Source organism: Mercurialis annua, linkage group LG1-X (genome assembly GCF_937616625.2).
Source record: "Mercurialis annua linkage group LG1-X, ddMerAnnu1.2, whole genome shotgun sequence".
Classification (NCBI taxonomy): domain Eukaryota; kingdom Viridiplantae; phylum Streptophyta; class Magnoliopsida; order Malpighiales; family Euphorbiaceae; genus Mercurialis; species Mercurialis annua.
In genome coordinates this window covers 59356237-59426128 of record NC_065570.1, presented here as the reverse complement: position 1 = coordinate 59426128, position 69892 = coordinate 59356237, and the positions used below count along the sequence as shown (strand labels likewise).

Genomic DNA, 69892 nt, shown 5'->3' with positions numbered 1-69892 from the left:
ATAAGCTATAATGTGAACGCCCTTTTAGACGAAATGTCGAGGACGTCAAACTGTGAGATAAGAGGAAAATTGCACGAGAAGATGGAATCAAAAGATCGACGGATTTATACAATAGAGTAAGGAATGAGCATGGTTGCTATACATAGATAAAGAAATTTTAGATATGATCCACAACATTTCAAGTATATTGAATAAGCTTGTAAAAGTAAAAAGATTTTCAGAGAGAAGTTCGATTTACAGAATAAGACATATCTTAATTTTCGTATTGTATTCACCTACCACGCCTATAATGTAAGGAGCAGCTTGGGTCAATGCCCTCTCAACAGCAGATATGAAATTGGGTTGAATAACTCTGAGAGGAAGGATGGCCCCTGGAAAAAGAACAACTCCTGAAAAATATCAAGAAGCAATATTAAGTTACTCTACTTAAACATAGTTTAAAAAAATCAATTATTATTTATAGATTTTGTAAAATTTTCTTTATTTTTCTTGTCATACCCCTATTTAATATAGGGACCACTAGCAATTTATTTTTACTTTATTCATTAGTGGATTTCAAATAGGGGTAATATAGAAAAATTGAGTGTAAAAGTTGATTACTTTTTAAAAGTGGACAAGAATTTTAGAACAAAAAAATTTCTCAAAGTGGACAACTCTATTGGGACGGATGGAGTATCTAACATGAACATTTTGCATGTCGCCAGTCCTTATATAAATGAGAAGGTCACTGGCCTTAAAAATATCAAGGTTATGCGTAACTAATTGGATTTTAGATTTGGAAGACTTGATTTAGTGATGAGATTACAATTTTAATTTCAAAATTAACGTTATCCCCCTTCGGCTTCGGGAAAGCCTCCTTCCCCCCGGGGTGGAGTCAGTCCCACTCTCTCCGCTGCCTGTTCCTCCCCCTGCTATGCTATTGAATGGTGCGGCTGAGCCGCTTTCTCCCTTGACATGCCGCGAATCCTCTTGAAAGAGAGGGGTGCCTTCAGGAATGCAGACACTGCGATGCAATTTTGATTAATTAATCAAGTCAACTTCGGCCCTTTGCTAATTGGGGATAAAACTCTGGCAATTAAAAATGCTAAAATAGAAATAACAGTAGAGTTTAACCACCAAATTTGGGATGAATTAGTGTGTTTGACTTTTCTAGGAAGAAATATATTTCCCTTTTTTGGGATGGTTAAATAACGCAATATAATCATTATTTCATATAGTGTTTTAAAATTTGAACTGATAACATAACTATTGAGATCCACATTTTAAGGTTGAACCGGCTCAACCGTTTGAATTAATAAAAAAATCTCAGCGAATGTATTAAGAGTAGCGCCGCATGCAATTGTTGAAACAATAAGGCGAGGACCACCTCTACGACCACAAGATTAATTCATCACGTTACATATACAATTTACAAAGTATTGTACAAGTAGAGATATAGATCTCATAAAGAGAAATTTAAATGAGAGGATTTTTTTAAAAAAATTCTTTCCATTTTTCTTAAAATAGAAAGAAAATTGAATAGAAAAACAGAGTGCATTCTCCATTTAACTCTTTTCGTTATCATATTTTAGAAGGAATAAAAATGGTGTGGCAGTATTATATGTTATCAAGTTAGTTTTGGTTAGATCAGCCCAAAAGGAGAACAAAGTGACTGAGTGCATGCAATATTAAGCCAAGTAATAGTAAGGTAAACCAAATTTTAAACAACCGTTCTATAAAGACTTGAATTTGGCAATATGCATTAGTGATTTCATATATATAAATGAAGCTATTTCGCGGGGGGCGGGGGGATGAATTCTAGTTGAGGGATCTGATGAATCGGAACTGTATAGTTTAGAGACTCTAAAATGGATTTAGTCAAAAAAATATATTGCAACAAGAAACAGCTAATTAGGTGACAAGTAATCCAAAAAATCCACAAATCGTTATGTTCTAGATCTAGAGATTGAACTTGTTTATACATCCAATTTCCTTTGAAATTTTAAAGAACTTTCTGGTAAGTTTATATTGCATACTTATACATACCATAAGAAGAGTATCGATCAATCCTAGTCAGCACACATCCAAAAAATTATGTGTATGGCATGATAATTGTCCATATTCGGCTGCTTCTTCTCTATTCACTGGATAGATAATGACTTTTTGATGTATTACTAAAATGGGCTGCGACGGTTTTAGACCTGCTCATTTTTTTCATTAAAGACTAAATTTTTTATTGATAAGAATAAAAATTATATAGATGAATAGTTTTTCAACAAAATAAAAAAACTATTCTAAAATAATGATAAGAGTTATTAATACAGTCATCAATTAGGGTTTTTTCAACCATTAAAAATTTACGCAAAATATATATGGTTCAAATTGAAAATATAATTCTGAAACCGCTTTATTTTTTAAGCTTCTAACTTTTCAAATTCCATCTTGAATATAGATTCATAAGTGATTTTCCAATTTTTAGATCTATAAGAATATAGATCTAAATCTCGAACGGATTAAAGAGGAGCTAAAAGATTTTAAAAATTTATTCAATTAAAATGAAATTTAAACAAACACTTTATAGAAAAAGATTTATTGAGACAAAAAAATAGATCGGCGATTAATAGTATTATGAGTGAAGAGAAAATGATTTTCCGGTTAATCGGATCTTCTTCCAGCTTAAAGAAGATAAAGAAGAAAAAGGATATTTTTAGTTTTCGAGGGAAGGGATAGCACTATTTTTAAAGAGAGAGAGAAGAGAGTACAAATTTACTTTTCAATGATTAGACATGTTCATTGAATCGGATATATTTGAAAGCACCTTTTAATTAATGTTTTTCTAGATAATTACTAGTTATTGAAAATAAATTTTCATATTAACAATTATTTGATATTTATAAACTCTGATAGCTGGAAATTATAATATTTTACCAAACACTTATGTTAAATGTTAAAAATTAAACACTTTTTATTTGATCTAAAAATATATGAATCAAACAACCATATAATTTATATAATTATTTTATTTTATATAATATAATTATTACTTATTCATTTATTATCATTGATGTTGAAATATGTTTAGAATTCTAATTCTAATTTGTATTAGGATTTTAATTTTATTTTATTTTGAGGAAGGATTTTAATTAGTTAAGTATTTAAGAGAATGATAACTTTATTATCATTGGGCAATTAGAAAGATCTAATCCAATTAGGATTAATATTTCTTATGCCACAAGAAGTAACCAACTCTATATATACACTACCTTATTCGCCTTATTAAAGTATACCAAAAACCGAACACACAATGTAGACATTGATGTGAATAAGGGAAAAGGGTGTGTGTGGTGTGAGGACTAAAAGTTAATTCTAACTCTTTCGGATTACTTTTTGTAGAGAGTTAAAAACTATGTGGATTTTTTTTCTTATAAGGTCATATTTACTAGAGATGTTCTTTATTTGGTGATTTTCCACCAATTTTATAATCCTTTTGATAATTAGTGGATGACTCGACTCTTTTACCCATAAATGTACGCTTTAATGCAGAACCATATAAATCTCTAGTGTTATTTATTTATTTTGCTATATTGTTATTTGTTAATAAAATCCATAATTAAATATCTACAGAATGGTTTCGATTCCGATGCGTATACCAAACCGGTCAAGAACCAGTCACGACAATTGGTATCAAAGATTCAATATCGGTATTAATGTTAGAATAATTTGATGAATAAATATTATTATTATTATTATTATTATTATTATTATTATTATTATTATTAGATGGTTAAATAAATAAAGCATATTAAAAATATTATTGAACTTCCATGTATGATCACCCAAAAGTGAAAAAAAGGAGCATTGTTTTGGAATAAGTTTGAAATGTATAACTATTTTTTGTGGGTATTCTAAAATTATTTTTTAGGCCTAATTACTTAAAAAAATCCCACCTTATAACATTTATTTGTTTATACACTGATTTAGGAAAAAATTTATTTGTATCCTTTTTTTAATTTTTCATTTTCGTCTCTACCCTAAAAAGCTAATTTGACCTCTTTTCATTTGAAAAAATATTTAAAATGATCCTTTATATTTAGCTTATATTCTATTTAAATATTAATATTATTAATCATTTATAATGTTTTCATCTTTTAATTAATTTAATTGTCAAAAACTTAAATTTTAGGGTAGAGATGAAAACGAAAAATCAAGAAAAGGATACAAATGAACTTTTTTCTACGTGAGGGTATAAACGGAAAAATGTTATAAGGTGAGGTTTTTTTAAGTAATTAGGCCTATTTTTTAACTACCTAGCCACCAGTTTTATATCAGAAATTAAAACATCTCCGACGATAATTTTTTATTATAATAAATATAAAGAATATTTTTAATGGTAGAGAATCAATGAAAATTTTAATTTTAAAAATAATAATGTTTATTTAAAAAAAATAGAATTTTTTTTTGTGCTTTTAAAATTATAGAGAGTTGATTTATCTTTTGTGGAGAGTCAAATTCACTCTAATCGATTGTTAAAACTAACTATCTTTTTTACCAATGGGGGTTGGTTTAAGTGGTAAGCGGCTTGTTATCGCTTAAACAAGGTCTCGAGTTCGAGTCTTATGAATGTAGATAATCTCCGTCAGTAAACTCACTCACCATGTTAGGTGCGCTCGGATCCGGATTAGTCAGGCGAAGTCCTGAAAACCGGATGGGAAAATAAAAACTAACTATCTTTTATATGGCAAAAAGTACAAAAAAATCCTCGTGGTTTTCACAAAATATAAACCAGCCCTTTTACTTTTTTGGAATATAATTGAACCCTCTTTGTTTTCAAATAGAACAAATAACCCCTTTCATCCAACATCATTAGAAACACTCGTTAATGGCTGACATATCTCTCATAATCATATAGCAAAAAAGTTCAAAAATAATTTTAATGTTTAAAATATTTACCGAAAATTTGAGGGGGTAAAAGTCTCAAAAGTAAACTAAAAGGGTTTATTTGTTCGATTTTAAAACAATAAGGGTTTAATTGTTTAATTTTAAAAACACGAGAGTTTAATTATGCCTAAAAAATAAAGACTTAATTACTTAAAAAAAATCCACCTTATAATATTTTTTCGTTTATACCCCGACCTAGGAAAAAATTCATTTGTACCATTTTTTTGAATTTTCGTTTTCAATTGTACCCCAAAATTTAATTAATTAAAGGATACAAATATTAAAACCAACTAAATAGAAGGGTTATATTATACTTTTTTCTATTGGTAAATATACAAACAAATCCTTAAACTTTAAAACTATTCAAATTAATCCTAAAAATTAATCGTTTTAAAATTTTTTATTTAAAAAACTTCCAACCCACCATTGTACTCCTTCGAATTACGAATCCGCTATCAAAACCCGATAAATATTTTTTACAAAAAATAAATAATTTAAAAAAAAAATTGGAGGAGCTCCTCCTCCACGAGAGGAGGAGCAGCAGCTGCTCATCCTCTATGAAGGAGGACCATGTAATTTTATACCATTAATAATATTAAAGTCTAATTAGAATATAGGTTAAAAAAATGGACTATTTTAAACTTTGTTTTAAATGAAAAAAGTTCAATTTGATGCTTTAGGGTACAGTTGAAAACGAAAAATCAAAAAAAAGGTACAAATGAATTTTTTCCTAGGTCGTGGTATAAACGAAAAAATGTTACAAAGTGGGTTTTTTTTTTAAAGTAATTAGGCCAAAAATAAAAAGGCTGATCTGTATTTTTAAGAAAAAGTCGAGGATTTTTTTGTACCTTCTGTCCTTTTATATCTCTCTTTAAAATACAATTCTCTCCCCTTTCTCTACAAACCACACTCAAAAACCATTGTCTTAAGGAGGTGGTTTTGGCCTTTTGGCCGTAAAACCACCTCCTCCACTCTTTTTTCTTTCTTAGATTTACTTAAATAAAGCTTAGTTAATTTATTTTTAAAATAAATCCATATTTGGAGGTCTCTCATACTTTAAAGGATTGAATAAATGATTTTTTTTAAAAAGTGGTTTTTTTGGGAGTTGGAAAACCACCTTCTACTTTTTATCAAAAAGTTTTTTTCAAATTTTTAGAGTTAAGTTTGATTTTTTTATGGTAGGTATGGGTGTTTTCTAGTGATTTTAAATCTATCCTTGTTGTCTCGCTTTGAAGACGCGGAGGAAGTTTACGAAGCAAGCAATTGCAAGGTATAATCAGATTCATCGATCTAATTATGCTCTCTTGAAAAAGAGCGCCTTGAAGGCAACTATGACGGATTCCGGCTAGATCATACTTTTCCGTTTATTTTTTTGCTTGTATTCTATAACTTTTTAAGTCCTTTTGCCGGTTTGCATTTTGAATGATCATAGAATTAAATCTTTATTTTATGAATTTCATCAATTTATAACCTTTTATCTATCTATCTATCTATCTAATTCCTAACTTGAAAAAAAAACTCACTCTTTTTTTTAAGTTTATTATAATATATTTTATAAGCATATTTAATTTTTTATAATAAAAAATTTATAATTTTTAAAGGATCCATTATGGGTGCTCTTATATCGCAATCTAACGGTTTATAGCTACCCCATGTTGATGGAGACCGAAGAATCAACATGGTACTAGCAAGTAAATATCAAAAGAGGAAGTTAGACTCTATACCACCAAACACCTAAATATTCTCACTACAGACACGCGTATTTCCTTGACAAAAATACCTCACCTTTCTTCTTTCTTTCTTCTTTACGTATTTATTTGATTTTTAGGCTGTTTAAGATTTTGAAAAATACCAAATAGAGAAAAGTATATGTTCAATTGATTCAGATGGAAAATCGTTTTCGTTGAGACCTCTCCGGCCATGATGCGTAACCAACGCTAAATCCGGTAATTAAGAAATTTCTTCCTTGTTATGGCGGCGTTGCTTTTTGTGATGCGTCTTTGAAATTTGAGGTGAGATTATCTATGTTTGTCACATCGATTAGTTTTTGTTCAGGAGGAGGATTGTAAAAGTGATATTTGACCCGATATTAATGGATACTGATTTTTATATTGATTTTTCTGGAAAAATGAAGCGGTTTCGGCAAGGGGGATAATCGAGACGAAAAAGATGAAGAGGATGAAAGAGTGTGAGGCTGAAATCGGAGGTGGTGGAGTTCCAGTTTTGGTTGGGGGTACGTGACAACGGTGGCCTCGGCTGCTGGAAGATTTACGGTGTTGTATTCCTCATCTCCTGCTCGTGTTGTATTCCACACGCCAATGTAATATTTTCCTTAGTCCTCGTAATTCTCTAATTGATTATAATAGTCAATTTCAAAATAATGATTTGAAAATTAATTACAGTTGAAGTAGGTCACTGTATTCTCTAATCATCAAAAATTTATTTTAATTTTTTTGTTGGTTTACCAATGGTTTACTAATAGTGAACTAATAATTTTAATATAGTAATACTGATAGTAAACTTTAAGTTAACTGTTGGTAAATTTATAATTATTTTTTGATGTTTCTATTAATTTTTTTATGTAATTCTATTTTTCACTTGTGTATCTGTAATGGTTTTATTGTTGGTTAACTAATGGTTTACTACCGATACACCAAAAAATAGTAATTTAATTTTTAAGTAAACCGATAGTAGATCATTAATAAACTGTTAGTAAACTTACAGTAAACAGATGTTTACTAAACCGTTAGTATACTATTAATAAACTGAAATCATATTTTTGGAAATGAAAAAAGTATTTTTTGTAAAAAAAATTGGTCAATCCGTAAATTTTACTATTTTGGTCAAAAGGTATTTTTGAGAATAAGTTGGTGTTTGATAGGCATTTGTTTAAATATCTCATATCAAAAGGCAGAGGTCTTTGTGTCCGGGCCATTTTGTTGTGTATAAAGAATGACATTTTATATAAACAAGGCCTAATTATTTAAAAACACCTCACGTTGTAATTTTTTTTCGTTTATACCCTGATCTAGAAAAAATTTCAATTGTACCTTATTTTGAGTTTTTCGTTTTCAACTCTACCCCAACTAAGGATACAATTGATAATTTAAATAATTTAAGGATATAAACGTCAATAACAATTAAATAGAAGGATTTTACCATATTTTTTCTTATTTGAAAAAATACAAATAAGTCCTTCAACTTTAAAAAAGTTTAAATAAGTCCATATAATTAATTGTTTTTAAAAATTTATTAAAAAAATTAAATTATTAGAAAAACTTTTCGATCTACCACCATATTTCTCCGATCCGTCACTAAATTTAAACAAAAAAATTAATTTTTTTTATTTTCTGCCCGAATTCGCCGGAGCCGCCGTCCTCTTTCCGGAAAAGGAGAAGCTGCTGTTCCTCCATAGAAAGAGGAACACTATTCCTCCATCTATGGAGGAACTGATCTATTCCTCCAAAATGGAGGAACCGATTGATGTTCCTCCATTTTGGAGGAACAGATCGCTGTTCCTCCAAAATGGAGGAACAACAATATGTTCTTCCATTTTGGAGGAACACATATCTGTTCCTCCAAAATGGAGGAACAACTAATATATTTCTCCAAAATGGATTGTTCCTCCATGGATGGAGGAACAGTGTTCCTCCTTCCATGGAGGAACACGTGGCTTCTCCTTCCGTGGAAAAAGTACGGCGGTTTTGTCGGAATTTTTTAATTTTTTTATAATTAGTTGATTTTTTTTAAAAGAGATGGTGTTTTTATAAAATTAATAACATTCATGTTTAATTAGAATATAGGTTAAAAATAAAGGACTGTTTTAACTTTTTTGTTAGATGAAAAAAGATTAATTTGGTGTTTCAGGGTAGAGTTGAAAACGAAAAATCCGAAATAGAGTACAATTGAAAATTTTCCTAGGTCGGGATATAAACGAAAAAAAATTACAACGTGGGGTGTTTTTTCTCTCCCCCTTCTCTCAAATAGAAAACCCTAGCCGTCAAGCGTTTCTCCTTTGTTTTTCGCTTCGGCTGCCGTCAATGATTTATTTTTGCCGTTGGCGGTAGCCATTTCTTTTTTATTGCTTTAGAATAAAATAAATGACCGACTCCTTTTCATCTTTTTCATTTTGGTTGGTAAATCTATCGACGAGGCGCATCAATTTCAATAAATATACAAATAAAAAATCAGAGATGGATCAAGCCCTTTCAAGATTGAAGATGAAATCGTTATAGGTTATATTAGTTTTTTTTTTATAACTATTTTACAGCGATTGTCTTTCTTTTTTGAAAGTTTTGCTGTTCTTTCTATATGAAAAATTTGTTGTTTTTTATGAAGAGTTTGTGAGTCTTCTATTAGACAGAAAAGGATTGGATCTTATTGTGTTAGAGCGGTTATGTAATTTTAATTTTGTTTTATAAGGCGATTTGCGAATCAAGGTTTATATCTTGTTCCATGTCAGGTCATTAGAAACGGTTATATCTTTTCTGAATTCTTACACCTGTAACTGCTCTTTATTATTAATGAAAGATTATTCGATTGTCAAAAAAAAAAGTAATTAAGCCTATAAACAAAGATAAAAAGATAAACAAAGTACTGATATATAAAATTACTTAAAAAGAATAATACAAAAATAAAGTAGTATATATATTTCTCATGCGACCTCAATAGTCGATTCAAATTATAAAGTGTTCATTTTAACTTGTTCTATGATTGAAATATTTATGTTCGGTTTGTATTCGTGCACCACCGGATCTATGTTAAGATGGGGCCATGGACCTTGAAATTTCTAATATTTAAACCCTTAAAAAAAAAATATATAACACTATTGATCCTTATAGTTTTTTTTTGGATTAATTAATTATGTGTAACTAATTTATTTCATGTTTTAAAAAACATATATCAATAATAAAATTTAGTTTTAGTTTCTCACAATATCTTATCCGGTCCTTTTTTATTATATTTAACTTATAATTTAATATTAGACATATAAATGTATACAGTCACATTTAGTTTAATAAAATTAAACATATATTTTATACTCATATAAATACATTTTTGAATTATGCTTAGAACAATAATTTATTAAAGGTGCCTTCAAATATTGTCATCTAGATTTTCTTGTTCATTCAAATTTTGAATGATATATTGATGTTTGGTTCACTTAAGATTTTTATCAAATTTTGAATGATAAAAAAATTAATATTTAATAATTTTTTAGAAATAAATGAAAGTTCGGTATTCTTTTTGCAATAAATTGAAAATTCAGTAACCTTTTTGAAATAAATTAAAATTCTATATTTTTTTTGAAATAAATTAAGAGTTCAGTAACTTTTTTGAAATAAATTAAAATTGGGTAAACTTTTTGAAAAAAATTAATGGTTCGGTAACCTACAAAATATTTAACCCCCGAAAGAAAAAAGTCACCCATATGTAGCCGTTATAGCTAAACCCCACGAGCACCTCACGTGACCTATCCCCACACAGCGCAAGGCAAACACAAAATTTGAATTCGGACCTGAAAGCGCCTTTAATCCCCACCCCCAATTCAAATCTCGTAGCCACCTCTCTATCTCTCTCTCTATTCCATTTCAAAAACAAACATCAACCAAACCACACCCTCAACACACAAAACCAGCAAAACCAGAAAAAAAATTCGAAACAATAGAATCAGATTTCATCATCTCCATCACTTAGGTATTCTCAATATTACAGATCTTTCGGATCTCCATTTCGAAATGTTTTCGTTCGATGTATCAGTTTTTTTTGTTTTTTTTAATACGTTTCAGGTTTATTTACGTAGGTTTCGATTTTGAAACGGATTAATTGGTTCAAAGAGAGATGGACGGTGGAGAGTGTGTTAGAGTTGCAGTTAATATTCGTCCTTTGATTACTAATGAGCTGTTCAACGGTGCTACCGATTGCATCAGTATAGTTCCTGGAGAGCCTCAGGTATTTCGATCATTTCCTTTTTTGTTTTTAATTTCTCTGTTAATATTTGATTACCTTAGAGATTTAATTTTCAATTTTAATTGAAAATTAGGTTCAAATCGGACCGCATTTCTTCACTTATGATTATGTTTATGGAAGCACGGGACCGATTTCTTCTTCAATATACAACGACTGTGTTGCTCCACTTGTTGATGCTCTTTTCCATGGCTATAATGCTACAGTTCTTGCCTATGGCCAGGTTTCAATTATTTTTACTTGGTTAAATACAATGGATATTATTGAAAAAATTAAATGAGTTGTAAGTGTTTGATATTTTTACTTCATTTTGAATTAGACTGGCTCCGGAAAAACATACACAATGGGAACCAACTATGGCGGAGAAGGATGTAACTCTGGTATTATACCCAAAGTAATGGAAACTATATTCCAAAAAGTTGATTCTTTGAAAGATTCAACTGAGTTCCTCATTCGAGTCTCATTTATTGAGGTATTTAATAAACCATCCTTATTGTTGTTACTTTATTATAGTTTGTGCTCATGTAACGAGCTGGTTATGTTAAGAGTTGTTAAATGTTTAGACTGTTTGGGATTTGACAGATATTCAAGGAAGAGGTGTTTGATTTACTTGACCCGAATTTAGGAGCTTGTTTTAAAGGGGAAGGGGCACCATCAAATACTTTGAAGGTTTCACCAGTGCCTGCTAGAGTTCCAATTCAAATTCGAGAAACGGTGAATGGTGGAATTACACTTGCTGGTGTTACTGAAGCAGAAGTTAGAACTAAAGAAGAGATGGCTTCTTATTTGTCTCGTGGTTCCTTGTCTAGGGCCACTGGAAGTACTAACATGAATAGTCAATCAAGGTATAAGTATCTTTTCATCTTGCGATTCCTTCTTTTTTGTCTTGGTAATTGCAATATTTCATAGTTTTTTTTGACTTTCTTTATGATGAGGTTTTGATAAGCTTCTCTTTCAGTTTGTTTAATATGCAACATTGTCAAAAGGATTTCAGTTTTGAAAGGTCCAAAGTTTCTCTTATCATTTAATGTTTGTTTTCCAGTCGTTCACATGCTATTTTCACGATTACTATGGAGCAAAAGAAACTTCGCAATTGCACAAATGAAGCAATTAATGATGATTATGGTGATGACATCTTATGTGCAAAACTACATTTAGTGGACCTTGCTGGTTCTGAACGTGCAAAACGAACTGGTGCAGATGGCATGCGATTTAAAGAAGGTAATTCTATTATTTATCCGTTATGGTTATATACTTTAACGAAAATTAGCATTTTCTCTATGTATTGTGATTAAGGATCAGAAATTTAAGTTTTTAATGGCCAATAGAAACGAGTTTGAGTTATAGTTGGAAACCCTTTTACTTTACAAGTTTCCTGTTGCTTGCTTTATTTTAATTCTACAACTGCATTGTTTAGGCGTTTCCATCAATAAGGGCTTACTAGCTCTTGGCAATGTAATAAGTGCTTTGGGAGATGAAAAGAAGAGGAAAGAAGGAGGCCATATTCCATACCGCGACAGCAAGCTGACTCGCTTGCTACAGGTTCATCTCTAGTTCATTATTCCCATGCTCGTTTTAAAAGTGATTTAACACCATTCCTATATTTCATCAGAACAGACCTGTTTAAAAATTAGATGTGCAGTGTGCATTGTAGTTTAACGATTGATGATCACTACAAAATAGCTTTACCTGTATCTAAATGTCGAAAAGTTAGGAGTACATATAATTATTAGAGAATAGAGTGATGCTACTTGAGACACGAATCACTAGGAAATCATACTTAAAAGCCCGATATTATTTATTTAGCTATGTTAAATTAAGGCTTTCTTCTCATTAATGTTGGAATTTCAATTTGAAGGATTCTCTGGGAGGGAACAGCAAAACAGTGATGATTGGTATGGCGTTTTTCAAATTAATGTATTAACATTTAGTTCTTCTTTGTACTGTTCAAATATTGCTTCATAAAGAAATCTGACCCTTTTTGTTTTTCAAATTTTGTCATCAATGTTATAGCATGTGTCAGTCCTGCTGACTCAAATGCTGAAGAAACTTTGAACACATTAAAATATGCAAATCGTGCCCGCAACATTCAGAATAAAGCAGTAGTAAGTTTGGTTCATTAGCATTTTGGCCTCTGCTTGCACTATTTCTGTTCATGAATCTAATCTTCACTTATTTTAAGGTGAACCGAGATCCAATGACAACTCAGATTCAAAGAATGAGGAGTCAAATTGAGCAACTGCAGGCTGAACTAGTGTTTTACCGTGGGGACGCCAGTGCACCATTTGATGAACTTCAGGTGTGATGTAGATAAAGATAAAGAAGTAAATTGCTGGCGCATTAATTGGTTCAATATCTGAATAGGTGCACTTTTTGTTCCAGATTCTCAAACAAAAGGTGTCTTTGCTAGAAGAAAGTAATGCAGAACTGCAAAGAGTGCTTCAAGAACGACGAATCACTTGTGAGCACTTATCACAAAGTGCTGTAAATGCTCAGGTTACTCTTTGTTTTCATGTTTCAGCAGTTTTGATTCGTTTCTGGTTGTTATTTTTTATGTTTAAGCTGGACTGAGAAATGTATTCATGTAACTGGTTCTCCATCTATTATTTAGGTTGAAAAGGACAAACTGCTACTGCAAATCGAATCAGCTCGTCATGGTAAATCTTGGGATGAGATTGAATCTAATCAAAATCAGGTAAACTGAAGTGATTCTTTGTTCTTGTGATATTTGCATTGTCCTAGTGATTTTGATTTGTAGAGTTTTGCTGATGTAAAGTTTAAAAATACTGCAGGAATTTGATCTGATGAAAACTTATGTCTCAAAAATTCAAGAATTAGAAGGGGAACTGTTGCGCTCTAAACGCTTGTCCAACAGAAAGCGTGGTCGATTTGTTGATAGTGTTGACTCAGATGATGATGGGTTACACTGCAAAAATGATGATGAAATATTATCTAACTCTGATCTAAAAGCTGTGGATATTTCAGGTAATATTCTCGAAGCTTTAATTTTTAAATTTATGGCTTGTATTTGTTTCTTGTTATTTTAGCGTAGGGCGGGCAGAGCACTTAAGTAGCTTTAAATTCATGTTTGTATTTTGCTTACATGGTTTATGAGTACCTTATCTTTTGATTTATCTCCAGATAATGTTGAAGATGAGGAAAAGGAGCTTGAACATTCTTCTCTTCAGGAAAGATTGGATATGGAACTGAAAGAATTGGATAGAAAACTTGAAGAGAAGGAGGTAAACATGCCAAAAAATTCCCGTGATATTTCATATTTTTTTTTTTTTTTCATAAATATTATCAATATGGACATGAAGTTCTCGATCAACATAGTCTCTTCACTCATGTGCAACTCTTAAGAAATTCTTTTGATGAATTATTTGATTAATTGTGAATAATAATTTATTATGAGTAATGCCTTCTGTTTATGTTTTTTCTTCTTTCTTTTGATCGTTGAAGGCCGAAATGAAGAATTTTACAAGTGCTGACACTTCAGTTCTTAAGCAACACTATGAGAAGAAAGTGCATGATTTGGAAAAAGAAAAGAGAGCTTTACAGGTTTGGGCAATATTTATTTTACTGGTTACTATGTTATTTGGCAGAAAGAGATTGATGATTTGAGATGTTAATGTTTGTTTACCGTTTACAATTGTATCTGGTTTAACTTCTGTTGTTATTTTGCAGAAAGAGATTGATGATTTGAGATGTAATCTTGCAAACATATCCTCTACTTCTGATGATGGTGCTCAGAAGTTGAAGGAGAATTATCTCCAGAAGTTGACTCTCCTTGAGGCACAAGTGAGTTCTACATTACCTTCTTTCTTTTAGTTGCAATATTTGTTGACATTCATGTTATGCTGGGCAGGTTGCAGAGTTGAAGAAGAAACAAGATGCTCAATCTCAATTATTAAGACAAAAACAGAAGAGTGACGAGGCGGCAAGACGACTTCAAGATGAGATTCAGAGAATAAAGACAAATAAGGTGCTCTTTTGTTTTATGAAGAGATTAATGTACACTTTAATTTGAATTATAATCTTTAATTTATTGCCATGTTATGGCATGTAGGTTCAACTGCAGCAGAAGATCAAGCAAGAGTCTGAGCAGTTTCGGATATGGAAGGCATCACGTGAAAAAGAAGTTCTTCAGGTTAGTGAAAGAAAAGAAATGCATGCAGTATATTTGATTTGTTCAGGTATTGTAGGGATATTGCTTTGTTTTTATGGTTTAAGGGCTAACTTGTGTATAATTATAAAACTCTTAAAAATGCAATAGTTGCTTTTGTGGTAAAAATACATGTTGGATGATGCAAAAACAAGTTTTTGTACAGAAAGTGGACAATTATTTGCAGTTTCCAATACCATGCTAATGTTATAGTTCAATTGGCATTCATAGCCAACAAAGCCGGCAGAGTTGTTGCTTTCTAAAGCTCATCCTTTGGAAAAGTGAAGATATAAGTTTATCACTATGACTTTCTTTTATAATAATGATTCTTGTAAGATATAAGTTTATCACTATGACTTGCTTTAATCTTCAATTCTGTATTTTAATATAAATTTTAGAGGGTGTTTAGAATTCTGTGTTAAATTTTGGTAGCTGATTTCTAAAGATTTTTTTAATAATTCAGCAGAGATTAATCTTAACGTGGACTTCTATGTGGCTATCTAGGATAGTTTTTTAGTTTGATTGATTTTTTTAATATCATTTCCATGTATGCAGTTAATTCTGTCACAACACTGAATATTCTTAAAATTCACGCTTTTCTTTTTCTTAGATATTTTTAGAGTTTTAGTCTGAATACGTGTTTACTTCTTCTTTTTTATTCTGAATTTCGTTCCTTGATTTAACAGCTAAAGAAAGAGGGAAGAAGGAATGAGTATGAGCTGCACAAGCTACTAGCTTTAAATCAGCGGCAGAAAATGGTAATTCATGTGCATCTTCCTTTGACAATGCTGAATTTCTTTCCGAAGAAGCTGCAGAAAATAGTAAATTGATGTGCTCCGTCCTTTTCTTCATCTTTGCTTTAGGTTCTGCAAAGAAAGACGGAAGAAGCTGCTATGGCCACTAAAAGGCTCAAGGAGCTTTTAGAATCTCGGAAGGCTTCCTCACGTGAAAGTTCGAGTGAGAAAATTACTCCTCACACACTTCATTTCTTTTTCATAGTTAATAAATTAATTTCTAACAGCCTGTGATTCATTCATTTAATGCAGGTGTTGGAAATGGCAAGGGTCCTGGACTACAGGTATTTCTTACAATTATACAATGTGTATTTTGCTTGCTTGTAATGATTAATTGCTGGAGATTTGGTTACTCGGTGGTCCTGCAATTTGTTTCTATTATTGACATGTTTTCATGTAAAGGCACTGATGCAAGCTATCGAGCATGAGCTTGAAGTCACTGTGCGAGTACATGAAGTGCGAACTGAGTATGAGCGTCAGATGGAAGAGTGAGTCCTGCTATGCACCATTTAACTTTGCTAATCAGTTAGAGAGTTCTATCTCATTGAGGCAATAAAAACTAAAAAGTATTATTTCTTGTTTGAAATTAGGCATATGGTTGGGTTTAATTTGATTAATGATTGAGAGTATTTGTTTCAGTTTTTAAAGGTTCTGAATTTAGACCTCTTTCTAATTTGTGTCATTCAACTAGATGCATCTGTATCTCTTTCTGTTTCATGCTACTTGATGTTTTTGGTTTCGTATGGTTTTTTAAATTTTATAATGGTTCTCGTTACTGTAGGCGGGCTAGAATGGCCAAGGAGATTGCAAAACTAAAAGAAGAAACAGCAATTCTTAAACAAACTAATTTAAGGTAAGTCTTTTTTCTTGCGTTTTCCTACTCCTGTAGCATAGATAGATATTTTTGTTATTGTTAATCTCAGTCAGTGTTTTGATACTAAAGTACATCACATGCAGTGATTCTCCATCCACAATGTCTCCTGGCGCACGAAATTCACGGATATATGCACTTGAAAATATGCTTGCTGCTACTTCTAGCACCTTGGTTTCTATGGCTTCACAGTTGTCAGAAGCAGAAGAGCGGGAACGTGTATTTAGTGGCAGAGGTCGCTGGAATCAAATTCGATCTCTTGCTGATGCAAAAAATGCAATGAACTACTTATTTAATCTAGCATCCTCTTCCAGGTGCCTTTTCATTCTGCTACTCATCCCTCTATCTTTTTTTCCTAAGATCACGTGAAAGTTAGATGCACTAGTGATCAGAGTCATGTCTTATTTAAAACTGTGTTTCTGATGAACTGGGCTGACTCTCTTTTGATTTCGTAAGGTGCCTATTACGAGAGAAGGAAGTTGACTGCAGAGAGAAAGATGGTGAAATAAGAGATTTGAAGGAAAAGGTAGTGAAAGTCAGTTCTTTGGCTAGGCATTTGGAAATGCAGAAGGCGGAACTCATTAATCAAGTGAAATCACAGGTTCGTACCTAGAGTCAATTTCACAATAAAATACCCTTAGCTGACAATGGAGTAGAAAGATGGAAACATAAATTTCTAATATACTTTAAATTTTGAGAATACCAGAATTCAGCATTGAAGAACTACTCCACAAGAAGTGAATCTGAATTTGGGGGCCACAAGTATGAATTGCGCAAGCAGGTAACTTTCCTTGTCCAACTTGAACAACAGTGATATGTGTGCATGGCTGTATGTATTTACCTGTATGTGTATATATATATGTCTTTTTGCTAGGGGTATCGAAGTTCTTTCTTAGTATTGGAAGATATGGATACATCTGAATCAGAACAATCAGAGGGAAATGTTGATGATGTTGACAGTGAATGGGTGGCAGATGAATCAGCCCGGCCTGTGAAAAGGAGAACCAAGAAAAGAATTTCCAAAGGTGGAGTCAGTCCAAATGTGGGAGATATCAATGATCCAGAAAGCTGTAAAATGGATTCAGCTGGTGACGGATTTATTGCTGTGGCTGAACATGCAGGTAAAACTGCATCTAGTGTATGTTGCACTTGTAGCAAATACTCGTCATGCAAGACAATGAAGTGCCAGTGCCGAGCAGCTGATGGAAACTGTGGGCCATCTTGCGGTTGTGTGCCTAGTAAATGCTCTAACAGGGAGGATTGTCTTTCAAAGTCGGATGGGGAGGCTGAATCCGCTGGCACTGCCTCAAGCCATGACGAGACAGAAAAGAATCAAAATCTTGCTTCTCATGGTGCAATGTTGCTTCAGAGTGCACTGGTTGAGAAGCCTCCTGAAAACAATGTCGATGGTACGGTCAGAAGGAAAGCTTTGTCAGACATAGGCAATACACTGGTATGTCCATTTGCATTATCTGACATCTGAACGAAATATTCCTATTTATATTAGGCAAAGTTATTCTATGATAGTCGCATTGAAGTAAATCTTAATTTACTCGTGGAACTTGTACGCAATGGACAATTAACACCAAAATTTAAAATTCTCATTAATTAATTTCTGAACTTTTATTTTTATCAACTAGTCCAAATTTTCATCAATAAACCCAATTTTTTTTGTCAATTAGCCCCCTACAGCTATTTTCAAATTTTAAACGAATTGTCTAATTGATAAAATAGTTAATTTGGATGTTAATTGTCCATCGCATGTAAATTTAGGAGGTGAATTGATATTTTTACTAGGTCGGTTTCATGTTTAAAGAAACAGAAATTATGAACCATCATTATTCTGGATATTTTTATCTTGGAGTAATTTATAATCTCGTTGTTTTGTAATTTATGGTTCAAAACTGCAGGTCAAATCTAACGCAGCAAAGGGTAACCAGAGGAAGAAATGGCGAAAATCAACTGTTCAGCTTATCCCAGTAGCTCCTCCCTCGTCCACACAACAACCAGTAAAGGCAGAAAATAATGCAGGTGAAGCTGATATTATACCTTTGAGGTTACCTAGGGCGATGCTATCAGCCGCATCTAACAGCGTAAAGCCAGAAAACAATGGTGCAACTGAAGCAAGTAACGTGCCCTTGAAGTTACCAAGGTCTATGCAATCGGCTGCATCATCAAATAGCAGTGCCCTCTTAAGAGAGAGGAATGCCGATCAATCATCCAATGACGTAGTTAACAAGGAAAATGTGGTACTTCCTCTGAGAAGTCCTGCCCGACCTCCGAAAACATCGGAGGAGAAGGAAAACTATGGGCGCTAGCTAACTCTGACATGTGTATGTCCTCAGTCCTGACAGATGACACTTAATTATTACTGAAGATTGTTGTTTTGGTGGGTTGGTTCATTGGAGTAAAAGAATGTAGGGATTATGTAGGTAAAATCTGAAATTGATTTCTTTCAAGAAATCCATGGAAGACAGGCTTAGATTAGAAATGATTATTTAGTTCTTTTTTACCATCTTTTATGGTGGTTCAGACCACTTAATTGTTGTTTTCCTGCTCATTTCTCAATGGGTATAAATCAGATCAAGCATGCTCATTTGAGTTATATCTGCTAATTAAGTGTTCAAATTTTTCCATCAAACAAAATGGTTCAGATCAGATAATATATGGAAAAAACACATGTTATCTATTTATGAACATCAGTCATTGTTATTTTTTTTATCAATGACTGAAAACATTTAATTGAAAAATTAAATTCGATTTTCTACTCCAAATTCCGTCCCAGTGTATTTTTTAAGAAACAGTTGCAAACAGTTTTAGACTGTTTAAAGGACAAGTTGCAGCAGTTTTTCAAAAAATATCTATTTAAATAATATTAAAAAAAATCAAACGATTTCTAAAAACACATTGTGCAACCATTTCTTATAATAGTTTCTAAAACGATATTTAAAAAGAGTTGTAGATGGTTTCTAAAACAAAAGATTACTTTATGCAAACAAAAGATAAAAACGAGTATTTCAAACAAATTTCCTTTCGATTTTAAGTCCAATCAATAATATAATCAAATTTTCAGTATAGGATTCTAATTTTAAAAAGAGTTTTTTTGACAAATATCATAAAAAGGCAAAATATTCTCAAAAGTACTGGGCCAAAGTTTTTTTTTTGAAAAATATTGTTTGCGATTCGTGAAGATGAACAAGACGGCAGTTGATTCGCAGATCTAAAGAAACAATTGTCATATTGACTCGCTGAATCTGGAAAAGGAAGACCAGTCGGCTGTAGATGAGGATGATAATTGGAAGAAGCGAAATGATCGTCAGCTGGTAGGAGGAAGTAGATTGTCGACGGCTGACAAGAAAAAGCAGATGTTTGTTGAATGATATTAGGTTTGATTGCAGCAAAATCAAATTATGAAAAAGAAATTAGAGAATTAAATAGTATCTGCGGAAAAAAAAGAAATAAAAAAAAAGAGCAAATCGTATATTTCTAAAAGCAAAACTACTCAGTACTCGCATATTTGCGAGTTTTTTTTTTTGTATAAATAACAACTCTAATCTCACAAATACGTGAGTAGTTTTGCTTTTAGAAATATATGATTTGGTTAGGCTAATAGACTGAGAAAATACTGATCTTTGTTTTAGTTTTCAATTCCACCCCGACGTAGCAATTTTTTCAATTATACCCTATTTTGATTTTTTAGTTTTCAATTGCACCCTGAATTAAAAATATTAAATGAATTATTATTGTAAGGACTAAAATATATAAAACAAATACATTTAAGGATTAGTACGTACTTTTTTTCATTCGGCTAAATTCAAACAAATCCTTAAATTTAAATAAAATTCAAATAAATTCTTAATTCATTCTCTTTCACCTTTCAAAATCCAATCTTTTTTATTTCTCGAATTACCCATCTCATTTTTTTCCACTTACTTTAGCTTTTTAGTAAATTTCTTTTCTTTAAATTCAATGCACGGTTACAGCCGCCTTGGCAATGGCCGATCTGTAACTGTAATTGCCGGAACAACTATTCCTTCTCCCCCTTCTTCTCCCCGCCTCCGCCACGGCCGGGGCAAGAACGGCTTAAATGGCGGTAGTGGCGGGTTTGGTGGCGGTGGCAGGTCAAAACAGAATATAGTAGAGAAACTAATGTTTATAATAGTGACAATTGTGTTTAAAAGAAAAGGTTCCTTTTGTTTGCTCCAGTTCTGTACATTTCTGACTTAAATTTTGATGTTATTGTACATGGGATCTTTGAATTTTGATGCTGACTTAAATTTGAAGAATGGTGGAGTTGGTGTTGTTGTAAGGAAACGTCCTCCTGTTGGCTCTGTTTTATTTTTTTAATTAATTTAAATTTAATATTTTTTTGATTTGTAGAGAAGATGGTTTTTTTGGTATAATTTATAACATCAAAGGATTTTTAAGTTTTTTAATAAAGATGAAGGACCTATTTTAAATATTAACCAAATGAAAAGAGTTCAATTTAATGTATCAGGGTGCAATTGAAAACCAAAAATACAAAATAGGGTATAATTGAAAAAATTGATACATCGGGGTGGAATTGAAAACTAAAACAAAAGTCGGGATTTTTTCAGTCAATTAGCCATTTGGTTATTACCATGTTTTGTCTAAATAAGTAATAACATAACGGGGCTCTCTAAACGACATACACTGCATATCAGGCGATCCCGTTTAGGCCTGAGCCCAAGAAGAAGGCCTAAAATGGACGAGCAATAACTGGAGCGTGAAGAGGGAAAGAAAAACGAGAAACATAATTCAAAAATCGTTTGAACTGGCGTTACTATTTTTTCAAAAATCAAGAACGTTGCACGCTATCAGATCTCCAGCCTCTCAATATTCGAAATGAAGAAGCCAAATAATCGACGATCTAACCGAAGCAGCATCGCCGATTCTTCACCAAAGTCCGCCATACACGAGGATGAACAGCAGCAACCGCATTGTGACAATAGAGCTGATGTTTTGGAGAAAGAAAATGAAGCTCTCAAGGTACTACTTACCGTTCTTTTATTTCTATAGTTTCATTGTTTGATTATTTTGTTTTTGTAATGTTACTTTTTTTTTTGATTTTTTTAGCTATTTGAGTTTATGATTGTTTATATGCATATTTAGATTTGGTAGAGATTTTATAGTTTCTGTTGTGTGAAATTAAAAATTAGTTTTAATAGTGTGAATTAATCAGAGGGAAATTGAGGATATGAAGAACAAACTAGCTACTGTTTCACCAAATTCAATTGAGAAGCACAAGGAAGATGATGATGATAGCATTAATTCTCAGAAATTTATTGCTCTCGAAGAACAGGTACATCTCATATTTAATTCACATTATTTTCAGTGATATTTATGGAGTAAATGGTATCATAAGGATTGTCATAAATATGATGGATTAGCTTCTTTTATTTATTCAGGTTACGCAGTTGAGGAAGAAACTAAGTGTATTCTCACAGCTATCTGCACAAAAACAAATCTCGTCATCACAAAAGAAAAAAAATGGTGGTGGTGGTGAGGCAACTTTAAATGAAATTCAGAGATTAAAGGCTCATAAGGTTACTTGTTTTAGCTATACTATACATAAGATATGGTGTTCATACATTAATTAATATCTTATTCTTATTAGCTTTCATTTATCTGTTTTCCTTCGCCTCTTTTAGGTTCAACTTCTTTGCAAGATGAAGTTAGAGTCTGTGCAGTCCAGGCTATCCAGGGCTTCACTGGAAAAACAAGTTCTTCAGGTATTCTATGTGCACTTGTTTATTACCTTTGCTACTATTATTATCATTATATCAGATTTGGTGTTTGTAAATATGGCTGGAGTTACTCAATACTTTGGGAAGGTTCAATCAATTTTCATGTTTATTGAGCTCTAATCATTTTTTTAATATTTGCCTGTTCTTTTCACACTTCTGCCTAATTTTTGCATTTTAACATAAACATTATAACTCTGTTTCAGTCTATGTTTTGCATTACAAAACTAGTCTGAGGAATCTGAGCAGCGTTTTATGAATTTTAACATTTTCTAACTCTTCTATCATTTCTACAGATGCATCGTTATTCACTTATTCTATATTGGTGCTCAAGAAAGTTTTGGTTCATATATAAAGAAGAAAGTTTTAAAAAGTTCAAGATAGCTATCAAATTTCTTTGAAGTAATGTACTAACAAGTATGTACTTTCTATGAACAGCTCAAGAAAGATCATAGGAGGAAAGACTATGAATTGCGTAAGTTGCTAGCCTTGAATGAGAAGCAGAAACTGGTATGTTGAAAAGTACCTTCATAAGTTCCCGACTCATGTTTGATGTCTCTTTTTAAATGCATCAAGATATTGGATAGAGAATCATCTCTTTAGTTTCTTGTATTGTTAAACATCAGGTATTGCAGCGAAAGACAGAAGAAGCATCAATGGCTACTAAGCGACTAAAAGACCTTTTAGAATCCCGAAAGGCTTCATCTCACAGAACTTCTGGTCAAGGTATAGTGTCTTATGTTCCTTCTTTATGTGCGTGTATGAGTGAGAGACACATCGTGAGTGTTTGTTTTCTCAACTTTGTTTTATTGACGTTTTTCTTTCTTTCTTTTTTTCTTAATCTCATACAGATGCTAAAAGCAGCCAGAATCCTGGAGTCCAGGTATGCAAATGTCCCAATAATATATTTGTTTGGACATGCTGATCCGTAATCAATGAGGTGTTGTGTAACTATATATTGGACATGTTGGTTCAGGGCATAGAGCTTGAGCTTAAAATTGATGCAAGGGTGGAAGATATACGCGCTGACTATGAACGTCAAATGGAAGAGTAAGCCGCTCTTGTAACTTTTAAAGATTAAAATATGGTGTAATTCAAGTCCAAAGTTTCTTGGTTATCTACTTAGTTCCTATTGGGAAAGACTGAATGCACTTCAGAAAAGGTTTCTTACACTCCATTCATGTATTAATGAAAAGATAGAAATACACTTTAGGAGGAGTGTATATAGTCATACCCGTTCCTATTGTATACCATTTCTCTTTACAGTGGTACTGACTTTTAAGCATGTTACTTCTCCATAGCCTTTTAATTTGGGGTTTTGAAGATTTCTTTAATTGAATTTTTAAGTGGATGGTGATTTTATTATCTAGTTGTACTTGTAGTTTATATTTAAATTGATTTAAGCAATGCATTTGGCTAGGATGGCAGATGAGGTCCTAAAGTACGAGGAAGAAGCAGAGATGCTGAGGGAAGAAAATTTCAGGTAAGATAAGTTGCTGAAGCTTTTTTCATAGCGACCAAAATGGAAATTACAATCTTCTTAGTAATGTTATACATGATGCCTGTTGCTGCACATTCCTCCATGTTAACTGACTACCAAATTCTGCAAAGTCTTATCGGACCTTCTTCTTTTCTCTTCTTTTTAGATGCCAGTTGCAGCAGAAAGAAGCGGACTGCATGGTGAGGGAATCAGAGTTAAGAGAGCTGAAAGAAGAAGTTTTCAAGCTAAGTAATGTGGTTAATCAACTAGGAATACCAAAGGCAAAAGTTCATATGAAAAGGCTAGATGTAAGTGCATTATCTGGTTGTTATTTCTTGCTTCTCCTGATCTTCCCAACTCCCAACCCTTAGTTGTATGCTACTAGAGCTTTGATGATATGATGTAGCTTTAATGGAAGAGAAACTGCCATAGACTCGTCATAGTGCAGAGATGGATATTATTTAGCGTTGCCTGTTAATCATAAAAATAGGGAATTGATTCAGCAGCGACATTTGTTGGCCAGGTGGATCCTGTTAAACCTTGTGTTTCTTCTGGAAGTAGTAGTTATTACTCATTTCAGTCAGAAGATTCTGGGGGAAACAATGTAGTGTTGGGGAAATCTACAGAACGAGTGTGCTGCTCTTGCAGTAAAAGATCTCTTTGCAAGACCTCGAAATGCGAGTGCCTGGCTGCTTTTGGCTCCTGTGGTACAGGATGTGGGTGTACAGCCTCTAAGTGCAAAAACAGAAAAGATGACTCACTTCAACAGGAGGTGGCTATAGATACAGCGCAAAGTTTAGGCAACACAGAAACAGAGAAAGGCATTGCTGTGCCTCAAGCTTCTGATATGGATAATGATAATTTACCAAGAAGGAAGCCTTTATCTGAAATTGGAAATGCAGTGGTAATTCCTGTCAACTCTTCTCCTCTGTGGCTCTGTTCATTTGCTTGTTGTCTTGCCATTTTTTCGTTTACTTTAACATTGAGCTAATGGAATATCTTTAATCTTACGTCATTGTAGGTAAATCCAAGTCCAAAAAAGCCTGGAAAGAAAACGCGAGGGCGCAAACAAGTTTCTCAGCTTGACATGGCAGAATCATCTTCTCTAATACCAGAAACTGCTGAGAGGACTAATATGGCTGTGACAGTTAAACCTACGAGGTTAACGAGGGCTAAAAGGTCAGCAGTCTGAAACATAGAAACTTAAATAGAATAAATTCATCTACTAAAACTGGTATGTTGTTGTAAATCACAAACACATGGTTTTCCTGCCCAGGAGCTGAGCTCCATAGGCTACAGAATGTTCAAATGATTGGAACTGCAATAACTTTTACATTTGAAAGTTGAGATGTGTAATACATAGTTCCCCAATATATTGAAATTTTGAAGGGAATTTTCAGGACTGTCATTCATTAGGTAAATAATTCATCAATGCTCTCTAGATTTTCATTTTTTTCATTATGGTATTTGCTCTATCTTTGCTAAAAAAAAAACAACCAGAAAAACGTCTGCTTCCAATCTAGTTTAGGTGCTCTTTCCTATTAATAAAATAACATTATATAAAATTAACAAATGTAATTGTGAGATTAAAAGATTTTTTATATTATTTTATGTTACAAAATATGAAAAACATTTAAAATTTAATTAACTAATAAAAATTTAAACTTAAAGAATTTTATAATTTTGATGATTATGAAATTTGAAAAGCTTTTATTTGTGTTTGTAAGTTAAATCATTTCAAAAGTTTTAATATATATTATTAATATTTATAGGTTCAAAAACAAAATGTATTTAAAATTAAATTCTAAGTTTAATTAATTAAATTTTAATTATTATAATTTCAAAAGTTTAAAGCTATAAATTTTGAAGAGTTATTAATGTATTAATAATATTTAAAAATTATTAACTATGATTTTTTTTAAGTTTAGTCACAAATTTAACTGTATAATGTTAATAAGTGATAAAATTCAATTTATATTAAGTTAAATTATTTAATGTAAACTAAAAATTTGATGAAATTTATAAATTTAATTGAAATATACATCTCATTATAAAAAAAATAATTAAATTAAATATAAAATTATTCAATATCATCCGCAAAACGCACCGGCATCGACCTAATTACATCTAATAACTGAAGTATATATTAATATATACATATGTATGTGTTAACCAAAATAAATATAATTTGATTTTATTCAAATAAATTGTTTGATTCAATTTTTGGATCGGGGTTTTCAAAATTTGTTGGACAGTTCATTCAACAACAAATGATTATATTGGGCAGTCAGCGAGACAGATAAATATAAAATAGATGGAAAAATACATAAATGTCACCAGATGTTAAATGCTTCTACTGCAACACAAAATTGATGTTCAGAACTGCATAATCACTTAATTTCTGAAAATTGTACCAGCCTCTTGTTGGTGATGCTCTCATCTTAAGTGTTTATTAAAACTCTGCATCAACCAGTTGCTGAGTCTAAAATGACACAGCCTTCCAAGTCCTCAGATGGGATCTTCAAGTCTTGATAATAACTCCATTTGTATTCTCCAACACTGTTTGCTAGTGGGTTCTGCTTCTGCTAATTTCAAGTTTCGTGACCCAATAGTCGAGTTGATCGGCAACACAAGCCGACCCAGTGGAACCGTACGAACCAAATTTCTTAACAGCATTTTCAACTCCAAGATATTCATATACATCGTCCTCGAAAACAGGACTTAAACTTCTCATTTCGTCAAGACTTAGATCCTGAAGCTGACAGCTTTTTGAAAGACACAAGGCGACGGATCTTCCCACGACATCGTGCGAAGTCCTGAAAGGCATTCCCTGCAGAAAAATTTAGATGGGTCAATCATGTGGAAAACTTGAAAACCGGAGAAAATATACGCTCTCATAAACAATGGGATTCATGACTTGCCTTTTTAACAAGATAATCAGCAAGTGTCGTGGCGTCGAGAAAGCCAGCTGGCAGCGCCTTTTGAATTTTTACAGTATTAAAGGTGATGTTCTGTGCAAACTCAGCTGAAACTTCAAGCATCCCTATTATAGTCTTCACGCTGTCAAACACAGGTTCCTTATCTTCCTGTCATGGAAATAGAATTAAATCAAACTCCAGCATCTTCAGAATAAATACAATAGACAGTAGAATCCAAATATATATATTGATTAGGATAGATAATTTAAGAGGAAGAGCAATGGACCGGAAAAGCAAAAGATCTGTGACTAGAAATATCCCATTATTTTATTTGACATATTTCTTTACTGCATTTCAACAGTTAATTAATTGTGCACCTGCAAATCGCGATTATAAGCAAGCGGAAGTCCTTTGCATAGTGTGAGAAGTGTAACCAAGTCTCCAATGACTCTAGCAGATTTTCCTCGAACAAGTTCCATAGGATCAGGATTTTTCTTCTGAGGCATAATGCTACTTCCGGTGGAAACAGAATCACTAGGAGTGATAAATCCAAACTCCTCTGAAGCCCACAATACCCATTCTTCACCCAACCGAGAAAGATGAACGGCTGTGATGGAGTTAGCAGAAAGAAACTCCAAGACGAAATCACGGTCTGATACTGCATCAATACTGTAAAAACAACGAAACATAACCAACTATTCCAAGGATGAAAATATCATTAATTAGGTGCAGTACATAAGCTGAGAGGAAATATGATAAAAATGATAAACCGTATGTAATGGCCATGTACCGCAGTTGGGAGCAAAAATAACTGATATCACATATAGCACCGTGCGGAGAGTGTTGCCTTATTAAAAGCATTTTCCACGATGTGCATTACAGTTACATTACATGAATAAATAAACTAGGATATTCATTTGGACTGATAAATCAGAAGCTAGAACAATAGAGGTAACCAAACTAATTTGGTCAAGTGATTGGAAATCAACAGTATATTCTTTGATTACCGGTAAAAATAGGGAAGCAAATGATATTTATGTTTTTGTCAAATTTGTATCTTAAAATATTCAAATATAAAAGATTATGCAGATACCTGTTCCTCATTGGAGCAGTGAATCCCAGAGCATCGGAAGTCATAAACCTATCAATAGGTAGACCAGTGCCTGCCAATGCACATGCACCCAAGGGGCAGAAATTCAGCCTTACTCTACAATCGTGTAAACGGCTGGCATCACGTTCAAGCTACAAGACAGTGCCATTGAAAATTTATCATCTACGGAGACACCAAGAGTACTATAAACAAAGTTAAGAGCTAAACTTATTGTCTATACGTAGAATCCAGAAGAGATGTCACAAATATAATGTTGGTAACAACAGATGAAGTTTCAAACTGCAACTTGGAATTAATGTTTAGCATTATTTTGTTTTCTAGCCAGTGAACATAGTTAATACATCTATTCTGAGTTTAGGTCTAAGAAATATGAAATTTAAAATATGCTTCCTTAGCTCAGAAGGAAGTCAAATCTCAACCATATCAACCAGTAAAAAATTAGGAAATATGATAATGTGGGGATAGACAGCGAAGTACCTGCTCAACATAAGCCAACAGAAGATGTGACAATAAAACCGGCTGTGCTCTTTGCAAATGCGTATAGCCAGGAACTATTAACCCCTCATTATCCAAAGCCAAAGTCACCAACGCAACTTGTAGATGTTTGATGGATACAATGATTCTATCAATAGCATCGCGACACCATAGGCGAAAATCAGTCAAGACCTGATCATTTCTGCTCCGAGCAGTATGCAGTTTTTTTGCTGGCTCGCCAATCATATCAGTAAGTGCAGCCTCAATATTCATGTGAACATCCTCCCTATCTGTCCTCCACACAAACTCACCCGCTTCAATGCATTTTTGGATCTCGTCGAGACCTTGTAAAATGCTATCCTTATCACTGGCACTCATCAATCCCTACAAAGACAAACGCATTACGCCATGTGCATTTCATAAAAAGGCATAGTGACCGTTCTATCTAAATCATCAAAAAGTTAACAATGCACTGCTTGGGAATTTTACACCTTTTACTGAATTCACATGAAAAATTAACGAGTCAAGGGATAAAAGTAGTACCATATACAATCAGCAGCAATAACCGATCCCACTAATTCAGTTAAATGTTAACAAATTTACATACATTGCATTGTGGGTTTACACTGAAAAGTATATTTACAAGAAAATTAAGTGACTAAGGCAAAAGCCAAAGTAAATTTACACTAAAAAGTATATTTTCCTTTGCTCAAAACCAATTTTCTCAGCAACCAAACAAAGATATATCATACTTGTAATATTTTTCAAAGGAAACAAATAATAGATGAAAGAAGAACCTGTTGGCAGAGCATTGAAGCGTGAGCCTTGCTACCCATAATATCATGCTTATAAAGGTGCTTATCAAAGGAAATAGACTCAGTAAATTTCTCAACAATATCAGTAACACTCTTCTCAAACCTTCCACCCCATAACTTGGTCTCTTTATTGTTAGTTTCGTTTGATGAACCGGTCATGGCTCTAGTGATGCATAAACCCTCAACCCTGCCCTTTGTTAGACTACTGCTAGACACTGAAGAAACAAAGGGTATATACGAGTTTAATGTGGTTCTAGGTGAGCAAAACTGAAGTGGGTATTGAGAAGAAGACACAAATTGAGAGTATGATTTCATTTCCGGCGAGAGCTACAGAATCGAAGTGGGCAGTGTTTAGCGAACTTTTAGTTTTGGCAGTCACGCAAAGTCAGTAGTTCATGTCTGTTTGTGGGTTTTACATTTTGGGCTCATTTAAGTTGGCCCACACAACCTCTGTATAGTTCTGTGCCAAACAAGCCTTGAATAGTTCTGAGCCTAATAAGCCCTAAATGTTTCAGTTTTAAGCCAATTTGGATTGACTTTTTTAGAGGGATTACGGGATTAGCCCAAATTAATTAGATAATTACCACCCTAAGTTTGAAACTTGAGATTTGTCATTTCATCTCTTATTATTCGATTTTTAACCTTTCTAAATTCAATTTTTATACTTTCAAAATGAGAAAAATACGGTTCCAAAATCTGAGAGATTGTATGTCGTGATTCTTGCGAGATTTTCACCTTCCTTTTCTCCATTCAAACTCCAGTTTCCATTTCTTTCAAACTTCCCATTTCAGTAGTTTTTCATAATTTGAATTCAGAATGGTTTCAACTAGGTCAGCCTCCTAAAACCCCCCTGCAAAAAATGAAGAAATCGACACTTCGTTGCTTCGCCGGAGCTTCACTTTGTCTTCATGCATCAATAATCCAGCGGGTTCTCTCTGTTTATTGCTCAGGTTCGATCATTTTTCTTTTAGTTTATCTTTAATTTTTAATATTATTGCCTACTTATTGTTTGATTTTCTGTAGCTCCGTTCTTATGGTTTGTAGTTTGCTGTTTTTGATTTGTATTATGCTAGATCTGATGCATTTCATCTCTAGTCTATAGTGTGTGTCATTACTTTTAAAGTATTGGAATATTAATTTTCAAGTTAGTTGAAAATTATGGCATGTTTATTGTTTGATTTGTTTGCTTTGTGTAGGCTGTTGCTTCGCCGGAGCTGATGAATTTCCAGCAGTGGTGGAAAAGTAGCTGCGAGTGGAAGAGAAAGACCTGGTACTTGGAAATCAATGCGAAGGGAGATTTTGGTTAACCAATGGTTTACTAATGGTGAACCAATAATTTTAATTTTTGAAAAAAACGATTTAAATTTTCTCTGATGGTGGTCTTGAGTTTTGTTGGGTTCTTGAGTTTTGAACTCTAACTTAAACTTTGTCTTAGTGTGCAACAGCATGTCCTGATTTCAAGGTTAAATTTAGTGTTTATTTAATGTAGATAATTATTTTTTGGGCAGGTTCTTTGTGTATTACCAGCAAAGTTTTTACTGAATGAAGATGAAAAAAATGCTTATGAGAATAGGACGTTATATATGTGTAATGTTTTAAGTGTTGGTTAACTAATGGTTAACATTAGGTTAACTGATAGTTAATTTGTAATACATTTTTTGGTGTTGCGGTCATTTTCTATTTTTCTTTTGTGAACGACGATGGTGATGTGGTGGTGGTTCGATTTTTTCGTGTTGCACAGCCTGCACTTTTGCTGTTTGAAGAAATGTTTATGAGAATATCTATTTATGTTTGCAATATATTAGATATTGGTTAACCAATGGTTAATATTAGATAAACCGTTGGTTAACTTGTAATAAATTTTATTTTAAGTATATCATTAATAAAATGGTTAGTAAACTGTTGCTGAATTTTTTTTTGTTACTAGTTAATCATTATACCATAATTGCAATACAGCGTATGATTTCAGATTGTAATATATTTTGATTTTGTTAGCTATATGTTTTTAGCATAAAATGAGAACTTTAATTAATGGTTAACATTGGGTAAACTTTTGGTTAACTTGTAATAAATTTTATTTTGAATATATCATTAATACAATCGTTATAAACTGATGCTGAATTTATTTTGTTGCTAGTTAACCATTATACCATAGTTTGCAATATAGTGTTAAGTTAAGATTGTAATGTATTATGAGTTTATTAGCTATACGTCTTTATCATAGATAGAATGAGAACTTCAATTAGTTAAATTGTGTGTTAATTAATTAATTCACAATTTTTTAGCACATAGTTGGTTATTGTTTGGTATAATAAAGTGTTGATGAATTTTGTTTATTTTATTGTATTATATTTTATTAAATTAAATATTTTATATACTATTAATTGTACAATTGGTATTATATTGGTAAACCAATAAATAAATCGTTTTGTTAGTATGTATAACATTTGATCAGCTTTTGGTTAACTTTTAAAACACTAATGAACTAGTTTAATTCAGCTTATAGTTGGTCATCGATTGGTTGACCATTAGATAACTAATTAATAGACTATAATTTTATTAGTGTTTTACTCACAGTTCATTAATGGAGTAAAAAATAAAATTAATAATTTATTTAAAAGGTATGTTTAAAATACAAAATTCAAGTTTATTAACAATCTACTAATTCAGTATATAATTGGTCATCGTTCGGTCGACCATTAGATAACTAGTTAATAGACTATATATTTATTAGCGATTAAAAGTAAAATTAATAATTTTTTAAAAGGTACAATTTGTTTTAAATACACAATTCAAGTTTACCAACAATTTACTAACGATATATTCACAATACACAATTCAAGTTTACCAACAAGTTAAGCAACAGTTTACTCAATATTAACCATTGGTTGACCAACACCAGAAACAATACAAATTCTCATAGGCATTTCTTCAAACACCAAGAGTGCAATATCAAAATCAGACCACTACCGACAATGCTTTCTTCAAACACCTCAGTAACTCATTTTTCTATGAAAGAATGCTTTTTAAGATGTACATGACAATTATGGAGCCTTTGAAAATTAGAATCATTAGCCAAAACACTATCGTTTCATTCATCTTCAGATCTAAAATCTTTGGCAGCCATACAGACAACATAAAATTAAATCAGGATCTCCAATAATGGCGGCTCTGTATTTCACTCATGGCTGCACTGGTTTTTTTCTTCAGCATTAATAGTGTTTCTCTCAGCGGCAGCGGCAACGATGGCTTCCAAAAAACGGAGACAAATCTGTTCAACTGGTGGTGATTTGTGCGTCGGCAGAATTTCTTCTTTGACAGCAAAATCTGGATTGTTCAGCTTTTTGAAAGATTTTAATTGTAATCTTAAAATTTGATTTTTATAGAGATTGTAGGAGAAGATTTGATTATCAAGTGAAACTTACCTTGTTAAATAATATCGTATTTTGCTAATTTAGAAAAGTTAATTTTGAAAAATAAAAGATGGACATGATAATTTTTAATTTTGAAAGATAGCCCCGTAATTGTCTAATTATTGTTGTATAAGTTAGGTATTTCTCAATTTTTCTCATTTGGATTAGATGTCTGCACCTGATCGAACCGGATCAAACTAAAAATAGTCAGTTTTGACTTAGATTTTAAAAATTTATGTTCGGTTTGGTTATAATTTTAAAAATAAAAAATAAAAATAAATGATATTTATATATAATATATTTTTCTTTTTTTTATATGTTTAGATAGTTAAAATATATAACACATTATGGTTTAGTTTTGATAACTAAATTTAATATTTCTTACTTTATATTTTTAATCTTTAATTATTATAAGAAATAATATTTTTGTATTTTGGTTAAAATAAATCAAACTTGATCAAATTTTATATTTAATTTGGTTTATTTTTTATTTTTATTTTGAATTAAATAATTTTAGTAATTTTGCTAGCGACAGATGCATACCTCTAATCAGTTGGATTACAATCTTCAATGATCCAAATATTTTAATACTATATGACTAAAATGAAAATTTAGTGGCTATTGAATGAAATAGTTTTGTTTTTTATGATTTGGATTCATTAAATCACAATTTATGTTAATTGTTTAATGTCCCTTCCTATGTTTTTTATAATATAAGCTTAGCATACAAGGAAATGTTGCTTGTTTAACTTTATCTAACAAACTCTTACACCCTTTCATAAAAGTTGTGTGATATTCTATCTCTCTTGAGAAACCATTGGTGTGAGTTCAAATATTGCCTATTGGTGCAATACAATATACATGCCTTAATGTTCTTTCTTGAAAAAATCTTGGAAGCAACAAATTTCTTGAAATGCCACCATCTTATTCCTCTTTTTATTCATGAGTGACTTGCTCATTAAAATTGTTTCTAGAGTTTTAAGTTTGAAAATTTTAGTTTTACTAGAATTCATAAAAAAAAAACATTTATATTGTCATGATGGTGAAAATGCATATCTACTATGCAAGAGTGAATAGTAAGTTCAGTATCTTATAAAATTATGGAGATCAATACAATTTATAAAACTACTATTAATTTGGAAACAAAACCAACATGTAGTTATCAAAACATAGAGCCTCAAATAATTGAGGATTATATAATAAGATTTGGTAAGTTGTAGGTCCATGTAATATATTTTTCATTTCAATAACTTACCATATATTCCCTATTCATCACAACAAACTTTTAGAAATGACAAAATTATTTGCAACATTTAAATATTGCATGTGTCATTATCACCAAAAAATAAACTGCCATGTGCACCCTTGATTTTGTTGATGTAACCCAAATTTGTCCTTGCCTATTGGGTGATAGAATCAAAGATCCTGATCAAAACAAGTCTTAATCACATAATTAGATGTTTTTATAAACAAAAATCAGAAAAATTATTGGACTCCTTTACATGTGGAAGATTGATAAACTTACCAAACAAGTGTCTTAATTTTGTCACTGTCACAAGAGTTGTGGAGGAGAAATTAAGAAACTTAATTAAAACTTAACTATTTACATATGTGCAATGTGATGTGGCAATTATCTAATGGATATGATTGCAACTTAATTAGTGGTGCAAGTGATAATAATGATGGTGATTTTGGATTTATGTTATGTTAATTATTTGTTATGAGCAAAATTGTTTGTATTGCATTATAAGAATCCAAAAATTAATAAAAAAAATGTCTATATCTGCTCATAATGTTAGCATGTTTATCAATATACCATAAAAAAGATAAAGGGCATATATATGATACGATATTTAAAATATATTATATTATTATATTTAAAAAATAATAATTAAAATTATGGATAGATATTGTATTTTACCTTAAAACTATGTAATATAAAATATATTTTATAAATATATGCTTTATCACCTGGCACCAATTTATAGGAATGACTTTTGGATAAAATTGAACTTAATATTTTAATTGAAAGATAACCATTATCCTTAATATTAAACTAAAAGTATTACTTTTTTTTTTTGTAAATTTCAGAAACTAATCATATATTGATATTAATATCAATTAACTGAACTTTTTTTTTTATAAAAATTCAATTATTTAATATTTAAGAATTTGAAGAGAATAAAAAATAAAAACACTAAAATTTAAATATAAGATAATAAATTGAATTTGATTCTAAAAATATAAATAACACACAGTCTATTATCATCATTCAATGTTTTTTTTTTATCAGGAGATAGAGATTTATACTATGTTAATTGTTAGCAGGGGTTAACAGGGAATTAATATGCATTTTTTAAATTAAACCAGACAAATCACGGCCTGAGGAAGTACGGGGGTTCGAACCCCCGACCTCATACGCAATGGAAGGACTTGGGCCGTTAGGCCAAGCCTTCACATGCATCATTCAATGTAAATTGTAAACATATCACAAAAAAATTAACTATAAAGAGAAAATAAGAAAATATAGTTATTAAAGCGTTTAAGTAACTTTGTTTTCTATATTTATTTACGAGGATCAAAATGGACAATAATTGTTTATTTTAAATTTAATTGTTTAATAAGTATATTTATCATTATTTTGTAATTTTTTACTGCTACTAATATTGTGTTTTACTTTTTATTATTAAAGTAATTTCAGAATATTCTTTAACTTGTCGCACAATTTATATTAATTGTTATAAGTAAAACGTTTTAAATGAATTTATGTAATGCCCGGAAGAAGAGAAGAGAGCAGCCAGAAATTGGTAATAAGTTACTTCAACCACACGTACACGTATTATTCATCTCCTCCACATGCCACGTCATCATTATTTTTACCGGCCACAGCCCCCTTCTCTGACCTGGCATTCTCGTCTATCACCTATATTCATCTACATCCACACCTACAGTAACACTTAACCTCTCCCATTCCCACTATTTACACGTGTATGGCAGAGATTGCATTTCTTAAAGAATCTTGAGTTTTATAATCATAAACTAGATAATACAAAAAGGAGTTGTTAAAGAAACAGTATTGCTCATCACCTCCTTTCAATTTTCTCTGTAAAATCTGCCCACTTTTCCGTGTTAATTAATTACCTTGCTCTGGAGATTGAAATTTATATATAATTACGCATTTAGAAGGAGATTAGGGATAAAAAAAGTAGGTTTTGTATTCCAAATTTGTACTTTAAGGTATCTACATTTTAATTCTTGTTTTTGAGTTTGCCTTTTGAATCTCTTCAAATATTCCATGTTTCAATGTCAAGTTTTTATCTGTTTGGCTGTTTTATTTTGGAATTCGGGTTCTAATAAAAGCCCAGAAGCTAAAATTGGGAAAAGGGCTGATTTTTTTTAAAAAAAATTGGATTATATAGTTTTGTGTATTTTCTTAATTATTTTGTGGGTTGATTGATCTATTTTTGGATTATTATTTATATTTTCAATTTATATCCGATTTTAATGGAAATTTTGTTTAGTGTTTTGTGTTTAATTTGCCAAGCTAGATTAGCTGTTGTTGAGAGATGTTAGTTTATGTGTAGTCCTGATTCAATGTATTTGACAGTGTTTTCTTAAGTTGTTGGGGTCATTAAAATGGGGTGACTCAAGAGAGAAAAGAATGGGATAAGCAATTCAAACTTTTTCAAAAAAAAATTGTTTCCTTTTAATTGCTTCTTCTTTCATCATAACCTAAACTCAGGCGTTTTCTTGATGTTTGTTTAGGTTTGTAGTTTGGTGAATAAAAGAAAATTATAGCTTTGTACCTCTTTGTTGTACAGCTTTTTCTTGGGGGTTCTCAGGTATTATGTGGTGCTAATCTTCATTTTTTTCTTATTTTTACAGGAAGAAAGAAGTATTTGCAATGGCTGTGGCATTTACAAATCTGTCTTGGTGGCTATGGAGTGGAAAACATAAGGAGCCTAAAATCTCTAATTCATCTAATTTAAATTCTAGACCTGATTCAGACTTGTGGGAATCGGATAATTTGAAATTTCCTTTAGTTCGTGGGACTAACGTATCTTCTTCGTCTAGAAGGGTTAAACGAAAATGGCACAGTCGAGAAGAAAGGAAAATTGATAGGGAATATGATGTTGTTATTGTGCCTTCTGATGGTGGCTGTGTTTCAGGGTCTGAGTCTGATGATTCGGATTATTCCATTGGATGGTTAGAGCCTCATGGAGCTGGATTTCAGTCTGATGAAGACATTGATAATAGTTTTGCTGTATTGGTCCCATGTTATGGACATGCTCAAGACAAAGTGTTCGAGGATTCAAAGGACAATATGTTTGGTGCTATTATCAACATTCAAAATGGTTTCTCTAACCGTAAGTGTTATTATCCCATTAATAAATATATTTACTTGTGCTCAAGATCGTTCGGTTTTCTGTTAGTTATGTGCAAGATGGATGTGTAATGGCATGAGTATTTGTTTGGTATAAGCTAGCATTCAGAACTATAGGGACTTCTTTTGTCTTTTATATGTAGCTTAACTGTAATGTGGTGGTTTTAGAGAGCCCTTTAAAGTTCAACCCATAAATGTAGGGTAGTCGAGTTGGAAATCTCTTGGTCAGTCTGAGCTTTCGACAGGTCTTTAGTATGATCACAGTGTATTTGACCATTCCTCTTTCTCAATCACTAGATGTGCTATTTAATTCTCTAAACCATAGTCCAGGCAATTGACATGTAAATTAAAATTTTGGAAACACTTGTATTTATCATGCATATGGCTTCTTTTAACCATCCAAAACAACCTGTGCAGCCAGAGGTGCTGCAACTAGAAGTTGAGTTTTGAGTCTCAAAATTAGCATTCATATGGCTTCATGCCGCTGGTGTTAGGCACTTCAATCTTAGTTAAGCCTACAATTGTGGTTCTGATTTTTACACCTCAGTTTATGAAACTATACTTACAATTAAACACCGAGGTCATTTACCGGAACCAGCCTACAGCATTTATCAGGTGCTTAGGATTTGTGAACTTGCATGACCAGTTCCTTGCATTGTGGTTATTTTGGATCTGCACTTAGATTAGATGAGCCATGCACGTTGATGGGGCTTCCTCTGAAAATATTTTATGCCAAAATAAACGTTGCTACTCATTATACATCATGGTCTTTCTTATCGCTTTAACTCGGGTGAGCTTATCTGCTCTCACGCCATTCGGAAATATCTCGGTGTTAGTCTATAGTTTCTATTTCCTGTGTATGAGATTATTTTCAGTTGATGAATTAGTGAAGCATCATTTCAGTCTGAATTTACAGTCTTAAATATTTGTCTTTATGTATGTTGATTGCAATAGGCATTTGTCAAGTTGTTGAAGCAATACAATTAAGAGGCTGATTTTCTTTTTTCCTTTACCTTCAATTTACAGAGAGCAAAAAGTCTATGGAAGAGTGGCTGTCATCGCTCCAGAACTGCTGAAATTTGGTTCATGCCGTTGATCTAACATGAAAAGATTTTGTATATAGATCGCCGAAAAGAGTAAAAAGACAAAAAAAATGAAAAAATACAAAAATGATGGCATATAATTCATTAATTCCTGCTGAAGAGGATGGGATAGGGGCTCCTGCTTGCATTGTTAAGGTGCGGATCAAGCAGAGATCAATGAGGATGAAAGAATGATGAGGGTCAAGCTCTAAAAATAGTCTTGATTTCATATATCATTGCTCGACTTGGAAGGCATTTTCTCCTCCTCTCTACAGCTATCTACGCTTAATGCGACTGTTCTGCCATGTAAAGTATTAAGAAAAAAATGACATGGTGTATGTCTGTGTGTTTCCAATTCTTTGATGTAAATAGCACTCACTGTAATGTACTTATCATAGAAGCAGGTTGGTGCTTCATTTTCTTGGTGTAATTGAAATAAATATGTACATAAATTAAAGGACCATTGTATAAATTCATGTAAATTATTTAGTATGTAATCTGCTTGCTTCTCTGCCAACACGGTGAGATACCATGTGCGGATTTTGCTTGCATTCTGAATTGTATTTTTTGAATGTACAGTAGCATTGTCAAACTGAACTATATCGATTTTATCAGGATTTCAATCTTTTTTCAAATAAAACGGAATCCATTTGACTTACTTTTCAATTTAGTTTAGTTTTTTTGGATTTGATTCCATTTTTTGCGTTTCAATTCAATTTTTGCACATTCCTAATTTTGAGAACTGGACTGCAAACGTTCTAAGACCAAGGCTTGTTCTTGAGGGAGGTAGGCGGTGGTGACCTTCGGCTTTTGGCCGAAGAATTACCGTATCGCCTCTCTTTTTTCAATAAAATGTTCCCTTGTGGAGTTTTGCTTGTTTTTAATGTGTTTTGACATAGTTTTATTGTTTTCTAATTATAGTTTGTTTTCTCTGTGAATATTTCTGATTTGGACTTCACTCGCATTGATTTTTGAAAAATCCAATTGTTTTGGTGGTACTGTTTTAGTTCGTACTAGATTCTTGCGCTGATTTTATCCTTTTCTTGATGAATCGAATTTGATATAGCTCCAACACTTATATAAGGATTGGGATTCTCTTATGTTCAATTGAATATGAGGGGTCATGTTCACGAATTTAGGGTTTTTGACGGATCTGTGCCTACGGACTTTTAAAAATTATATTTTGGTGCCTGTATGAAAATTAATCCCAAATTTGTGCCTGGGCCCACATCATCCGCGATTTAATATCGCGAATGACGTTGCCATCCGCGATATTAAATCGCGGATGATGTTAACAGCACTAATTGGGGTAATTAACCCCAATTAATGCCATCCGCGATTTAATATCGCGGATGGCATCTCTCCCCAATCATTGGGGAGACAGTAATCTGTCTCCCCAATGATTGGGGAGAGACAATAATTGGGTTACCCCATCATTTTCTTTAATTTTTTTTTTATAAAATAAATTCCGTATTTTAATTTATGAAATAAATTCCGTATTTTAATTTATGAAATAAATTCCGTAATTTAATAAAATTCTAATAAAACATAAAAACTGTATTTTAGTTAGCATTATATATTATTTTGTATATTTTTACTAGTTTATACAAAAATTATAAATTGCACAAATAATATAATTATAAAGTCGATAAAATAAAGTAAAAATTATAAATTGCACAAATAATATAATTACAAAGTCGATAAAATAAAGTAGGATTACAAAGTTGATAGTGTTTTACTTAAAACAACAAAATCATAAATAATCTCGATATCTAGTGTTCTTCTCCAGTTGAGTCCTCATATCGTACCCCATATCTTGCCTGCGGCGCAGACTGCTCTCAGTAAGATCGCGATACTGTCTATCATCTGGTCTGTCACCTGGCGCGCCCTCGCTCTCGTGATCATCGTCTAGGGATAGCTCCTGATCATCTGCAGCCGGTGCAGTAGTCGGTGCCTCCTGTGACTGCGGAAGGAGGCTGAAGGACGGACCCGAAAACTGAATACTACCGGACTGTAACGCCTCGAAAGAGCCCCCCTCCCCGAGACCTGGACTATTCAACCAAGCCTCTGATATCGAAAAAAAACATCTGCGACGGATCCGCGACCGGGGTGGAAGGGGAGGGACGCGAATGTGACGCTGACGGTTGATCGAGCCAAGAAAACACGGGCCGGTAACCCTGATCAGAGGGGGTAGAAGGTTGACCATGCTGAGGTGCCTAAAATGGGGGTGGTGTAGCCTGTCGATACTGAGCCGGCTCTGTCAGAGGAGTGGTATACGGCGTCTGTTCAGAGGAGTAAAAGAACGGCCGGATGACGGTGGTACCGGAAACGATGAGGTCGGAGGGACCTGTAATAAAGAATAAAATTAAAAATATAAGAATCAACATTTATTAACTTGTATTTTAAAATAAAGTGAAACTATTATGCAAAAAAACATAATAAAGTACGCAATACCTGCGAGTGCTGCTGAAACTGTGAACCGTCACCCTGAAACTGAGTAGGCCCGCAATAGTTCTGTCGCGTCTGCGAGCTCTCTCCTGCATCGTAATGATAGTACACAGGGGGCGGTATAGGCTGATCTGGCCGCTGGCAAGGCTGGCGTGGTGTAGGCCGTTGTCTACGACGACCGTGAATGGAATCCAAGTCAACCGTCAAAGGAGGGAGAGGAGGCAGTACAAATGCCGGGACTGCTGGCTCAGGCGGTGGAAGAGTGACATCCCGACGATCCTCCATGTACGCCATTTGTGAACTGCGTGCAGCGGACCCAATTATGGAGTCACGGCTAGATCTCCGGACGTGGACCATCTCCGCCAGATCACGCTATACAAGGGAAAACAGTAATCGGTAAATATATAGAAAGTAGAAAATGTAATTGTAAATTTGTAAACAAATGTAATTGTAAATTTGTCAACAGATTCCCTGCCAATGGCAGGGAATCTGTAAATGCCATCCGCGATATTGAATCGCGAATGGCATTTAAGTAAGGTTAATCGAGAGATTAACCTTACTTACTATCATCCGCGATTTAATATCGCGGATGGCAACATCATCCGCAATATTAAATCGCGGATGACGTGGACCCAGGCACAAATCTGGGATTAATTCCCATACAGGTACGAAATTGTAATTTTCAAAAGCCCGTAGGCACATATCCGTCAAAAACCCACGAATTTACACCATTCATTACAAAATGAATGGTATAAATTATAAATGAATGGTATAAATTCATATAATTAAAACTGAAACTTTTTTATCAGCACCATTTATTTTGTAGTGTAAATTTATTGAACATGAGCCCTCATGTTCAAAAATTTCAATCCCTTATATAATTCATCATTTTGAAAGGTCTATAATGTGCATGTGCGATCATGGTATGTACGTGGAGCATAAGCATTTTATTTTAAGACCCCTGAACTTGTACTCTTTTACCCATCTAACTCCTAAACTTAACGTCTCACCTATTGAATTTCTGAACTTGTTAAATAATCCGATTTGACCCCTGAATTTGATAAATACGTAAATATTGAACCCTTGCTACACAATTTCTTCTAAAATATTTCAAGTGACAGGTGGACACGGAGGCATTCAAGATATACATTTTTATCAAGTTCAGGGGTCAAATCGGATTATTTAACAAATTTAGAGTTTCGATAGGTGAAACGTTAAATTTAGAGATTAGATGCATAAAAGAATACAAATTCAGGAGTCAAACTATGTATCAAGCCTTTTGTTTTATATCACGAGTCTTCAATTTTTTTTTAACTTTATGATTGCAACTGTTAAAGTTGTGAGCTAATCTAAAAGATTTTATCTTGTCAAAAAAAATTCAATTGATAAATTTCTAAACATAAATTAGGAAATATCAACGAATTCTTGAATACAAATAAACATTGGCTGCATCCAATACGGTAATTAAAATTGATAATTTTCAAAACAGTTGCATGAATAAGGAGATTTCAATTTTTTTTCTTTTTAAAAAAAATAAAATAAAAAGTTCTATTAATTAAAAGTTGATTGATCAGCCAGCACATAGAATTTGATAATCGGAAAGACATACCCCAACCAATTAGATAAATTAAAATAGTCATATGCTACCACATGAGATTTTCTATCGTAATTAAAACCACATATATGCATCTCAATTAAGTTAAAGTAGTCATGTGCTATCAAACTGATAATATTAAAAAGCAAATAGTTGTTGTTGAAGGCATCTATTACAACCTTTAAAATAAAGAGAATTAGATTAGTTTAGCTTGCCATGATACTACTAACTTTAATCGCACGACTGCTACAGTTAGCAGCTATAACTTCATCGTTAAAGTCCCTAATCACATCTTCTGTGACATATTTCTTCTCTTTAACATTAAAGACATCATCTATACTGACGCAAAATATACTGATATTTGGTGAAATCCGTTGTAAGATGGTGAATTTAATTGTTTTAGAGATCCAAGTCGCTTGCATCGCAAAAAACAATTTCATCTCCAACGATTAAAAATAATATTCTTAATTTTGATTAGGACAGATCTAATAAAATTAAGATATTAAGATAGAAAATAATTTTTGATCTAAATCAAAATTGGCCAAGAAGGAATAATTAGATAAACCAAAATTTTATTTTAAGAGCTTGTAAATAGTAGTATATGAGATAAATGCATGTGGCTTTTCTTGCTAGCTCTTCCATATCAATCATCAAGTTTTCTGCTTGTAAATTTTTATTTCATATTAATATCATACTACATATGTGTCACACATTTTAATACTAGAGCCCTGCGATATATCATTCGTTCTCGATTTTTTATATATAGTTAATAATTAATATATATTTTTAACAAAAGTCACCAACTCAAGATAGGAACAAAATAGGCGGAGTTTTCAGCAAAACAATCTTCCAAGTCAGAAACTATAAATAGTAATGCTATGTAAGAAATAAAGTAACTAACCACATCACAAATTCTAAAAACCATGCTGTAACAAAAATCAATTAAAGAATTTCACCTTAAAATCAAACAAAACAGAAGGTACATTCTACATTTTATTCTGGTTTTACCAACCTGGCAAATCAAGACTCTAAAATCCCTATATTATGTTGAGGTTGTTACATGATCCTAAATACCCTCCCCTCCATCATTTGAGGTATCTTCACAAAAAAAAACAAAAAAAAACAAAAACATTTGTGTTTTTTTTTTCTGTGTTCAATCTTGAAAATGAAAAAATTGCTCTTTTCTGTAATGAATTGAATGTATTACATTTTTAAGAAATAGGAACTGAGAAATGCTGCAAAGAGCAGCTAGCAATGCATACTCATGGTGGTGGGCTAGCCACATCAGGACAAAGCAATCTAAATGGCTTGAAGATAATCTACAAGGTACAAACTTTTCTCATTTTCATATTTGAAAATTTGCTAAAATCATTTGCTATTTATCTTCATGTGATTTGAGGTTAAGTTTTGGCACAATGGTAAGATTTCTTTGTCTATTTTGATTAATTGGCTACAACTAGAGCTCATCGCGAGCTTCTCTTATAGCCATAGCGCGTTGATCTAGTTGCCAGCGGAGCCATTAAGGACTAAGACTTAAAAAGTTCAGGAATTTGAGAATTCTCTGGCAAATACAGCCCTTTTGATTGTTTTTTTCCGGCAACCCTAAAACACGACTTAAGTATCAATTGAGCTAGACCCCCGTTTGCTTAGGATAGATTTGTCTTTGACATTATTCGTTGACTAATAACTTAGGATTTTTGAGATGTTTTTCTATGTGTATCAGGAACTTTATAATTTCTTTTTTGAAAAATTGCAGATATGGATGAGAGAGTTGCAAGTATGCTCAAACTCATTGAAAATAAGGGAGATTCATTTGCTCAGAGAGTTGAAATGTACTACAAGAAGAGGCCAGAGCTTATAGGTCAAGTGGAAGAAGCTTACCGATCATATCGAGCATTAGCAGAGAGATATGATCATCTGTCAAAAGATATGCAAAGTGCAAACCGCACCATTGCAGCTGTATTTCCTGAACAGATTCAATACGCAATTGATGATGATTATTATGAAGGACACAATTCAGCAGCTTCCGCGTCTCCTGAAGATGCAAACAAGTCATCTAACGCAAACATTCCGAAAGTCCCAACTACGCCAATCAAGGATTTTCGGAGCCAGTCCATGTTCTTTTCGAGGAAGGAACAGTCACTAGGTAAAATTGCTAGCGCTGCTGCTCCTCCAGATTCAGGCCTTACGCGTGAGGAGGCGACGGAGGAAATCGATAAGATTCAAAAGGATATTTTAGCACTACAGACTGAAAGGGAGTTTATTCAAAGCATATATGAACGTTGTTCTGCAAAATGTAACGGAATCGATAGCCAGATAACTGATATGCAAGCAAGAGTCAACAGTTTAGAAGATGAGTACGGTATTGTTAAAGCTTTAGATGATAACGAAGCTCGAACTTTGATGGCCGCCACAGCTCTGAAATCATGTAAAGATACATTGGTTAAACTGCAAGAGAAACAAGAGCTATCAGCTGAAGAGGTTAAAATGGAGAACAGAAGAGTTAAGGATCTCATCGACAAGTTCACAAATATTCGAAGTGAATTTCAATATGATCGAACAGGCTTGCGTGTGCCGTATGATGAACAAGAGGCAGAATCGGAAGATTTGGATCGGCTAGATAGAGAATTGTTGCGGCAGAAGCTGAAGAAAGAGCTTCAAGCAGAGGGTAATTCATCATTTACTGTGATGCAACTAGCGGAAAAAATCGATGATCTTGTTGAAACAGTTATTCGGTTGGAAACAGAAGTCTCGTCTCAAAATGCTCTTGTGACTGTATTGAGATCAGAAGCAGATGGATTCCAGGAACGCATTAAAACCCTGGAGACGGAGAAAGAGGTTCTGATGGAAAATACGGAGACTATGAGCAATAAGATAAAAGAGTTGGAGGAAGAGCTGCAAAGAGTAAAAAGCCTAAACCAAAGTGTCAAAGAGAAAACCGACAACCTTCAAGTAGATGTCGCGCAAGCAACTTGTAACATTGATCATTTGTCGGAAAAATTAAAAAATGTGAAACCCAGTGAGGACTTTCACGACGTCCAAGAAACTGAAGCTTCTACTGATGCTGGAACAGACTATGACAAGAGAGATGATGCTTCAGCTGTCAGCAATTCTTCTGAAGACAAGCGATCTGATTCTCAGCTAAGACAAATGCCTCAAGGGACGAGCACTGTTCTTGACAATATGCTAGATGAAGTGGGAACTGATGCAGAAGAAGAAGATCAGCCAAACTGGAGTAATCTGTTAGCTGGAGGATTAGTAGACAGAGAAAAACATCTAGTGCAGGAGTATATTTTAGTCCTGCGCAACTATAAAGAGGTAAAGAAGAGACTGGGTGACGTGGAAAAGAAAAACCGAGATGGGTTTTTTGAGTTGGCGTTGCAGATAAGAGAATTGAAGAATGCTATTGCTATAAGAGACGACGAGATTCACGTTTTACGGAAAACAAATTCTATCAGGAAAAGTGAAGATGAAAACCGTCCAAGGTCCCCTGAGAGCATGATACAAGCACCTAGCATTCCCGACACAAACCATTCAACGATAAGTTCACCTCAGCGAATGTACGATTCTGAACACGAACACCATGTAGAACTAATGAGCCAAGCATCAGCGGAAGAAGATATAAAGCTATCAACTCCAAATGAGATTAGAAATGTCAATTCGCTACAGGTTACCTCAGCTATGGAAGAAAAACTCCGTTCAGAAATCGACTCACTGCTAGAAGAAAACCTAGAGTTTTGGTTGAGATTTAGCAGCTCATTTCATCAAATACAGAAGTATCAAAACTCAATCCAGGACTTAAAGGCAGAGTTATCAAAGCTCGAAGAAAGCAGCAAAGGTCAATGCATAATGTCAGAAGCTCGACCAATATACCGACACTTGAAAGAGATACAAACAGAACTAACATTATGGTTAGAAACCAATTCAGTACTTAAAGATGAACTACAGAGTAGATGTGCAGCTTTGAGCAGTATTCAAGAAGAATTAGCCAAAGGAGAAGAAGAGGCTCAACTTAACCAATATCAGGCAGCTAAATTTCAAGGTGAGATTCTTAATATGAAACAGGAAAGCAGCAAAGTTTCAAATGAGCTGCAGGCAGGCTGGGAGCGCGTGAACGTACTCAGAGACGACATTGAGAAAATACTATTAAAAATGGATGAAGAGCTCGGACTTTCAGCAACTAAACAAAGAACCCACCGAGCAAGAATACCACTACGGTCTTTCTTATTTGGTGTCAAGTTAAAGAAGCACAGGAGGTCATCATCGCTCTTCTCATGCACAACTCCGACATTTCTAGAACACGATGGTGAACCAGGTTCACCGTCTGACTTCTCGCATTAGATTCGCCTATCTTTTTTCTTTTACATTTTCTCATTTCTGGGGTTTGATCCTCATAGCTTTTCTTCATGTTGATCTATCAAAATATTTTAGTTTCTAATAATTAGTTAATGATCCTCTCTCTTCTTAAGATTGCGCTTTTGAGATATCATAAGTGTGCACTATGATACTATCTTATTCGCCGGTGCTAAGGAAAAGAAAAATGGCACATACAAAAACAGGAAGAAAGGACATATATAACCAATCTTTCTTATATTCTCACATAGCATTCCAGCAATCTCAAAACAGTAGCATTGGCAAAGATATGCATTCAATCATTTACTTTTCACACAAATTTCTAACTAATTTACACTAACATAATATCTAAAGTCAATTAAAACACGAATAGCAAATTATGCAGAAAAAGAAGAAACAAAATCCTGCTATTTTGCACAAGGATACTCTAACCTTCTACCTCTTTCATCACAATGTCTGACTCCGGTTTGTTTACAGCTTCAAGCTTTCCGCTGCACTTGTCAGTAGCAATGTTTGTCCGATCTGGCTTGTCAGCCATGTTCCCATTGTCATCAGTGACCTGAACTCCAGACTGATTTTCTTCCTTTTTAACTGATAAGCAAAAGTTCATATCGCCTTTGGAATTTTGACTCCCTTCAACTTGCTTGCTAACGACATTTAACGTGTCGCTCTCAGCCACCTCCAGTTTTAAGGAGCCATTGTTTGGCAAGGCTGTTTTCTCTGCTTTATTTTGCTTGCCATTATCATTGCCTGAGACACAAGCTCGAGGTTCTTTTTTGATTTGCTGTTCTGCTGCACCTGGTACGAATTGAATCCGTCCAGCAGTTTCAGTATCTTTATTTGATGGGAGTTCAGCATTTGATTGTTTAGCTGACATGCTCCTTGCAGTGTCAACTATTGAAGTCTGTTGAGTGGTTGATGTGGAAACAGGGCGAGTACCACTAGTCGAGACAGCTGTAAGAGTGCTACGTGATGCAGCTGCTACATCATTTACGTGGACGCTTGGACGAGCTTCTGAATGATTGGCTGAACCACCTGATAGTGACGATTTGATCGAAGAACCACCTGTAGGCATGATATGGACAGCATTCTTTGCCTGAGCAGCCTTGAGGAGTGAAGCAGCATCTGATTGAGTAGCAATACGAGCTCCAGCAGCCACTGCAGTAGCTCTAACCGGATCTGAACTCAAATCGGGTATTGGTGGTTTTTTCACAGCTAATTGTGATTTTGTTGCAGAGCTCAATGATACCATTAAAGATGATTTTGCTCCAAAGGATCGATGAGCTTGAAACTGGCTGGATGTAGCTTCACCTGTACCAATATAAGTAACAAGACACATTATAGTAACTATTTTCACTCATAGAGCAAGAACCAATTTAAGTTCTGTCGCAAACAAAAAAAATAGATTTCATCACAATTATAGCTTTCAATGTAGCTTGATTTTATTTTCTCCAGATTAGGTACATCATTTGTTGATTTGTAATGAGAAAAGGATTACCGGAGTTATTTGTAAATGTATTCCTAGTTGGCGGATCAAGAGCTAAATTCAATGCAATTCGTGCTGCTCGCTGTGTCTCAGAAAGTTGCACTCCACTCGTATTACTTACTGCTACCGTATTCAAGTTTCCGTTCTTCTTTGTAATGTTGGTCCATCTCTGATTGGAAAAAGCTATGACATTAGGAGAACACAAGCAGAGATAAAAATAGGCTATTAGCAACTGCAGAACAGTTACATCAAGCCAGTCCCAACGCACCATAGATCTCACATTGGATATCAGCGGAAGAACAGACGGAGATAGAAAAACAGCAACGAAGAAACCAATTGAATTTATTAAGCCATTAGGATTCACAAAGCCTACCATAAAAATCAAAATTAACATGTAAAGAAGACAACTTCCGTTGCCGGGATTTGAACCCGGGAAAACTGGGTGCACCCAGACATCCTGACCGGACTAGATGACAACGGATTGTTTCCATGATAGTATTTGTTTCAGTCCAATCTAAGATGAAGAAATAAAGCACCTAATGCAAGTGATAAAAATACATCTAGTTTATAAACTAATTTTTATTGAGTAATTTGATCATCCAACAATAAGGGAGAATAGATTTCATGTCGTGCTAGTCCAGCATCCAAGAAACTGTTTTATCTAAACCTGAAACTATTTGTAGTTTGACTCTTTGAGGTCGGATTACTTATAAATATAGCAAGATCAATATGGTAAGTCACAACATACAGAAAATGTCAACCAATTTTGCCAGCTTACGAATTTAAACATGAAAGATATTTCAAGAAAAAAATTACATGAAAGATTTGACTGGTAAGCTCTGCACTTAGTGTCTCTCTAAAGCTGAAATCCACACTCACTAATGTAAGCAAATCATATATCTATGTGATTTCCAAGAATCATCAAGTCATAGCCAGGGACAGGAACCAACAAAAACTATTTACGAATTAATAAGCTAATAGGATATCAACCAGCACATAGATAGTTGAAAAACTTAACATGACATCTAATAGTTCATATGACCTTTTGCTTCCAACCAAGAAGACTACAGAAGCTAAATGGTGCAAATTCACGTAGAATAATGCAGAAAAAGGTAGAGACCACAAACATATAAATCGCATCTAATGTCAGTAATGTGCAGGAAACAACCTGAGATATCTGTGAAGCAGTTCTGTCCCAATTTAATTCGCATCTTAAAATATGTGCCCAATTTCCTACACCATGTTTTTGCACAGCAGCAATCAGTGCCGCGTCTTCAGACTTTGTCCATATTATTCGTTTTCTCCGGGGAGGAAAATTGCCATTTGTTGATCCATTTGTATCCGACCCTCCAGACTGTTTCTGAACAGAAACTGGCACTGTAATATTCACGCCTCTGATGATAGCAGGTTGTGAATTTTCTGATGTTTCTCTGACTGGCTGCCCATTAGGTATATTTATCATTAATGGCGCCTCAACTGTTGAGCTATTTTGGTGGGTGGAATCACTTGGACTACCAGATGCAATCAGGACCTAACCAAGCAACCATCCTCACAAAATGAGCAAACAAAATGTAGAAATCCATGCTGCATTAAAGCGTAACAGATTGTCATAGTACCACATTTATACAAAATAAGATCAATATCCCATCCATGGTGGAGAATGGCATGATGTCTAACAGTCCAAGTAAAATATAACCCAAGAAACCAATAAGAAAAATATCGTGCTCTACACTCCTGGAATTCTTGGTAGTAGCAAAAAAGCTTGACAGAACCTCCTTAACTTAACACCTCACCAATATTTGACAAGAGTACTTCTACATGAAAGAGTGTGTGAGAGAGAGAGAGAGAGAGAAAAGACCATTACATCAGTGCATCATTAGGGTCATGACTCATGAGCATCTAAGTACCAATCATAGGGTCCTTATTTTGGTGGAGAATTTCATATTATTCATACTTATAGTCACCAAATATCAGAGCAATTTGCTCACATCCATCCTTAAAATATGCTATAAATCTTTTACTCTTTTCTCTCGGTAAGCAAAAGGTCTCTTACTATGCTACTCTGAACTCTCTAGTCTCTAGAGATAAAAGTAGATTAGTTCCACAACAAGGCCTCAGTTCTAACTAATTGGCAGGTTGCAAGCAGGCCCTAAGTTCTAATTCTTTCTTTCTAAAAAATCTAAAATTACTATAACATTATCGCAACCAGTAATCACATCTGAAATAATAATTATGTGAATTACCTTAACACAAGCAGTAGCCTCAGCTGAAGCATCGCTACTAACACTAGGAAATGCTTCTAATTCATACTCTAAATCACTATCATCATCCTGTTGCAACACAGAAACCAGAATAAAAACTCAAATTCAAAACCAGCCAATACTTATTAAAAAAAAAGGCAAAGAAACAGACCAGAGGCTGAGCAGCATCGTCTAACTGATCAAGCAAAGCATGTCTATAAGCCAAATGCCTCCACAACATTTGATACTCTCTCACATTACAAATCCCTGTCGTTGTCTTTTTAACCAGTGCATTCCAATCTATTTTCACTCCTTCAAATTGAGCCACTTCTTGCAGCAACGCTAACACTGTATTCGCAGTGTACCTTTTCCGAAAATAAAATTAATTAAAAAGAAGAGCAAAACCCTAACATTAAAAACACTTGAATTGAACAAAAACAATATTTACCTTTGCAAGAGAGTCGAAATATCTCCTTCGCTAACTATACCCTTCTTACGTTTCTTTGATTTCTCAATCATTTTGTTTAATTAGGACTGAATTGAATATCTTATTAAAAGTTTGCTTCCCTTTTAACAAATAAATAAGCTTAAACCCTAAATCAGGGTTTAACAATGGCTGAGCTAAACGGGAAATTGAAGAAGGAAAGCTGGCTGCTATCGACGGAGGGAAACGGTAAATTCGACGGAGCGTGAATGTTACGCGCCTACGCGAGGAGTGATTGTCGGGGCCGGAGAGGGACACGGCAATAATTATGGGAAAGGTTGAAGTGCGGGAGGAGGGCGGTTGGGGGCTCGAAGAGGATTTGATATGATCATTTGAAGTTAACGTACTGATGACATTGACTATTATGCCCTTACGATAATCAAGGGTGGTGATTTCGTTACGTGCTGATTAGTCTTGTTGAATTTCGGACTTCAGGGTGGAGATTGTGGCTGACAGATTTGGTATTCTAGTTTTGGAATCATCTTATTTTATTCTTTTATTAATAAAGAATTAACTAAAAAAGAGCATTTTCAGCGTTTTCTACTCCCTCCGTCCCAAAACAATAGTTCACTTTCCTTATTTCTTTTGTCTTAAAATAATTGTCCACTTTTTTTTTAAATAACAACTTGAAGTGCTTATTTTTCATATTACCCTTATTTAAAGTGTATCATAAGAGGATATGATGGTAGCGATGTAATCTTCCGTTACTTCAAATTTTTTGAGACGAATACGATCGATTTTTTCATCGTTGATTTTTTATTTATTTTAGATATTTGATTATTTATATTATAAATTGAATATATTAAATAAATTATAAAAATTTAAATAGAATTTACTATAAAAAATTCATTGAAATAAAAAAAATGAGAAAAAAAGTTAAAGAAGAAAAGAAGAACAAAAAGAATAAAAAAAAATAGAAGAGAATAGAGAAAAAAAAAGGTACATATTCTTTTTAAAGAATTATTTTTTAAATACCTGTTTTGGATAAATAATTTACACCATTATCGCCCATCTTTTTCTCTTATCCTACATTACCTAATAAGCTAATTTATTTACCAAAAATACTCATTATATATAGAAGACTTATCTCATTTTAGGTTAAACTTTTACATAGCCACCCTCTTTTTCTCTCTCTTCTTCTCTCTTCTTTTTCATTTGATTTTTGATTTATCTCCTCCGATTATTTTTCCGTTCGTCTTTTCCGTTCGTCTTTCCGGTCGTGCTTCCGTTCGTCTACTTTCGATGGATTTCTCGTCGTTTCCGGTCGTTTTTTATGTTCGTCTTTTCCGTTCGCGCTATGGATTTCTCGACTCGTTTTTAGATTTGTGTAAATTTTTAGGTTTTTTTTAATGATTTAAATATTTTGTAAATAAATTATTGTAGATCTATAATTTTTTGTTTATAAAATTGTTCTATTATTCATATAATTATTTATTTTGTCTTCTCTTATTCATAGATTTGCTTATTGCTACTGATTTTGTAAAAAAAATATTGATTTATGGTGCATTTGTAATAATTTTATAATATCTTTACGTTTTAGTGTATTTTTTGTGTATTAATGGTGTATTTCTGCTGTTTTTTAGTATATCTATGGTGCATTTACAGTGTTTATGGTATATTTGCAGTGTTTATGGTGTATTTGCAGAGTTTCATGGTTAAACCACAAAAAACACTATAAAATGCCATAAATACACTACTTATACACTACTTATACACTGCTTACACACTATATATACACTAAGAAGCTCTTAGTTTGACTCTTTGATGATAATTTAGTCGAAGAAGCTCTTAGATACGCTTGTTAAGGTTGTTCTAGATGACTTGTACTCTTTGTCTGAAGAGAAAAACTGCCATTCTCAACCTGCTTCTGCATCATTTCGCCTGATGTTTCTTTTAGTCTTGCTCGGCTGCGTTCTTGCTTATTTGGTGCTTCTTGGATTGCAATCCGATAACTCTTATGTTGGACCATTGCCAACTTGAAGTACTCTGAGGAAGAGGTATGATTCTTTCAGCCTTTTTGATTCAATATTGAGTTGTTTGAAATATATTGATTCTACGTTGATTACAGTATTTTTATTCTGCTGTCTTATTGATATTCGGCTCCTTGATTTTTCGCACATTTGTGGTAGTTCATGTTAGAAATTGGAGAACTAAATTGAAACAACTTTTATTTATTTGTACTAAATTATAATTAGTACAAACTCTTGCTATCAAACCACACTCTTTGCTCACATACACTCACACCTACAAATGCTCCACTCACGTCACGATTTCTCTCTTATTTCTCATATATTATACAAAGACTATCCCATATTTATAGCCAATATAGGTCGGTGGAATACTTTCCAGATTTCTCCTAATCCACTCTTCTATTTTCTAGGTATTTCTTTTAATTTCTTTTTCATAGTAAATCCTAGAAGACACTAGACATTTAGAGACACTTAGAGAGTATGTCGGTGTCCTTTCAACACTCCCCCTCAACGACTACTCTCTATATTTTTGGAATTCCACGTCCGTCTTGATCGACGTATCCTTTACCCCAAATTGTGGTTTTTTTGTCGTCCATCATTCCTTGTGACTTGCCTTTAACATGTTGTTTCTTGTGATCGGCACTGTTTTCCGTTTTAATACGCTTGCTTTTCTCGCTTGATGTAGCGATCCGATCTTCATTTTCTTCATTAATTGAATAATCCAGAAATTCTTCTTCGGTTTTGACAGACTCGTTCTCATTCTTTATCTGCTCTTCTGTACTCTGAAATATTTTCTCTGTTTCTTTCTCCTTTTCTTCTTTCAATTTGAATTCTTCTTCTTCTGGAGATTTTTCATAAAAATCCGGCGTAGTTAAATCATATTCTTTTTCACATTCATATGATTTTTCGAGATGCTCTAACATCGCGAATATTGCTGGTGAATTCTTCTCATTTTCATTATCACAGTGCTCCGCAAACACATCGTCTTTTATTGATTCCTCAAGTGCACACGAAGCTTGAACTTCAAAGTCCCATTCTTCTTCGGTTTCCACTAGTGGGTGTGCGGATGCAACGTTTCCTTCGACATTCTTATACCAACAATCATGAGCATAATGACCTCGTTTGCCACAAACGAAGCATTGATTACTTTTACGTTGACTCGTCTCGGCTTGATCATTGTTGGTTTGTTTTTGTGCTCCCCCTTGCTGCCAACTCCTTCCTTGTCGTCTTCGCCAATTTTCTTTCATTGGCGTTCTTCCTCCGTTGGATCTCACCCCTTGTGGATCCCTACCATTTTTACTACTGAAGAGGGCTCTCTCCTCTTCTTTGGTTGAGGTTTTAGACATTTGCTTGTCTAACTCCTCTTGATTTGCCAACACATTTTCTAACTCATTCAAAGTTGGTTCTTTGACCATCCACGGGTTGCCGTCACAAGAGCATTAAACTCTGGACGTAGCCCGTGAGTGATTATTCTTCGCATTCTTGTCTCCGTAATTTTATTTTCAGGATCCAACTTTGAAATTTCTTGACATATAGATTTAACTTTGGAGAAGTATTGACTCACCGTTAAATCTTTTTGTGACATCGATAGCAACTCGTTCTCGAGTTGTTGGAGCTTGGCATCGTTTTTCCGTGTGTATACTCCAGCAAGAGTGTCCCACGCCTCTTTGGGCGTTTTTGCGTCCTTGACATGTTGCAGCAAGTCGTCCTCCACTGATATCGATAAAGCATATAAAGCTTTACCGGCCCTGACCTTCCACTTTTTAAGGTCATCCTGACTTGTCGGGGGTGTCATTTCACTCCCTCCGACGATCTCCCAGAGATCTTGACCGAGCAAATAAAATTGCATACGAGTACTCCATGTGCTATAATTATTAGCATTGAGCTTTTCAAGGGTACTCACCGATGTTGAAAAACCCGCCATTTATTTGGTTATTTTCTCTAATTAACCAAATCACTTGGTCCCTGACCAATACTCTGCACGGTCCCTGACTACGTGCTTGTGGCGTTTTAATGTAAACCGGATTACTTGCTCGACCTTTCCTTGACCGGTCCCTGACCGTCGCGCTTTGATACCACTTGTTAGAAATTGGAGAACTAAATTGAAACAACTTTTATTTATTTGTACTAAATTATAATTAGTACAAACTCTTGCTATCAAACCACACTCTTTGCTCACATACACTCACACCTACAAATGCTCCACTCACGTCACGATTTCTCTCTTATTTCTCATATATTATACAAAGACTATCCCATATTTATAGCCAATATAGGTCGGTGGAATACTTTCCAGATTTCTCCTAATCCACTCTTCTATTTTCTAGGTATTTCTTTTAATTTCTTTTTCATAGTAAATCCTAGAAGACACTAGACATTTAGAGACACTTAGAGAGTATGTCGGTGTCCTTTCAACAGTTCATTCTCAAATAAGCTTCCTAAAGTAATGTTTAAGGTTTTTCAATATGATTGTTGTGCTTAATTGCATTGCATTAATGCTTAATCTGAGATTCTGAATTCCTAATGTGACTGTTCTAAACATATATCTATAGGTTTTTAAGATCAAGGTATTGTATAATCGGAGGAGAAAAGAATGCAAAGTGCTGTGTGATTTGCCAAACAACTCTATAGTTGTGTATAGGATATTTTTTTATTTGGCATAAATTGTGGGAGGGCCTTATATTTTCTCATTTTCCCAATGCTTTTGGCAAGGTATACGTGTCTGGCTATCACCTTGTTTGTAAAACTTGATATTTTCTGAAGAAATCCTGTTTTTCTTATTCAATGAGACATTTTTTAGTTGCTGTATTCTAGTCTAGAGTTTACATTTGGCAGAGTATTCTAGAAGCTAAATGGTAAATATCCTCCCTTCTCTTTTAACTGAATTGGAGGCTCTTGTTACCACCCCCCATCAGATGATTTACTTCATGATTTTCTGCCACTGTTTGGCTGTCTCCATCGATTTCAAATTAGACTCTGGATATTGGATAGTTGTTTTCCCTCTTGTATATCAGCTTTCATTTCTATGAGCTCCAAGGTCAATGACCATTCTACTTTGAATGGATTGTTTTCAAAGCCATGAGAGCTTAGGCATGCTAAGTGAAATTCTCTCCATCTTGTGATAATTGATTAAGGGCCTGCCTAAAGAACCATGTCCTTCTTTTTCAAATTGCTCTTAAACCGACTGGTTCACAATAATCGTCTATGAAAGCCTTATGCCTCCATATTTCAAACATTAGAATAAATTTCAAGTCCATTAAAAGAATAATATCCACCCAACTAGGCTGCCTAATTGTTTGATCTCTCAATAGTCATTGAGCTGATATGGGTTGATGATGTACTCATTGTAGGGTCGAGTCTATCCGAATGTGTTTCTTTTGTAGTCCATTCATATCCTTATCTATTATGTTTCTGTTGAATATTAAATTGATCATGTGGAATATTATAGCTCCTAATAATAAAAATGAAGAGATGTTATTATGTTAGTCAGGTAGCGTTCCTATATATGCTTTCATGTAGTAATTATTCATCGTTTCCTATATTTTCAAGAGGTAGCGGTTAAAAATTTCATTAGTTTTGAAAATAAAATTGTATAGAAAAGGGCCGGGGAGTTGGACGGAAAATGGAGGATGCTGTTCTTGATAATAATAATTGATATAGTAAAAAAGGAACGACCATATAAAAATCATCAATGCTCTGCAATATAGTGGCAATCCTTAATAATAAAATAAAAATCTATACATAAGGATGTCCTGGCTTTTTTATCATCTCTATCCTTCCTGGTTTCTTTATTATTTGTTTAGCTAAGGTATCTTTAGCAATTTTCTACTCAATTCTTGTTTTTGAACATCCCAACACTTGCAGGATAGTTGTTCTGAGCTCCTCCATGTCGAGCTAATTATCAATTATGAGAGTTATTCAGCATGTTGCTAATTTACTAATAGTCATCTTTCTTTATAGGCTCTACTATGAGGATAATGTGTAAAGCCTTCAACTTATCCTTTATATTCTTTTTGCTGTTAGTAGTTTCTTTCGATCTTTCTCATATAGCCAAAAATATCGTGAATTTTTTTATAGAATTGCATGTCTCTCCTATAACGAGTCCTACTGAATAATGGTGTCTTTAATTTGTACCTCGTCAATTTTGTTTCAAGCTTGGCTACTTGTTGCACAAAAAAAATTCGATCATATTTTAGGGGCATCGTTAGTCTCTTAGGAGTCAGATACATCTTTAATAATATTTTAATGAGTTCTTAGAGCCATTTTTATACAATTCTGGTAGACATTTAGATTATTTATGTTAAATTTAAAAAATTGGTCTTTCGAGGCAATGCCAGAGGGCAATGTTTTTAAAACCATACCGAAAAGGAAACTTGTTTTACAAGGGGTTCATAGTTTGATCGGTACAACCAGATTAACTCAACTTTTAATTTTAATAATTATTAAATTTAAAAAATATAAAGTATAGATTATATAAATAAAAAATATAATAGTACATTTAAATATAAATATATAAAATATAGAAATTATAAATAAAATATAGTGGCACATTTAAATCAAAATAATTATTAATTTATTGTTAAAATAAGCTATAAATAATCAATATTTAAGAGAATGTAGAATAATTACTCTATAAAAAAATAGAATATTATAATTTTTTGAATATTAGTAAATAATGATTATTAAATTGAAATTAATATGATATTTAATTTTATAAATAAAAGATATGATAAGATATTTAAATAAAAAATAATTATTATATTTTAATATGTAAAAAATATTTATAAGTATTCAATTTTTCTATTTTAAAATAAATAATCAATACTTAAGACAATGTAAAATAATTCATATGTATTGGAGAGTGAAAGGAAGTGATTTATTGAAGATACTTTAACTTATGGGGCGGAAAAAAAATGTGTTGTGTATAAGAAAGAAAGAAAAAAAAAATAAGAAAATCACTTAGAGATAAATGTATGCTCCTTGTTTTTATTCAGAATAATTATTGGGTACAACCTACTTTTGATGTCCTGTAATTCTTTTTACTCACTTCAACTATCTCTATGGTTATTGCATTTTTTTTTTTAAATACATTGCCTGTATAATCTAATTGTTATCCCATAATTTTATGTTTTTTCTTTTTTAATCAGAGGAGTGAATTTTCAAAAGAATGTAAGTTTTACTAAAAAAAATGATTTTTTTTTATTTGGTACAAACAAATATAAACGTTGTAAATCACACACATTAATAGATTATATTAAAAAAAATCAAAATAATAATAATAATAATGTTTTGGAATCAATCACGGAATTATTTCGAATTTCCGGAAACAAATATGCATTATAAAAATGTAAAGCTTTGCTTAAAATTTTAACATCCAAACATACAATGAAATTACCTGCTTCTCACTACTAAATTAGTTTGACATTTTCCAAAACCAAACCATACAAACCATATGATTTACGCAGTGAGTAATTTACCTGAAGCAATGCCCCACTCTTTCTTGAGCTCATTCTTTAGCTCTTGCAGTTGTTTTTCCGGCAAAATCACAGTCACTCTCCTCCCACCGCTTCTCTTATCAGTATCACCCCCATTATCCGGTCCGGCCGGCAAAACTAAAACAGCTCCTTCATCACCGACACCTTTGATTGTATAATTTGCGAAAATAGGCTTATGTCCATTCAATTCCACCCCATAAATATTGGCCTCTTCCATATTTATAAATGTCAGATTCGCTCCATATGCTATATAGTCCGATTCCTCATCAATCGATTCTTCAATCAATTTGTTTTCGCCTTCTTGTTTCTCTGCAATCAACATCGCTAATTCCTCTATTCCGCCTTTCGCGGCGGAGAAATCTGCTCTGACTATGCTAAACGTCATCGTATTACTTGGAGCTTCATTTTCACTTTTCGGACCAATTCTTGTGCAAACTGTCACAATTCTCGGCCCTGAATCTCCCCTAATCTTTGATAAAGATTTCCAGAAAATTGCAGAAATGAATTCAAAATGCAAACTCTTGACCGGATGGATCAAAGCAGGCGAGTCTGATTCTGATACTAAATTATCTAGTAGTTTTGCTGGGAAATGGAAAGAATGAGTTACCATTTTACAGTTATTTGTAGTTACCCAGTGGTTTCCTACCGGGTCAACTCGGTTTAGGCAAAATGGTTTCCAGCGCATTGGTAGTGGGCATTCGGATTTTGTGAAATTTGACACGTGGAGAGATTTAGATGGCAATGAATGTTTGAGAAACTGGGCCCATCTATTAAGGAAAGATGATGCTGAGAATGGATCTCCAAGAATATGGGCCCAACTGAGCCCCAGACACATCCCTCCACATTTGAACCAAGTGAACTGATCATAAAAATAAAAAATTAGAAGAATCAAATATTAAGAATGCAAAATTCAATTTATCCATAAAAATATCCCCAATATCAGCTGATTAAAAATTTAATGGAACCAATCAACTATAGCTCAAATGTTATAAATGTTAGGCAGCAATTTAGTAGATTGTAGGTTCAGTTTTCTCCACAAGCGTTCTCCCTTTTGAATTATCAAAGAAAAATTTAATGAAATATATTTATTTGAAAATTAAATGAGAAATATGTACTTGAGTTTTATTTAATCTAATCTATCTCTACCTTTGGAAAATAAAAAAGATAATATTAAAATTAGAAATTGCAAAACATATAAAAAAATTAACAATATTATGGGACAACATGTAAATCAATTAATGCCTACAATATTAATGACAAAGAAGAAGATGGGAGAAGTTGATATGTGATGGCAAGCTAGCTGTATGTATCAACTCAATTCAAGAAAGTAGATGTATAGTGTAAAAGCACAGTACGATTTTGCATTTATTGGATAAATTATCTACAAAAAATGTTCACTTTTTGGCAATTACTTACATTATCTACCGCCAAAGTACAATCGGTTTTGTAATTAAATTTAAGTACTCTTATGGGAACATGAAGGTAATATAGATAAGGATGTGTTTAAAAGTGCTTACTGCTTAACTATGGCCAAATGGAAGTACTCTATAATTAAAAAAAACTCCCATACTAGGCGAGTATAGTTAAGAGTGTAATTCAAAAAAATGTCAAATTTCAATTAAACAAAGTTTTAAGTTAGGAGTTTAAACTCAAATTTGGTAGACTGACAAAAAAAAAAATTCGAGTAGGATCAGTGAACGAAGCCAAACTGTAATTTGAAGTAGGATACGTTATAATAAAAAAAATCTTATACTCTAAGAATTATATAGTATTAAAAAGTACAATTTTTTTAAATTTGAGGTAGGAATAGGATATTTGTATAATTTTTTTGGCTTTTTAAAGGTAAATTTTGTTAGAAACAATTTAAGGTAAGGCCCATCGGATCGATTTGATGATATATGTATATAAATTTTTAAAATAAATTTTTAATATAAATATAAATATAAAATATTATTGTAAATGTAATTATAAAAGATAAAAGCAAATAAATTAATTAAATCCAATCAATTCAAATATTTTGGAGCAGAACTCTAGTTGCTGGAATTTTCTGCTTCTGTATATAACTATGTACATGTTCACAATTCAAACAAACCATTAGTTTTTGTCTTTTCCAGAAAAAAGATAATTACAATAATAACTTCAAAACAGTTTAAATTAAATTTGATAAGTTCAATCAAGGTTTATGTATATATAAATGAAATTAAATGAGTAGAAAATTAACTACCTGGATATAAACAAGAGGAGAAAATCCTAAATCAGGACCAAGAACTTGATCGTACGCAAAACCAAAATCATCGTCATCGTCATCGTAATTCTTCGCCAGTTTCCATTCCTCTAAAGTTATATCACAGCACGCTTCCACAATTCGTATACCGCCATCGTTACACTTAATAAAAGGTCGACCTGATTGATCAGATCTCCTAATTCTTCCTGAAGCAGCGTAATAACGAACTAGCCATGGAAACATTGGCTTCTTCAGCTCATAAATCGTCAAATCTTCTACTGCTTCAGCTGTGAAGAAATACACACCTTTTACGTAATGAAGCTTTAGCGCCAAATCCATGTTTGTTAGCTTATGATCTTTCTTGCTGTCGCCGGTAACTTCTCCGGGCACCACCGAAGACAGCTGAACATCGGAAATTAGGGCGGAGTGAGCTGGCGGCAACATGATCGTCAAAACAAAAGAGGGAAACGATAAAATTATAAAAGAAATTTGTATGTGAATATTGCGTTATGCAAGAGAGGGTACTGTTTTAAAGGGAAAATGTGGATTTTTATTTTAATTTTTTAAACTGAAAACTATAGCAAAATGGAAAACTATAGCTATGTTGGGGTCCATGGACAAATCAACGAAGTCGACCATGTCTGATCATTTACAACTACTAATTTCGCATTACGTGCTATACACATGGCTCGTAACGTAACTTCTCAATGAACATATTAGTAAATTTATTATAATTATACCAATTTTTTATTTATAATTAATATTAAATTAGTTAAGAATTTTTATAAAAGTAAATATAATATATTCGGTTATTAAATTTTCTTCTTTTAGTTTTATAATAATCATAATTAAATAATTAACTTAATTTTATTAATAATATCTTTAAAAATAAATAAAATGGAAATTTAAATAATAATTTATTGACCAAATACAGTATTTTAATTTTGTAGTTCAATCAAACTAAAAGATAGGTATTTCTACTAATTTGGAGACAGTTTAGCTATTTTTTACATATTAAAAATTAAATTGAAGATAATTTAGCTATCTATTCTAATTAGGACTTTAATTACTATAGTGATTAATTAAATAACTAATTAGTTAATGACTATAAAACCTTTATTTAGTAGTAAATTGAAAAGGATTATTCAGTAAATTTGCCTGCCCCCCCCATCCGTACTTTTACATATACTAGTTTTTCGCCACGTGCTACGCACGTGAGCGTTATTCATATGACCCGTTATTTAAAAATAATTAAAATTAAAATTTTAAATAAAATAGTTTAGTTGTATCATTAAGTGCTACACACATGATTGATAATTATATGACCCGTTGTTTTATTTAAATATTAACTAAACTATTAAACATAATGTTTTAACTATAAATAAATTAATATCAGATATTTTTCATTTAAATCGAAATTTTAATATATAAATGATATTTGTATGAACAATTATGTACACGAAGTAAAGTAATTTTAAAATATATTGACCACTTTATTTTATTTTTTAATTAAATTATAAAAGTTTTATTAAGCTAGTGGTGTTTCATTAGGAGTATAATTTGTTTATGTGTAAACTTGGGTAATATAACTTTGATATAGGGTTAAATGAGTATGAGTTAGTGTTTTTGACTTATCTATAAATTAATTAATCACTTTCATTTAAAAGTCTTATATCCTATTAAATCACTAATATTTGAATGTTTTTTGTTTCTACAGAAAAATAAAAAAACAACAAAAAACAGTTCTAAGTCCTAAATCAAATACAATTCGTTAATTTTTATTTTTATATTGGAATCAGTTTTTTTATTTGAATTAAACTTCTACTTATTAATTTCATTTTTATTTTTATTATTTATGCCCTTAATAAAATATATTATCGTAACTTTTCACCACGTGTGAACGGTATTTATATGATACGTTATATATATATATAGATATATATATATATAGATATATATATATATATAGATATATATATATATATTAAATTAATTAAATATAATATTTTCATAATTAAAAATTGAAACAATTCTAATAAAAATAATATAAATTAATTTAATAAAAGACTTATTGAAATTGAACTTTTCTACCTAACTAACCACATGTTTGATTAAGAATTTCCTAACAAATATACTAAAATCCCACTATTACTACCTAGCTAACCATGTGTATGATTAAAAATTTACTAACGTGTGATTAAGATAAGATTAAAGTTGGTGTTTGATTAGAAATTCTCTTGATATTATCATGGAACAACAAATTTACAACTAATACATGAGCTGTAACGTAAACTAATTCATATTGCTAAGTTATTACTAATTCGTAAATTAATTCATATTTACGAAATTATTACTAATTCACATTGACCCTAAATTATTACTAATACACATTGACTCTAGGAAATTTATTGCTAGCCATAAGTACTATCAAATGTATAAGCTTATATTTAATATACTTCAGTAGAATGATTTTATTAAGTACTCATATTTGTTTTATGCTTTTATTGTAGGGTTGTACGGCAATGAACATTTGAATTATCGATTAAGAAATTATTATATTAATTATTAGTCCTAATTGATATTACTATAGCTTTAGAGTTAGACTTAGATTCAATTTTCTATTTTTTTTGTTACATTAGTGTTCTACATACGGCAATAGTGTGTAAATTAAATTGAATGCTGATCTTTTTCTATTATTATTATTTAAATTAACTTTTCATTAGTTTTGTTTTTTTAATTATAAATTATACCCTTAATAAAGTCTATTATCGTAATTTTGTCTGTCTCCCCCCCCCCTCCCGCATATAAGATAGTTACTAGTATTTCGCCACGTGCTACGCACGTGAGCGACATTTATATGACCCGTTATATTTATTAAATATAACAATTTAGTGTTTAATAAATTATCATAAAATAATTTTTTTTTAAATTTAAGATTAGTACGCAAGTTATAGTTTTATGACCCGTTAATATATAAACTACGATATATATTAGTTTTTAAATATTAAATATCTTAGTATTTATTCACGTGCTATGTATGTGAGTGACATTTATATGACTCGTTATATATTGTATATATCAATTAAACTGTAAATATAATATTAGTTTTTAATAAATTATAATAAATTATTTTATTATTTGAATAATTACAGTATATACGAATGTTATTTTCAAAATAAAAAATAAACAATAGAATTGTAATTGGAATTTCTCTTATTCGGGGTTGGATTTTTTTAGAAATCCGCGTTGTATTTTATTCCCGGATTTTTGATTTTGTTTCCGTTTCTCTTGACTTAAGCTTTTAGTGTGCTTCTTTGTAAGTCACTTTTTGTGCGAAAGTCTTGAGTTTCGGTTCTTTTGCCATTTTTTTTGGCCTTAATATACATATTATCTAAAAAAAAATAGAAAAGTAATCATGTTACTTCGCACATGTATTGCTAATCAAAAAAAATAAAAGGGATATTTTAATGGGTCCACACATGCATTACTACAATTATAACTTTTTTCTATATAAAACATGTAGCCTTAACTCTTAATTAACTAATTCGGAGTTTATTTTTTTATTAGAGTTACTATGCATAAACTTCCTACGATGAATGACCCAGGAAAAGCTCTTTTCGCATGGTACAAAACTAAAGTGTATATATTGATTAATCACTTAAGTATTCCTCAACCCAAAAGTGTATATATTGATTAATCACTTAAGTATTTCTCAACCCAAAAGACTAATCTCTGTGTTAAAACTTATAAATTTAAACTAACAGTTATAGCAATTTATTGCTAGAATTAATTTAACTATATATACAAATTTTAACATTAAAAATATAATATTAATAAAATCAAAAATAATATATACAAGAAAATTTACCTCACCATCAATTAAAATTAATTTTTTTAATTGATGAATGTTTATTTGAATTATAAACATTTGGAGAACCATCATTTTAATTGTGAAGTGTTTTCGACCTTCATCAAAAAAATTGATTAGAGAATTCATGTTTTATTTTTGTTAACATCATCTTCACTTTCGATTGCAGTTTCACTTTCAATTGCATCAATTTTTAGAGAAATCATGTTTTGATGTATTGCTTTCGATTTCACTTTTATTTAAAATTTCTTTCATTGTAGAAGAAAATTATAATATAAATTTGATCGGACTAATTGAGCATGTTTTATATGTAGGAGTTAATCATCCTTTTAAATAGTGGTATTTTGTAAAACAAAATTAAATTTTAGACTTACAAATCAAGTGGGAGTCTAATTGTACCACTTAGTTAGACATGAGTCCAATTTTACGATTGATTAAATAATTTACTAATATTATTTTAATCACTTAATTAGCCATGAGTCCAATTCTACGACTTATTCCAAATTTGAGTCCAATTCTACCACATATACCAATTTTATGATTGATTAAATAATTTACTAATATTAGTTTAACCACTTAATTAGACATGAGTCCAATTCTACCACTTTTACGATTGATTAAATAATATTATCAGAGTCTACAATGGTAATTTAAGATAGACTCAAATACAACTTGCATTACATATGTTAATCAAAAAATTTATACTTTCAATTGTTTATTGTTTCTACTTTCTACGCATAAAAAAAAGGATCCTAACCAATATATAATTCTATTCGTACAGTCAATTTTTATTCTGATATTAAAATTAATTTTTTCTTTGTTAGAATCAAACTTGTACGTAATTACTATTTAGGCCAAACCCATTTTCAGGTCCTCCTACTCTTCACTTTTTTTTCAATAGGTCCTTCTATTTCAATTTGACGTTTACAAGTCCCTTAAACTTAAATTTCGTTGTTATTATATCCCTACACGGATGGAATGTGGAAACTGTGTCACACTCTCCGTTAAATGATAAACTTCCGTTAAATAATGACGTGTCAAAATAAAAAAAATAAAAAAAAGTAATGTGGCTAAAATTCAAGAATCAATTTACACTTTTTTTCTTTAATCTTCTTCTTCTTCACTCATCCCACACATAGCCAACATCGCCGGAGTAAAAAATGGATCATTCGGACACCATTCTTTTCGTCCATTAATGGAGGAGACGAGTTCGTCTCCTCCATTTAATGGAGGAGACAAAGCTGTTCGTCTCCTCCATTATTGGAGGAAACGAGATCTCGTTTCCTCCGTTAATGGAGGAGACAAAGCTGTTCGTCTCCTCCATTAACGGAGAAAATGAGAACAGCTCGTCTCCTCCATTATGGAGGAGACGAGCAGCAGGTTTTCTCCATTAATGGAGGAAAGACCTGCTGGTTTCTCCTCCATTAATGGAGAAGAAGAAAGGCCACAGCATGATTTATACTTCCAAAATTTTGCATATTTACTGAACCAACCATAGATTCATCCAGTCGATGGGTTGTGTAACAAGATCAGCAGTGCAGGGACTCGTGCTTATCAATAAGTAAACTGACCTTTGTTGCCATGGGTTAGTTTCATCTTGATTCAGTATTCATCAGGTCATGGTAATACAAGAGTAAACAGTAAACACATAGATTGGCCAAGAATGCAGAAAAAGAACCAGAATATCATATTTCCCACCATTGAGCTTCTGAACGTCTTTTGAAGATAACTAGTGATTATGACCAAAGGTCTTAGGGAATAGTGGACGGTGGTGGTCGGAGTGCGGGTGGGCGGCGATAAAATTAAAATTTCAGAATTAATTTTTATTTTGAAATTAAAATTAGATTCCAATTTAAATTGAAATTTAATTAAATTACATAAATTTTTATATGGGGTTGGTTGGAGTAGGGGAGGGTAAAAACGGCAACGAAACTAAAATTACGGACTAAATTTTATTTTGAAATAAAAATTAAATTTCAAAATAAACAGAAATTTAATTAAATGAACAAAATTTTATGCAATGGCCACGAAATAAATTTTTTGTCTCGAATAATTTAATTATAATTCTATCTTGAAATTAATTATAATTAGAAAATTAAAAAATAATAATAATTTATAAATATAAAAATTGGGTTTAATTTTTGTTTGTAGATTAAGTAAAAGGGTTTAATTGTATTATAGACTAAATATAAAAATTTTAATGTGTTATTTTACTTTATTTTATAATTAAAATGCTACATATGTTTTTCCACACTCTCAATAACGGAGAGTGTGGCACACTCTCCAAATTTCATCCATAAAAGGATATAATAACAACAAAATTGAAGTTTAAGGGACCTGTAAGCATCAAATTGAAGTAGGAGGACCTATTGAAAAAAATGTGAAAAGTAGAGGGACCTAAGAATGGGTTTGGCCTACTATTTACCTTAATAATTATACTCTTAATAAATCCTATTATCGTAATTTTGCCCCCCCTCCCCTTTCCCACATATAAGATAGTTATAGATATAGATAAAATCATGTCATTTTATCATAAAGTACAGTATTGACTTATTACTAGCTAATATAACTTTTATGGTGGGCCTAGTTTAAATGGTAAGGCGTCTTTAAATGCATTCAGAAATTGTAAATTCGAATCATGTCTCGGTAACTAACAATTGAAACTGTAAATAGTCAATTATTATTTTTAATAAAAAAAAATCATTAGTTAATAAATGTAAATAATCAGACTACATATCACACTTTAATTTAATAGTTTGTAATTTTATATGATAAATTTAGTTCATCTAATTCAAACTTTATCTATATCAAATCAGAACTAAAGAGAGTGTTAGGTGTAATCATTTCTGACTATTAAAAAATTAAATTTTGAACTTATTATATCTAATTGAAATCTATGACTTAAACTCATAGATTTTGTACTTACTAGATATAATTAACATATATAAGTTAATCTCATAAATTCTAGAATTTATTAGATATGACCATCTTGGACTTATAGTAGGATGGCTAAAATGAAAGAAAATGAGTATTAAAAGTTGGTCAAATCTATTTTTAAGCCTCTATATTTTTATTTTTATTTTTATTTATTTTTTCATTTTTTTCATTTTTTTATCTTTATTTAGTTTATGTAGTTAATTTATTTTAAATGTTGGGATTCTTTTTTGAACGAAAAAAGAATATACATTCATTATGAAAATGCTTGTGATACCGAATTTAGATGTCCAACTAACTTTTATATGTTGGCAAAATGCGTTTCATCATCAAATTTTAAGAGAAACTAGGTAAATATATATACAAATCAAAAATCAGAGATAGATCAAGACCTTTCAAGATTGAAGATGAAATCGTTATAGGTTATATAAGTTTTTTTTATAACTATTTTACAGCGATTGTCTTTCTTTATGAAAGTTTTACTATTCTTTCTCTATGAAAGATTTGTTTGTTTTTCCATGAAAAGTTTGTGAGTTTTTTGTTAGACAGAGAAAGATTAGATCTTATTGTGGTAGAGCAGTTATGTGATTTTTATTTTATTTTATAAGCTGATATGTGAATCAAGATTTACATTTTATTCCATGTCAGTTCATTAGAAACGGTTATACCCTATCTAAATTTTTACACCTGTAACTGTTCATTATTATTAATGAAAGATTATTCGATTGTCAAAAAAAAACTAGATAAATAAAAATCTATGTAGCCAATTAAATTAAAAAAATTGAAGTATAAACTTTATAAACACAAATATAAAAAATATATGGATTTTTTTATCATTTCCAACGTAAAAATTGATAATCATGTATCGGTGATTGTGCGACACACTCACAATTTTCATTCATAAAATAATATTAAACAAAAAAACAAAGAATATATAAACCTATTATATAACAAACTTTCAAGATAGAACGGATAAATAAAAAATAACATAGGTCTTTTGATGAGTTAAGCCTTATAAATCTACATTATTCAACATTATATCTTTATGGTAATATAATCATCATGTATTTTGAAAAGATAATTACTTCCTTAATGAATAAAGGATCAATTGGTACAAAGAATTAAAAAAATTATAGAAAAAAACAAGGCAAAACAGTCCAAATTTTTGGCAAACTAAGTCAAGATACACTCTCACCTCCGAAAATAAAATACACTCTCATATTGGCATAAGGTTTAAATGGTTATGTTTGTTATTTTTTAAATTACTACTTAATAATGTTTTATATTTTAGTTATGTTTTTATAATTTATAAAATTCAATATTATTCTAATTTTAAAATAAAAATCTAGATATCTTTTTGATATTTTTCTAATTATTCATGTTCTTCATCCCCTCACTGCCACAACTCTCCACCAAAATTTTAAAATCTGTCTTCTGCTTTTCTTTCCCCATCGTCGTCTAGCACCTCGGTCTCCATCGCCTGTAGCCTACACTGACCTCCCACACTAGACGAATACAATCTCTTCATCTTCGTTTGCAAATGAACCCAAATGGGTTTGTCCGAGACAAAAACAATATTCATGTTCGTGTAGAGATGAAGATGATCTCTTCATTTTTGTCTGACCGCTAGTTTCCATCCTTAGACTAACGACGGGATGATGATGCTGGTGGTAGTGGTGGTGGAGAAGGAGCGATGATGGTTGGGTTTCAAAGTTTTAGTAAGGACTTTTAATTAGATTTAGTTAGAATTAATTAGATTGATTGAAATTAATTAGAAATTCACTCTCTCTTTTGTTAAAGGGGTATTTTTGATCGGATTTGTTAAAAATTTGAAAATTTTGTCTGATTTTTCTATGATTGGTTTGTTTAATATTTCATACCAACTTTAAAAATTGATTTGATTCTTTTTTCGTTCTTTAATAATCCAATAGTATATATTATGTTGAAAAACTAAACTTGAGATTCTAAATTGAAGTTAATTTGTAAACAATCTGATTTATATTTTGAGATTGTGTTTATATTTTTTTGAGATAAAAAGTTCTATTAATCAAAAACTGATTGATCAGCCAATACATAGAATTTGATAATTGGAGGGACATGCCCCAACCAATTAGATAAACTAAAATAGCCATATGCTACCACATGAGATTTTCTATTAAAACAACATTTATGCATCTCAATTAAGTTAAAGTAGTCATGTGCTATTAAACTGATAATATTACAAAGGAAAGAGTTGTTGTTGAAGATATCCATTACAACCTTTAAAATAAAGGGAATTAGATTAGCTTCGCTCGCCATGATAATACTACCTTTAATCGCACGACTGCTACAGCTAGCAGCTATAACTTCATCGTTAAAGTCTCTGATCACATCTTCTGTGACATATCTCTTCTCTTGAACATTAAAGACATCATTGATATTGACGCAAAACATACCGATATTTGATGAAATCCGTCGTAAGATGGTGGCTCTAATTGTTTTAGAGATCCAAATCGCTTGCATCGCAAAAAACAATTTCATCTCTAACGATGAAAATAAACTATTCTTAATTTCGATTAAATCAGATCTAATGAAATTAAGATACTAGAATAAAAAATAATTTCTAAATCTAGACCATAAATGGTCAAGAAAGAAATTTTA

General features: G+C 32.3%; 8 protein-coding genes across 10 annotated transcripts; 4 read left to right on the top strand and 4 right to left on the bottom strand.

Moving 5' to 3' along the window:
- Positions 1 to 10428: 10428 nt before the first annotated feature.
- LOC126664865 (kinesin-like protein KIN-4C) lies at positions 10429 to 19329 on the top strand. Of its 2 annotated transcripts, none has more exons than XM_050357458.2 (28): positions 10429 to 10614; positions 10721 to 10869; positions 10961 to 11107; positions 11204 to 11356; positions 11467 to 11729; positions 11927 to 12105; positions 12302 to 12426; positions 12743 to 12779; positions 12898 to 12989; positions 13067 to 13183; positions 13267 to 13380; positions 13496 to 13579; positions 13677 to 13869; positions 14026 to 14126; positions 14347 to 14445; positions 14572 to 14685; positions 14753 to 14869; positions 14954 to 15034; positions 15736 to 15807; positions 15913 to 16006; positions 16096 to 16127; positions 16246 to 16331; positions 16625 to 16696; positions 16801 to 17028; positions 17171 to 17315; positions 17421 to 17495; positions 17589 to 18167; positions 18625 to 19329. In XM_050357458.2, exons 2-28 carry the CDS (start codon positions 10759 to 10761, stop codon positions 19030 to 19032), a joined length of 3918 nt encoding a protein of 1305 aa, XP_050213415.1. In that variant the 5' UTR covers positions 10429 to 10614; positions 10721 to 10758; the 3' UTR covers positions 19033 to 19329. The 2 variants fall into 2 exon arrangements, with proteins under 2 accessions (XP_050213415.1, XP_050213416.1); XM_050357459.2 differs by having other exon boundaries at positions 10707 to 10869.
- Positions 19330 to 21086: 1757 nt separating this feature from the next.
- Positions 21087 to 25367, top strand: LOC126664872 (kinesin-like protein KIN-4C). The gene is made up of 12 exons (XM_050357476.2): positions 21087 to 21724; positions 21918 to 22037; positions 22144 to 22281; positions 22387 to 22467; positions 22918 to 22989; positions 23106 to 23205; positions 23331 to 23362; positions 23456 to 23529; positions 23900 to 23962; positions 24126 to 24267; positions 24483 to 24863; positions 24981 to 25367. Exons 1-12 carry the CDS (start codon positions 21581 to 21583, stop codon positions 25149 to 25151), a joined length of 1518 nt encoding a protein of 505 aa, XP_050213433.1. The 5' UTR covers positions 21087 to 21580; the 3' UTR covers positions 25152 to 25367.
- An 851-nt stretch (positions 25368 to 26218) lies between these two features.
- LOC126664870 (argininosuccinate lyase, chloroplastic) lies at positions 26219 to 29674 on the bottom strand. Its single transcript, XM_050357473.2, has 6 exons — positions 29260 to 29674; positions 28466 to 28846; positions 27971 to 28119; positions 27255 to 27546; positions 26881 to 27045; positions 26219 to 26789 (listed from the first exon to the last, which is right to left on the bottom strand). Exons 1-6 carry the CDS (start codon positions 29590 to 29592, stop codon positions 26526 to 26528), a joined length of 1584 nt encoding a protein of 527 aa, XP_050213430.1. The 5' UTR covers positions 29593 to 29674; the 3' UTR covers positions 26219 to 26525.
- A 6071-nt stretch (positions 29675 to 35745) lies between these two features.
- LOC126664875 (uncharacterized) lies at positions 35746 to 38673 on the top strand. 2 transcript variants are annotated; one of them, XM_050357479.2, is made up of 3 exons: positions 35746 to 35927; positions 36576 to 37057; positions 38101 to 38673. In XM_050357479.2, exons 2-3 carry the CDS (start codon positions 36595 to 36597, stop codon positions 38148 to 38150), a joined length of 513 nt encoding a protein of 170 aa, XP_050213436.1. In that variant the 5' UTR covers positions 35746 to 35927; positions 36576 to 36594; the 3' UTR covers positions 38151 to 38673. The 2 variants fall into 2 exon arrangements, with proteins under 2 accessions (XP_050213436.1, XP_050213437.1); XM_050357480.2 differs by lacking the exon at positions 35746 to 35927 and adding an exon at positions 35961 to 36455.
- A 1238-nt stretch (positions 38674 to 39911) lies between these two features.
- LOC130015271 (uncharacterized) lies at positions 39912 to 41016 on the bottom strand. The gene is made up of 2 exons (XM_056105054.1): positions 40611 to 41016; positions 39912 to 40503 (listed from the first exon to the last, which is right to left on the bottom strand). Exons 1-2 carry the CDS (start codon positions 40959 to 40961, stop codon positions 40417 to 40419), a joined length of 438 nt encoding a protein of 145 aa, XP_055961029.1. The 5' UTR covers positions 40962 to 41016; the 3' UTR covers positions 39912 to 40416.
- A 2081-nt stretch (positions 41017 to 43097) lies between these two features.
- Positions 43098 to 46666, top strand: LOC126664867 (protein NETWORKED 2A). The gene is made up of 2 exons (XM_050357465.2): positions 43098 to 43524; positions 43955 to 46666. The coding sequence occupies exons 1-2, from the start codon at positions 43431 to 43433 to the stop codon at positions 46537 to 46539; spliced, it is 2679 nt and encodes an 892-aa protein (XP_050213422.1). The 5' UTR covers positions 43098 to 43430; the 3' UTR covers positions 46540 to 46666.
- Positions 46667 to 46769: 103 nt separating this feature from the next.
- LOC126664869 (uncharacterized) lies at positions 46770 to 51083 on the bottom strand. Its single transcript, XM_050357472.2, has 6 exons — positions 50726 to 51083; positions 50450 to 50642; positions 50281 to 50367; positions 49206 to 49568; positions 48050 to 48206; positions 46770 to 47862 (listed from the first exon to the last, which is right to left on the bottom strand). The coding sequence occupies exons 1-6, from the start codon at positions 50794 to 50796 to the stop codon at positions 46979 to 46981; spliced, it is 1755 nt and encodes a 584-aa protein (XP_050213429.1). The 5' UTR covers positions 50797 to 51083; the 3' UTR covers positions 46770 to 46978.
- Positions 51084 to 58064: 6981 nt separating this feature from the next.
- LOC126659017 (protein ECERIFERUM 2) lies at positions 58065 to 61001 on the bottom strand. The gene is made up of 2 exons (XM_050352709.2): positions 60451 to 61001; positions 58065 to 59085 (listed from the first exon to the last, which is right to left on the bottom strand). The coding sequence occupies exons 1-2, from the start codon at positions 60892 to 60894 to the stop codon at positions 58189 to 58191; spliced, it is 1341 nt and encodes a 446-aa protein (XP_050208666.1). The 5' UTR covers positions 60895 to 61001; the 3' UTR covers positions 58065 to 58188.
- Positions 61002 to 69892: the final 8891 nt, after the last annotated feature.

Excerpts from the sequence above, each read along its gene's own strand:
- LOC126664865 (XM_050357458.2), top strand. The coding sequence starts at position 10,759 with ATGGACGGTGGAGAGTGTGTTAGAGTTGCAGTTAATATTCGTCCTTTG. Across the intron at positions 11,730-11,926 it reads AACATGAATAGTCAATCAAG|TCGTTCACATGCTATTTTCA; the intron begins GTATAAGTATCT and ends TTTGTTTTCCAG. Across the intron at positions 13,381-13,495 it reads AAAGTGCTGTAAATGCTCAG|GTTGAAAAGGACAAACTGCT; the intron begins GTTACTCTTTGT and ends TCTATTATTTAG.
- LOC126664872 (XM_050357476.2), top strand. The coding sequence starts at position 21,581 with ATGAAGAAGCCAAATAATCGACGATCTAACCGAAGCAGCATCGCCGAT. Across the intron at positions 22,038-22,143 it reads TTATTGCTCTCGAAGAACAG|GTTACGCAGTTGAGGAAGAA; the intron begins GTACATCTCATA and ends TTATTTATTCAG. Across the intron at positions 22,990-23,105 it reads TGAATGAGAAGCAGAAACTG|GTATTGCAGCGAAAGACAGA; the intron begins GTATGTTGAAAA and ends GTTAAACATCAG.
- LOC126664870 (XM_050357473.2), bottom strand. The coding sequence starts at position 29,592 with ATGAAATCATACTCTCAATTTGTGTCTTCTTCTCAATACCCACTTCAG. Across the intron at positions 28,847-29,259 it reads CTTCAATGCTCTGCCAACAG|GGATTGATGAGTGCCAGTGA; the intron begins GTTCTTCTTTCA and ends TTGTCTTTGTAG. Across the intron at positions 28,120-28,465 it reads TGTTGGCTTATGTTGAGCAG|CTTGAACGTGATGCCAGCCG; the intron begins GTACTTCGCTGT and ends ACTGTCTTGTAG.
- LOC126664875 (XM_050357479.2), top strand. The coding sequence starts at position 36,595 with ATGGCTGTGGCATTTACAAATCTGTCTTGGTGGCTATGGAGTGGAAAA. Across the intron at positions 37,058-38,100 it reads TCAAAATGGTTTCTCTAACC|AGAGCAAAAAGTCTATGGAA; the intron begins GTAAGTGTTATT and ends TTCAATTTACAG.
- LOC130015271 (XM_056105054.1), bottom strand. The coding sequence starts at position 40,961 with ATGGTCCACGTCCGGAGATCTAGCCGTGACTCCATAATTGGGTCCGCT. Across the intron at positions 40,504-40,610 it reads AGTTTCAGCAGCACTCGCAG|GTCCCTCCGACCTCATCGTT; the intron begins GTATTGCGTACT and ends TCTTTATTACAG.
- LOC126664867 (XM_050357465.2), top strand. The coding sequence starts at position 43,431 with ATGCTGCAAAGAGCAGCTAGCAATGCATACTCATGGTGGTGGGCTAGC. Across the intron at positions 43,525-43,954 it reads GCTTGAAGATAATCTACAAG|ATATGGATGAGAGAGTTGCA; the intron begins GTACAAACTTTT and ends GAAAAATTGCAG.
- LOC126664869 (XM_050357472.2), bottom strand. The coding sequence starts at position 50,796 with ATGATTGAGAAATCAAAGAAACGTAAGAAGGGTATAGTTAGCGAAGGA. Across the intron at positions 50,643-50,725 it reads ATTTCGACTCTCTTGCAAAG|GTACACTGCGAATACAGTGT; the intron begins GTAAATATTGTT and ends TTTTCGGAAAAG. Across the intron at positions 48,207-49,205 it reads CTGCTTCACAGATATCTCAG|AGATGGACCAACATTACAAA; the intron begins GTTGTTTCCTGC and ends TTTTCCAATCAG.
- LOC126659017 (XM_050352709.2), bottom strand. The coding sequence starts at position 60,894 with ATGTTGCCGCCAGCTCACTCCGCCCTAATTTCCGATGTTCAGCTGTCT. Across the intron at positions 59,086-60,450 it reads CTCCTCTTGTTTATATCCAG|TTCACTTGGTTCAAATGTGG; the intron begins GTAGTTAATTTT and ends TTTTATGATCAG.